Genomic DNA, 72,089 nt, shown 5'->3' on the forward strand with positions numbered 1-72,089 from the left:
CTAGTGCGGAATCTTATGAAATTAATTCTGGTTTGTTGAATCTTGTTATGAAAGAACAATTTTCTGGTAGCCCTAATGAAGATGTTGCATCCCATGTAAATACTTTCATTCAGTTGTGTGATATGCAAAAGAAAAAATGTGGATAATGATATTGTTAAATTTAAGCTACTTCCGTTCTCACTACGAGATTGTGCTAAAACTTGGTTTTCATCTTTGCCTAAAAATAGTATTGATTCATGGAATAAGTGTAAAGATGTTTTTATTTCCAAGTATTTTCCTCCCGCTAAGATCATCTCTCTTAGGAACGATATAATGAATTTTAAGCAACTTGATCATGATCATGTTGCACAATCTTGGGAGAGGATGAATTGATGATAAGAAATTGCCCTACTCATGGTTTAAGTTTATGGATGATCATACAAATTTTTTATGCTAGATTGAATTGTGCATCTAGAAATATTTTACATTCTGCCGCAGGAGATACTTTTATGGAAATCACATTAGGAGAAGCTACTAAACTCCTATATAATATTATGGCAAATTACTCTTAATGGCATACCGAAAGATCCTCTACTAGTAAAAAAGTGCATGCGATTGAAGAAATTAATACTTTGAGTGGAAAGATGGATGAACTTATGAAATTGATTACTAGTAAGAGTGCTCCTATTGATCCTAATGATATGCCTTTTTACACTTTGATTGGGAATAATAATGAATCTATGGATGTGAATTTTGTTCGTAGAAACAATTTTGGTAATAACGCATATAGAGGCAATTTCAACCCTAGGTCGTTTCCTAGTAATTCCTCTAATAATTATGGTAATTCCTACAAAAATTCTTATGTAAATTATAATAAGATACCTTATGATCTTGATAATAATATTAAAGATTTTCAATGCTATGGTAGAAGAAAATTTGCTTAAGATTGATGATTTGGCTAGAAACGTTGATAGAATTTCTCATGAGATAGATTCTTTTAAGATTAGATATATGCCACCCAAGATTGATATTAATGAGTTTCTGAAAGCTATTAAAATTTTCTATTAATGAAAGTAGAGAGAGAGCCGCTAGGATGCGTGCTAAGAAAGATTGGCTAGAAAAAGCATGTTCTTCTAGTTTTCGTGATAATAATGATGAAGATCTTAAAGTGATTGGTGTGACTCCTATTGAATATCTGTTTCCTAATATAAAATTTTATAAAGAAGGGACTGGAGATGAGTCAACTTTAGCTAGAAGGCGTCCCAATAATTTGGAGGGTGAAGATCTTAATGAAAAAATTGATAAAACTCGGATTGGCGAGGTCAAAACTTTAAGTAGTGATGAACCCACTATTTTGGATTTAAAGGACTTTACTTATGATTGTTCTTTGATTGATTGTATTCCTTGTTGCAATCCATGCTTAATTCACCTCATGCTTATAATCAAAACAAGGCTTTTACTAAACATATTGTTGATGCTATGCTGAAATCATTTGAAGAAAAACTTGAGTTGGAAGTTTCAATCCCTAGAAAGCTTTATGATGAATGGGAACCTACTATTAAAATTAAGATTGAAGATTATGAGAGCAATGTTTTGTGTGATTTGGGTGCTAGCATTTCCACTATCCCAAAAACTCTATGTGATGTGCTAGGTTTCCATAAACTTGATGATTATTCTTTAAATTTGCAATTAGCGGATTCCACTATTAAGAAACCTATGGGAAGGATTAATGATGTTTGTATTGTTGCAAATAGGAATTATGTGCCCGTATATTTTATTGTGCTTGATATAGATTGCAATCCTTCATGCCCTATTATTCTTGGTACACCTTTCCTTAGAACGATTGGTGCAATTATTGATATGAAAGAAGGAAACATTAGGTTTCAATTTCCGTTGGCATGGAACACTTTCCAAGAAATAAAATTAAGTTAACATATGAATCTATTATGAGGGCTACTTATGGATTGCATACCAAAGATGACAATACCTAGATCTATGCAATATGCCTAGCTAGGGGAGTTAAACAATAGCGCTTGTTGGGAGGCAACCCAATTTTATTTTGTGTTTTTTTGTTTTTTCTTCTGTTCTTGAATAAATACACAATATTACTTCTCTAATAATTGTGTTTTAGTGTTTTCATTAGTGTTCGAGCCAAGTAAGACCTTTGGGATGATCTATCGTGATAGTTGATTTGATTTTGCTGAAAAACAGAAAATTTTGTGTCCAGTAGCAAAATTGTTAAAATTCACTGGAGCGTGATAAAATTCTGATTTTTTTACATAATATTGATATACAAATTGCCTATGTTGTCCTAATTTTAAAGAATTTTTGGAGTTACAGAAGTTTGGCTACGTACAGATTACTACAGATTGTTCTGTTTTTGGCAGATTCTGTTTTCGTTGTGTTGTTTGCTTATTTTGATGAATCTATGGGTAGTATCGGGGGGTATGAACCATGGAGAAGTTATAATACAGTAGTTATAACACCAATATAAAATTGGAATGAGTTTACAACAGTACCTAAAAGTGGTTTTTTTTGTTTCACTAACGGATCTCACGAGTTTTCTGTTGAGCTTGTGTTGTGAAGTTTTCAAGTTTTGAGTAAAGTTTTGATGGACTGCGGAATAAGGAGTGGGAAGAGCCTAAGCTTGGGGATTCCCAAGTCACCCCAAGGTAATATTCAAGGACAACCAAGCATCTAAGCTTGGGGATGCCTCGGATGGCATCACCTCTTTTGTCTTCAATCCATCGGTAAAATTACATGAGGCTATATTTTTATTCACCACGTGATATGTGTTTTCCTTGGAGCGTCTTGTATTATATGAGTCTTTGATTTTTAGTTTTCCACAATCATCCTTGCTGTACACACCTTTTGAGAGGGACACACATCAATCGTGAATTTATTAGAATACTCTATGTGCTTCACTTATATCTTTTGAGCTAGGCAGTTGCTCTAGTCCTTCACTTATATCTTTCTAGAGCACGGCGGTGGTTTTATTTTGTAGAAATTTATGAAATCTCATGCTTCACTTATATTATTTTGAGAGTCTTATAAATAGTATGGAAAATTTCTTAGGTTATGAATTTAGTCCTAATATGATGGGCATTCAAGAGGGGTATAATAAAAAAATTCATGTAGATCATTGAATATATGAGAAGTTTGATTCCTTGCAATTGTTTTGAGATATAAAGATGGTGATATTAGAGTCTTGCTAGTTGGTAATTGTGGGTAGATAGAAATACTTGTGTTAAAGTTTATGATTCTCGAAGCATGCACGTATGGTCCTACGTTATGTGATGAAGTTGGAGCATGATTTATTTTTGATTGTCTTCCTTATGAGTGGTGGTCGGGGACGAGCAATGGTCTTTTCCTACCAATCTATCCCCCTAGGAGCATGTGTATTATTACTTGGTTTCGATGGCTAATAAAGCTTTGCAATAAGTATGTGAGTTCGTTATGACTAATGTTGAGTCCATGGATTATACACACTCTCATCCTTCCACCTTTGCTAGCCACTCTAGTATCACGCAATTTTCGCCGGTGCACTAAACCACCTTATACCCTTACTCAAAACAGCCACCATACCTACATATTATGGCATTTCCATAGCCATTCCGAGATATGTTGCCATGCAACTTCCACTGTTCCGTTTATTATGACACATACCATCATTGTCATATTGCTTTGCATGATCATGTAGTTGGCATAGTATTTGTGGCTTGGACACCTTTCATATTTTTTATACATGTCACACTAGATCATTGCACATCCCAGTACACCGTCGGAGGCATTCATGTAGAGTCATATCTTTGTTCTAGTATCGAGTTGTAATTCTTGAGTTGTAAGTAAATAATAGTGTGATGATCATCATTATTAGAGCATTGTCCCATGTGAGGAAAGGATGATGGAGGCTATGATTCTCCCACAAGTCGGGATGAGACCCCGGACTTGAAATAAAAAGAGGCTAAAGACCCCAAAAATATAGGCCAAAGAGCCCAAAGGGAAAAGAAAAAGAAAAAAATGAGAGAAAAAGAGAGAAGGGACAATGTTACTATCCTTTCCACCCTTGTGCTTCAAAGTAGCATCATGTTCTTCATGATAGAGAGTCTCCTATGTTGTCGCTTTCATATATTACTAGTGGGAATTTTTCATTATAGAACTTGGCTTGTATATTCCAGTGGTGGGCTTCCTCAAATTGCCCTAAGTCTTCGTGAGCAAGCAAGTTGGATGCACACCCACTTAGTTTTCTTTTGAGCTTTCATACACTTATAGCTCTAGTGCATCCGTTGCATGACAATCCCTACTCACTTGCACCAATATCAATTGATGGGCATCTCCATAGCCTATCAATTTGCCTAGTTGGTGTGAGAACTTTTTTCTCCTCTTTTGTCTACTACCACCTTCTATTCCACCCATAGTGCTATATCCATGGCTCACACTCATGTATTGCGTGAAAGTTGAAAAAGCTTTAGAACATCAAAAGTATGAAACAATTGCTTGGCTTGTCATCGGGGTTGTGCATGATAAATACTTTGTGTGATGAAGATAGAGCATGACAAGACCATATGATTTTGTAGGGATAACTTTCTTTAGCCATGATATTTTGAAAAGCCATGATTGCTTTATTAGTATGCTTGAAGTATTATTGCTTTTATGTCAGTATTAAACTTTTGTTTTGAATCTTATGGATCTGAATATTCATACGACAATAAGAAAAATTACTCGATAAACATGTTAGGTAGCATTCCACATCAAAAATTCTATTTTTATCATTACGTACTCGAGGAGAGCAGGAATTAAGCTTGGGGATGCTTGATACGTCTCCAATGTATCTATAATTTTTTTTATTGTTCCATGCTATTATATTATCCATCTTTGATGTTTTATATGCATTAATATGCTATTTTATATCATTTTTTGGGACTAACCTATTAACCTAGTGCACAGTGCCAGTTGTTGTTTTTTCCTTGTTTTTGTCTTTTATAGAAAATCAATACCAAACAGAGTCCAAACGGAATGAAACTTTTTGACGATTTTTCTTGGACAACAAGACACCTAGAAAGCTTTAGGAGCAGGCCAGAAGACCCACGAGGGGACCACAAGCCCTAGGGGGGCGCCCCTAGGCTTGTGGGCCCCCCGTGGCTCTTCTAACCCTAATATTCGTTCTATAAATACCCAAATATTCCCCGAAGACCAGAGGGCACACCAAAAATACTTTTCCGTCGCCGCAAGCTTCCGTTCTCGTGAGATCCCATCTTGGGGCCTTTCCTGGCACTCTGGCAGAGGGGGATTCGATCACGGAGGGCCTCTACACCAACCTTGCTGCCCTTCCAATTATGTGTGAGTAGTTTACCATGGACCTAAGGGTACATAACTAGTATCTAGATGGCTTCTTCTCTTTGTTTGATCTTCAATACAATGTTCTCCTTGATGTTCTTGGAGATCTATTTGCAGTGCGTTTGTTGAGATCCGCTGAATTGTGGGTTTATGATCAGATTATCTATGAATACTATTTGAGTCTTCTTGAACTCTTTTATGCATGATTAAGATAGCTTTGTATATCTCTTCGATCTATTGATTTGGTTTGGCCAACTAGATTGATCTTTCTTGCAATGGGAGAGGTGCTATGTTTTGGGTTCAATCTTGAAGTGTCCTCACCCAGTGACAGAAGGGGTAGCGAGGCACGTATTATATTGTTGCAATTAAGGATAAAAATATGGGTTTTTTAACTTATTGTTTGGATCTATCCCTCTACATCATGTCATCTTGCTTAAGGCGTTACTCCGTTCTTGTTAACTTAATACACTAGATGCATGCTGGATAGCGGTCGATGTGTGGAGTAATAGTAGTAGATGCTGGCAGGAGTCGGTCTACTTGTCACGGACGTGATGCCTATATTCATGATCATTGCCTTAGATATCGCCATAACTATGCGCTTTTCTATCAGTTGCTCAACAGTAATTTGTTCACCCACTGTAGGCTTTCTTCAAGAGAGAAGCATCTAGTGAAACCTATGGCCCCCGGGTCTATTTTTACCATATTATTTTCAGATCTATAAAACCAAAAACCCAAAAATACCTTGCTGCAATTTATTTAATTTTATTTACTTCGACCTTTTTACTTATCTTTTATACCTATCTATATCAGATCTCACTCTTGCTAGTGACCCTGAAGGGATTTACAACCCCATTTTCGCGTTGTGTGCAAGTGTTTGTTAGTTTGTGCAGGTGCATCTATTGGGGACTTGCTTGTGCCTCCTACTGGATTGATACCTTGGTCCTTAACTGAGGGAAATACTTATCTCTACTTTGCTGCATCACCCTTTCCTCTTCAAGGAAAAAATCAACGCAAGCTCAAGAAGTAGCAGACACCACTAAAGAAAGAGCAACATAAATATCATCAAAATATTGAAGGAATGCCAACTTCTCATGATTACTTATAACAAGACTTCTCCCATGTCCTCAAGAACAAAAGTAACTACTCACAAATGATATGCATGTTCAAGATAAGAGGTGTATTGAATATGCGTAAGGATCTAAACATATAATCTTCCACCAAATAAACCAACTAGCATCAACTACAAGGTGTAATCGACACTACTAGCAACCCACGGGCACCAATCTGGGGTTTTGAGAGAATGATTGAATACAAGATATGAACTAGGGTTTGAGAGGAGATGGTGTTGGTGAAGATGTTGATGAAGATTGGTCCTCCCACGACGAGAGAATTGTTGGTGATGTCGATGGTTTCGATTTCCCCCTCCCGGAGGGAAGTATCCCCGACAGTATCGCTCCACCGGAGAGCAAAAGCGCTCCTGCCCATGTTCCGCCTCAAGACAGCAGCCCTTCGCCCCGAAAGTATTCTTTTTATTTTATTTTTTAGGGAAAATGGCATCATATAGGATAAGGAGGGCCATGAAGGCCTGCTGATGGGCCCGCAAGCCTGGGTGGCGCGCCCTAGGGGGGGGCCACCTGAGCTTGTGGCTCACTGGTAGGCCCCTCCTGGTGATTCTTCTTCCAGTATTTTTTTATTAATTCCAAAATAATTCTCCATAAATTTTCAGGTCATTTGGAGCTCTAAAGAATATCTATCTCTGATGTAGCTTTTTTTAGGTCCAGAATTCTAGTTGCCGGCAATTTCCCTCTTCATGTAAATCTTGCAAATTAAGAGAGAAAACGCACATCATAAAGTGAAATAATGATCCAAAACATAAAAAATAACGCCGTTCACTGGTCATCCTGAACGGGCGCATGAATTGTTGGATATAACACATATGTATCTAGTCCAATGAGTATACCGACGCGCGGTGGATACTTATACTTCGTAACATTCACTAATGATTTGAGTAGATATGGTTATATTTACTTGATGAAACATAAGTCTGAAACATTTGACAACTTGAAGAAATTTGAAAACGAAGTTGACAATCATCGTGGCAAAAAGATAAAGTTTCTACGATCAGATCATGGTGGAGAATATCTAATCCATGACTTTAGCAAACATCTAAGTGATCGTGGAATTGTTTCACGACTTACTCCTCTCGGAACTCCACAAGGAAATGGAGTATCTAAAAGGCGTAACAGAACCTTGTTAGACATGGTGAGGTCAATGATGTCATTTACCGATCTACCTTTATCATTTTGGGGATATGCACTTGAAACAACAACACATACACTAAACAAAGTGTTGTCTAAATCTGTAGAGACAACACCATATGAGTTATGGAATGGGAAGAAACCCAACTTGTCACATCTCAAGATTTGGGGTTGCGAAGCTTATGTAAAACGTTTACAACCAAATAAGCTTGATCCCAAAGAAGATAAATGTTAAGTTGTAGGATATTCCAAAGAGATAATTGGGTATTCCTTCTACCAAAAATCTAAAGACAAAGTGTTTCTTGCAAACAATGGACACTATCTCGAGGAGTTTCTCGCCAAAGAAATCAATGGGAGGATAGTACAGCTTGACGAGATTACTGAATCTTCATAAGTGAACAGGACTAATGAAACGGAATCTATTCCGCAAGTTGTCCACACGACTGACCCAGAAGTTATTACACCAGTTATAGAAATTGTAGTTAAGACTATAACTGAACCGCGTAGGTCAGGAAGAGTTACCGAACCTCCTGAATGGTTTCACAATTAAATATTCAACTTAGAGGAAGATGAACCTGCGCACTACAGAGAAGCGATGGCGGCGCCCAGCTCAAAAGAATGGCTTAAAGCCATGCAATTTGAAATGGAGTCGATGTACTACAATCAAGTTTGGAACTTGGTTGATCCTCTAGAGGGTGTGAAACCCATACAATGTAAATGGATCTTCAAAAGAAAAACAGATGCAGATGGTAATCCTGCTAACTATAAAGCAAGGATAGTTACGAAAGGATTTTTGCAGGTTGAGGGAGTTGATTATGACAAAACTTTCTCACTGGTAGCCATGTTCAAGTCTGTGCGGGTCATGATGGCAATTGTTGCATACTTCGACTATGAAATATGGCAGATGGATGTCAAAACTGCTTTCCTAAATGGAAATCTCAAAGAGGATGTATATATGATACAACCAGAAGGTTTTGTCAATCCTAAGGATGTCGGTAAGGTCTACAGGCTTCAAAGATCTATCTATGGTTTGAAGCAAGCATCAAGGTGCTGGAATCAACGTTTTGATGAAGTGGTTAAAGAGTTTGGCTTCACTAAAAATGATGAATAAGCTTGTGTATACAAGAAATTTAGTGGGAGCTCTATAGCAATTTCTAGTCTTATATGTAGATGGCATATTGTTGATTGGAAATTATATGAGTTTTCTTAGCACAATAAAGGACCATTTAAAGAGTGTGTTTTCAATGAAGGAATTAGGTGAAGCATCTTATATATTAGGCATAAAGATCTATAGGGATAGATTGAGACATCTAATTGCTCTAAGCTAGAGCATGTACATTGACAAGGTTTTAAGAGGATTAAAATGCAGAATACAAGGAAAGGTTTTCTCCCAATGTCACATGGCACAACACTTAGCAGAAATCAATGTCCCAAGACAGTCGATGAGCGAGTGTAGATAAGTGGAGTTCCATATACCTCCGCAACTGGATCCATCATGTATGCTATGATATGTACTAGACCATATATTTCTTATGCGCTTAGTGTTAGCAAAAGGACAAAGTACATGCTCCTTGTCTATGGAGGAGATGAAGAACTCGTCGTAAATGGTTACACCGATGCTAGCTTCATGACTGATATAGATGACTATAAATCTCAATCAGGCTGTTTATACCCTTAAGTGTGGTGCGGTGGTTTGGGAGAGTCTCAAGCATAACACTGTTGCGGATTCTACGACAGAAGCAGAGTATATTGCGGCTTCAGAAGCTTCAAAGGAGGCGGTCTGGATCAAGAAGTTCTTGAAGAAGTTGGTGTGGTCCCAAGTGCAATGAACCCAATGGCGCTCTATTATGAGAATAGTGGTGTTGTTTCTCAAGCAAAGGAACCAAGATCCCACATGAAGACCAGACATATCGAGCGTAAGTATCACATTATCCGACAGTATGTCGAAAAGGGTTTTGTGAAAGTTCTCAAGGTTCACACAGATTTGAATGTGCCAGACCCAATGACAAAGGCTCTACCACGAACAAAGCATGAGCAACACCGGATAGCCATAGGTGTTAGAGAAACTATGTAAACTAGATTATTGGCTCTAGTGCAAGTGGGGACTATTGGAAATATGCCCTAGAGGCAATGATATTGTATTATTATGTTTTCATATTCATAATTAAGAGTTTATATTCTATGCTATAACAGCTATGATCCTGGAATGTGTGATTCAGTGAAAAATTCATATGCACGTGTGGAATAATAAACGGTATAATAATATTCATATTCTCGCCTCTAAGACTGGCTCAAGTGTTGTCGATGATCATGGGTCACCGGCACCGCCGTCGCCTCCATGATCATCGCCGTAGGTCGCGGGCGTCGACAGGCCTACTTCCCTTCATCGATCGCGGCTCAACCACGCCCGCCTCTGTCGCCGCCCACAAGGTACCATGGTCGATAGCTCATATGAGTCCTTATACAATAACATCATATGTTCATCGAACAATGAATCGTCCAACGATTAGGATTTTGTGGTTGCTAGTATGGTCATCAATGAGCACATTTCTAGGATGCGTCGAATGTTCAGGGGGTCGATCCCAGGTCATGCTCCGACGTTGAATCGTAATAGAGAGAGCGGCCATTGTCTGCTCTATAGCGATTATTTCCGGTGCATGCCCCCACTCTTCAATGCGAAGCTTTTCCGACGACACTTCCGGATGATGAGACATGTGTTCAACCGTATTAAGGAGTGGTGGAGTTTGATGATTACTTTAGATGCAAGAAGAATGATGCCCTCAGAAGGGCTGGCTTCTCCTCTTACCAGAAATGCACTGCAGCTATTCGGATGCTTGCATACAAAATTCTTGGTGATCTTGTGGATGTGTATGTCTACACGAGTGAGTCCACATGGCTTGCATCATTGTACAAGTTCTGCACAGCTGTGGCTGCAGTGTTTGGCCCGGACGATTTGACAGAAGCAAATGTTGCAGATACAGCCGGGTTGTTGGCGGTCAATGAATCCAGAGGCTTTCTGGGAATGCTTGGTAGCATAAATTGTATGCACTGGAAGTGGAAGAATTGCCCATTTGCTGGCAAGGGCAGTATAAGGGGCTTGTTAAAGCTTCCACGGTCATGCTTGAAGTTGTGGCATCACAAGATATCTCGATTTTGCACTCTTTTTTTGACATGGCAGGTTCTCACAATGACATCAATGTGCTTCAATAATCTTTGGTGTTCGCATGGCTTGCATAAGGCAACTGCCCAGAGGCAACTTTAAGGTCAATGGCCACCACTACAATAAGGGATACTACCTAGTTGATGGTATTTGCCCTCAATGGTCAACTCTTGTGAAGACAATCTCCTAGCCCGCAGGAGAGAAGTAGGCTAGGTTTGCCCAAGCACAAGAGAGTGCTAGGAAGGATATGGAGCGTAGAACATGGAGTCGGCGAAGATGTGGGAGGTGATTGACTGTTTGTATGATCATGCACAAGATGAGGATGAGCGTGATGACAGCATCTTCGACCAAGGGTTTGATTTTCAGGAATGTTGAGCCTGAGCGTGGATCGGCAACTTCGTCATGAAAATCATGATTGGACCACTCACATTCAACTTCAAAATGATTTGGTTGAGCATCTATGAACTCACCAGGCAACAATAAATGTATCAGATCTTCTTCTTTCAATGTAACTAATATAAGAGCGTTTATAGATAACTAAAGTAGTGATCTAAACGCTCTTATATTATAGTTTACGGAGGGAGTACTTGTGATAATTTCAAATTCATTTGATTGTAAACCATGAGATTTTTATTTAGTTATAAACTTTTTATTGTGATGTAAAACTAGTTGATTTTTTATTTGTATCCATATGCATAAAATGTAAAATGTTAAAATTTGGACAAAAACCAGCCAACTGGACCAAATGGGTTTTTGGTCCGGCCAATTCGGCACACTAGCAGGTAAAACACGGACGAGGGTGGACACTGCCCCTTCGGCCGACCCAAACAAACAAAAAGCAGACTAAAATCACATTTGTTTGCCTCGGCCGGTTGGAGTTGGCACTAGCTCAACGGTGGGAAAAGGGAGGTATTCACACGGACTACTCCTGTCATATTTCTGACGATAGAACCAATGACTACATGTTTATATTCCTTCAAAACAAAATTTGGTCAACATGATCCTTGGGATCACCTATAACTTATAGCCTTAATGTGGTGTCTGCTGCAGCTCCAGAGTTCACAATCTTGGCTTGGAATTCATGACAACCTACTCCTAAATCGGTGAATTCGTTAATGAGACCCTTAAATAATATCTCAAGCGAGCACTTGAAATTTTGTGAGCAGCTTTTGTCACCCTCGTCAACATCTTGCACTCCGTCTCCAGCAAGGCATCCAACTTGGGCACCGCCCATGTAAGCTTTGCATCCTACGAGGATGTCACGCCCATATTTCCGGAAATGTCCACCAATGAAGTGCTCAAAATGCTGCAAAATGTTGTAGCCAGGTCAAATGCATGAATAGTCTTCGTAATACCTCTTACATTTTGGCAGAGAGAGTAGATCATACACAGCACAACTGGTTCACCAAACACAATTCTTCACAAACGAAATTGTATGACATCATGTGCAGATTTCCTGCCATGGTGTTAGCTATGCCTGTGCATGTTATGGTAACCGTTGGATCCTGGCTACTTTTTATCCGTGACACATTTTTCTTTAGCTGATGCAAAAAAAATTGCGCTCGCTCCCGTCGCTCCCAGGGGGGCGGCACGGGCGATAACCTAGCCGCTGCCGCCCCCACTCCCCGCTCCTTCCTCGCTCCCCTGCCGCCGCCGGGGGATGCCGACGGGCAAAGCCCGCTCCGCGGACGGCGGCGGCGGGGCCTCCTCGTCGCGTGGCGTGCGGCTTCGGCCCTGGACGGAGCTCCACTCCTGGTTGCGGCTGGGCGGCGGCGGGCCCTATCGCCGGCGCAGGCAAGCCGGGGCGACGGCTCCGGAGCTGGGGGTGTGTGTTTGTTGCGATTGTGGCCTTGTGTCGTGTGGTCGACAAGGCTTCGTTGCTTGTGCGGTTTTCGGCTCGGTTTTCCTTATAAACCGGCCACTTTGTGAGGTTTTCGATCCGGTTTCCCTTATAAACTGGATCAACTCTCTTCTTCTATAATGCAATGCCAGAGCTCCTGGCCCTCTGACGAGGTTCCGTCAAAAAAACATTTTTCTTTGACCTCCTATTGAGGTACTGTTTCGGACATTACATCTGTTTGTTTGCACGATTAAATATTTCTAACCGGGTTTCCCTAAAAAAATCTGACCAGGTGAGAACTGGGGATGGTTGTCAGCGTTATTTTGCTTCAGAAGGTAAAAAAAATATTTGTTCCTCAAAAAAAGAAGGTAATCTGTGCTGCATCCTACAGCCGTACGTGGTTGGATTTTACCCCTATTGCTATTTTGTTCAGAATGACACCAAGCCTTGTCAAAGTACAGAGGAAATGTGAAAAAACACGCTAATACGTAAGGTATCAATTACGCTGGTCCGCAAAGATGGTTAAAAAAACTAAAAAACCTGGCCTTAAGCAATGAGATTCAACCTAAAAAATGCATGGATTCTACCATAAAAAATTAACAACCTGCTCTCAGGAGATGAACAAACCTAACATATAAAATTGCACAGATTCTGCCAATCAAGCAAGCAGCTAAGAACCTGTCCTCAGGCTACAAATAAACCTCCAAGAGATCGGTACTGGTTTGTAACAGAGGAAAGGGGTGAAAGTGTGTGTGTGTGTTGGGGGGCGGGGGCGGGGGCGTCTATGTTTAGAACTTCTTGTAGTGCGTCATGGCATACGGAGCGCCGGGGCACTAAATCATTTGAACAGAACTGAAAAGTTGGTACCCAATGCAAAAAAAAAAAAAGAGGCCCACAGTTCAAGCCATCCTTATGTGAACGGCGTGCGCTGGTACAAAACATTGCGGGCAAACCATTTAACTGTTGGGATGGTGCGTGTGCTGACCGTGTGACATCATATGTCAGCCAAATGAAGTGTGTGTATCCAACACCAGGGATAGTGAGACATTTCTGATATCCAGAAAACTAGAAAAGGAAAACATAGCACCAGTGTATAGATATTCATACCTTTGGTGGATTGCGAAGAGAATACAGCATGGTTCTACAGGATAGCAGAAAAGTCTCCTCATTATAAGCCAGGGACAGCTTCTCCCCAAGGGGTGTGTTAGCATACATCGAATGACCAGGTTCATTGAAATAAGGTTTAGCATTCAGCACCAAGGCTTGAATGGAGACCAGGACCTGCAACATAGTTGAAGTGGATGGGTTCCACATCTCACACCCACTACCAGTCCATGTGTTTAAGAGGCTAAGGCAGACTTTCCCACAGGCATAGAGATTTGGATTAAGCCGCAGACCTCCAGAGCGGTAATTCACTTGCTGAAAATAATAGTCACATATATACATCTCAAATTCTCACATCCATGCTTCGAATAGAGAGAGAAATGAAGAATGAGCTATACTATGTGTGTAGATGACATCAAAGAATACTTACAGGAGGTTTACATGGATACTGGGAAGGGAAATAGACATCAAAAAAGAACAACCCGTCATGGTAAGGAGTGCCTGCAGGCCCAACTATGACAGCTCTAAGCAGGTCCATTCTGTCCTCATAAGCTCTTACAAATATTGTATCTGTTCAATTTGGAGAAAACTAGCAGTCAGTACATGAAACCACTGTACTCCATGAGTCCATGTTAGTGCCAAGTTATATCCAAAAAGGGTACATTTGGCTAGCCTGAACTCGATGTCATTTCAAACATGCAAATGTAGTTGTAAACATCAATCGCCAGTACACCCGCTGTGGACGCACAAAGGGAGGAAAGGAAAGGCAATAGAAGAAATGTGCAACGTCTTTGGCAAATAGACCATAAATATTTTGTCCCTTACCTGGTAAATCTTTCCCTAGAACTTTCCATTCATGCTGAATTCTCTTCACCCAGTCCTTTGATGGCTGTTAAAGTGACAACTTAGTACTGAAGTAAGAAGATGGAATGCAGACAGAGCATCAACAGAATACAAAGCACTACCTTCTTCACGGTCCGAAACTTCAAATAAAAGTGATCACTGTGGTCACCAACAGTATCAAACTGCTTAAATGCCTTATACTTTTCCTCAATTTCACTTTCCACAATCTTAACTTGCTGCCGCTGCTGCGTTGAATCAGCAGGGGCCACATGTCCCCTTGGTAAATACAACCCCACACTAGGTGGAAAGCCGTAATGATCCACATTCAAGTTAAAGCTGCTATCGTTTTCCATCAGAGGAGTGTTGTAACTATAGTTACTGAAATCATCTTCATCATAAGCGTAGTGTTCCTCTCCAACTGCCCCCAAAACATCATCAAAATAAGCTGGAGGCAATGTACCTGTATGGTAAGTTCCTACGCTTTGCCATGGATAAGAAGCAAAAGAACTTGGGCCAGCAAAATCCGTAGGCAAGCCATAAATTGGAAGTTTGGGACCTCCATGGTAAGTTCCCAGGCCATCCCACGGATAAACAACTTTGGCAGAAATAGCACTTGGGCAAGCAATGTCATCGGCCGCCAAGCCAATCTGAGTGTTCCAACAGAGAAGCATGTATCAATCAATGGTAGATTGCACAAACCAATGGCACCAAAAGTAAGCAAGTACACAAAGGATCCACCTTTGCATTCTTCCAGCAATTTACAGGATGACCAACAGCTTGTTTATTCTTGTAATCTGATGTCTTTGCATCAATGATTGTAACTCCGTCATGATCATCATCAGCATCAAGTTCGATTATTTCATGAGGAGCAACCTGTTTATTAAACATGTGACGGTTAAAAAAAAGAGGCTGTGTGGTACATTCACAGCATGAATTTCTTTGAAGATTAAAAGAAATGTCAACCATTGCACTCCCACATTATACAATGCGATCACGCACTTATGTTGATTTTGTGGGGGGCGGGAGAGAGAGAGAGATTGCCATGCATTTCGCAAAAGGCAAAGCGAGAGAAACATGACAGCCTCATTTGGTTTCCAGTTGATGTTCTTGTAGTTTTGTTTACATTTGTTATGTATTGTTGATTCTTCTTTTATTGATAGAGACTAACTTTCCCACATGAGACTAACAGCATAACTGTTAGGCACTATGGCGCTCTTTACAAAAAGAAGCCACATAACAAGACTCTAGTTCGTTCATATAAAGGGATAATGTATCATCTATATATAGTTATATACCAATATAAAAAGACCCAAAGAGGCAGATCCAACTAATCTCGGCCATCAAACCATGTGCATCTAATGACCTACATTGCTCCAATGGTGAGTGCTCAACATGTTTAGCGTGCAATCATTATCATACCAAATATTAACATTAGCACAAACCGTGCAATTAATACTACCTTTCCTAAAAACATATCCTGCCTAATACATCAGCATGCAATTAATGTCACCTTTTTTAACTCTCAATTAATACCCTACCTGATATCAATGTGCATTGCATGTACGCATTTACTATAATATTAAGATTGCTATTACTAGAATATTTAGATTGCTAAGTTGAAACTAATACCGTTAGATTTTTCATGAGAAATATGTGCATGCTATAAAATTTCATAATTCTCTACTAACATGTGCCTACAAAAATTAATGCAAAGATGAATGTTGGAGATCGTGTGATGTCTAAACGTCATCTATTTACGAACGGATGGAGTATTAGAAAGAGAGTTGGCTATACTCAGCTGCAGAAATTGCAAATGTTTTGCAAGAGGTAAATCCATGAAACATAAAAAGGCAGCCGCCTTTCCAGGCTCCACATCACCTGGGCCCGCTTCCGCTTCTGGCGGACGGAGTTCCATCCGGCGGCGACCTCCGGTGGCACCTCGACGACCTCCGGGTCGTCCAACACCAAGCTTCCCCCGAAGGGATAACTCCTGCGACCAAAACCAACATCCGAAACAAAAGACCCATCAGAAACCGAACCGTACCAGGGGAGCGCGGCGGGTGGAGAGGAGAAGGGCGCCGCACTCGCCTGGAAGATCCCTCCGCCATGGGAAGGGGGAGGCGGCAAATGCGCTCGTCGGCGACGGCGGCGGGCTGCGCGCGTGCTGTGGGGTGGGGGGGGGGGGGTGGTTCTGTTTTGGGTGCGCCGGCGCGTGCGGAGCGAGAAAGATTTTTGCGATAAAAAGCGTGAGGAATAGAAGGGAAGGGGAAAGAAAGGGTCCAAATATTTTGGCGTTTCCTTTCCGCTTTGGTTCGTGGGATTCGGAAAGAGTGGGGCTCCCTCTTTCGGGCCAGGGAAGTGGGCCTGGCCTGACGCGAATCTGGCGTGTGGGGGCCCACCAGTCAACTGGAGGTGTGGATGCGTGGGGTCCGGGCTGGTGCCTTTGGTTTGTTTGGTGCTTCGTCCTTCCGGATAACCTTCGAATCTTTCCAAGGTTGGATGATTTGGTGATGAGTTTTCCCTTTTTTCAATCCGATTGGAGATCAAGGTCTAACTCTAACGCGGGGACCCATTTTATCTACTCATGTCTGTTTAGGTCCGTGTGAATAATGTTAGAATTAATTCGAGGTACGCAATCGATCCATCGAGGAACACAGCATAATGACGACATCAAGATTTGCTAACGAGGTTCGGCAAACTCGCCTACTCCTCAGGGCAGTGACTACGGGGGCTCCTCCCTGAGATACTGCAACACCGGCCACCCGGGTGCCGGCACAAGCCGCCAGCACCCCTTGCGAGCCTATCGCTATTAGTCGTCATGAGTTACAACGTGGGGTGCCTCTTCATATATAAAAGACCAAGGGTACAACGTGTCCGACTCCGACATTACAAGTATGTTACCCACACTACAACACCAAGTCCGAACGTAACCCAACTAGTACAAAATATTCGACACAAACACAACAAACTCCATCTTGACGAATATTCTCCACCACCTTGAATTTGTCCATGCTTCAAACTTCCATGTACTCTGGACTTGTGTTGTCTTCTTCGTAGCTTACTGAGAGCTACTCGACGAGTCTGCCCCAGACCCGCCGCCGCCATGAGACCCTGCTGCTACTCCCGCAACTCCAGTCTCCGTGACTCCACCTGCAATAGTGCTCCCTTGCAACTTGTAAAGATGTGAAGCCGTCCTCCCTCCAATCATCACGGTCACCTCATCTTCCATGATTCTCATGGTCTTCTTATCCCGATCACAACGGAATACCATACCACCATCATGAAGAACACCAAGCGAAATTAGATTTCTCCTTAGCCCTGGCACATGCCTGACTCCCCGAAGCATCCGCTCAACTCTGTCAAACATCTTGATTTTGATGTCACCTACTGCAGCAACACGATAACCCGTGTCATCGCCCACATAGGCTAAACCAAACTCACCAGACTTGTATGAAGAGAACCACTCCCTGTTGGGTGTCACATGAAAAGAGCAAGCCGAATCCAACATCCACGCTTCACCTTTGGTTGACCGCCTGTCTGATACTACGAGGACATCACTACTATTGTCTGAGTCATCACCATGAGTTGCCACATTAGCACTTGCCTCACCATTGAGTTCTGGACAGTCATTTCTCATATGTCCCACTGCTTACACTTGTGACACTGTATATTCTTTTTCTTTTTCTTGTTCTTCCCAGCCTCATATCCCTTCCGCCACTCCTCACCCTTGACTAGCAAACCTTCACCATGAGAGAATTCCACCGCGTTCTTCTTTCTCATATCATAAGATAGCAATGCCGCAGTAATATCCTCATTCTTGACGGTCTCCTTGTCGTGCGTCAAAGTAGTGATCAAATGGTCATAGGATGATGGCAATGAACAAAGAAGTAGAATTGCCCTATCCTCGTCGTCAACCGTCGCACCCAAGCGTGCTAGGTCAGTCACGACTTGATTAAAGGCGTTCATATACACCACAAGATCTGACCACTCCTGCATCCTCATCCCATACAACTTTTGCTTCAGATACACCTTGGTCGTTGCAGTCTTGGACATAAACTGACTTTCCAGCTTCTCCTAGATCTTCTTCGGCGAATTCTCATCCATCACATGATAAATAACCTGGGCCGACAGACACAACCGTATAGTCCCGGCTGCTTTCAACTGTAACTCCTCCCAGTCATCCGCCTCCATCTTAGTTGGCTTGGCTTCCTACAACAACGCCTTCAAGCATCCCTGTTGTGCCAACAAATCTTTCACCCTTGTCTGCCATAACCCAAAGCTTCCAGTTCCGTTGAACTTCTCCACCTCAAACCTGGTACCCATTGGCGCCATTGTTCTTTGTACGGCTGACCCTGTGAAAAATTATCCGAGCTTTGCACGTGATGCCCCAAGTACATAAATAGAACCTTCGGTCTTCCGCGTACTACTAGCAATTCCAACCAAAAAATCCTTCTGGTCCTCACGTGTAGCAGCTCCTGTCTTGACTCAACTTCCTGATGCTAGCGCTTGCTTCGCCTTGCCACAACCCTTGCTTTCCAAGGTATCAGAGCACAATGACGACACCGAGATTTGCTAACGAGGTTCGGCGAACTCGCCTACTCCCCGGGGCAATGACTACGGGCGCTCCTCCCCGAGATACTACAACACCGGCCACCTGGGCGCCGGCACAAGCCGCCAGCACCCCCTTGCAAGCCTGTCGCTATCTAGTCGTCATGAGTTACAACGTGGGGTGCCTCCTCATATATAAGAGGCCAAGAGTACAACATGTCTGACTCCGACACTACAAGTATCCTACCCACACTACAACACCAAGTCCAAATGTAACCCAACTAGTACAAAATATTCGACACAAACACAACAAATAAAAATCACGGCCCAACGCCGCGGTGCATTTGATTACTCTGTTTTTTGGTTCGTCTAAGCCGCCGTGGGGTGGGGGTGGGGGGAGGGGGCTCGTGGTGAAGGAGGAGCCTGAGGACGATGAGGCATCCGAGCTGGCCGAGCTTTGCGATGTGGCCTGAGCTACCACTGGCACTCCACGCATCGTCGGTGGCGGCCACCGCACCGCCCCTGTGATACCGCCAGAGCCGGAGCCATGGCCACTGGAAGGGCTAGTGGCACAGTTGTGGGCATGGACTTCCACGTTTTCTTGCACGCCTAAGCTAGAGGAGGAGCACCAGGAGGAGCGGTGGGAGGTGCCAGCTACGCCACCACCCGTGTCGGCGGTAGGACCATCAACAACAACCTGGCCATTGCCATGGCCGCTGATACGTCCATTTTGCATCATGTTTTCTTACTGTTATTTATAAAAATTCTATATATACTTCATGAACCTGTTAACCACCGTATCGCGGAGAAAATCCTCTGTTCTCTTTTCTTGTTGTTTCCGGTCAGATTTATCAAGCTAAGCATCATGTCTTCCTGCTCCTCCAACCACATGGAAGAAGATGCTTGGCTGATGAAGATCGAAATGAAGCTGAAGGAAGCAAAAGGCAAATTACGTTCTTCATCACCACCACCATCTTCTTCACCACCAAACGAGAACTGAGTGTCGGGTATGGGCACTCCCCTTGGTTTCTGCCAAGCTTGGGGGAGGTGCCCCGGTATCGTATCATCCCACTATCTTTTTTACTTACTTATCTTAGTTTAATCTTTTGCTTAGATGAATAAAGTTTAGTTCGGTCTTTTCTTCTTTTAGAAGTTTGCTTAGTAATCTATCATTATAATCATGTGCAAGTTATATAATAAAGTTAGTTTGAGTTTTTACTTTCTTTACTTTCATGTTGCAAATAAAGAAAGAAAGAAAAAGAGAAAGGAAGCAAATAAAAGAAAGGAAATAAATCAATAAGATCATATACTAATCCTCCACATAAGGAAAAGTATAAGTAAGAAATTTTTATTAGAGATTGACAAACATGGCATTAGTCAATGATGCAACTCATGAAAGAATTAATAAGGGAAGGGAAGATTCACATATAAATATACTATCCTAGAAATCTTTTGTGATTGTGAGCCCTCATCAAAATATCATATGCCAAAATTGTTGACGTTGGACAAGGAAGACAACGTAATGGTTTATGTATGTTTATATTCACATAGAAGTCATATTGTCATAGATCCTTTAACATGTGATGCTTGCCCCTATCTTTGCTAGCCAAAAACTCCGCACTAAGTAGAGATACTACTTGTGCATCCAAAAACCCTTAAACCTAAACCTTTTTCAAGTGTCCACCATACCTACCTATGTATTGAACAAGATCCTTCAAGTAAGTTGTCATCGGTGCAAAAAGGCAATAAAGATTGCTTCTAAATATGTAAGATCATTTAGTGTAAGAGAAAATTGAGCGTTGTACGAACTTGGATGACAAAGAATAAAAGTGACAGACTGCATAATAAAGGTTGTCATCTTAAGGGGCAATACAACGTGGCGTTCTCTTGCACTAAGGGATTGAGCATGCAAACAAATAAGCGCATGGCAACCTCTGCTTCCCTCTGCGAAGGGCCTATCTTTTACTTTTATGTATTTACTTTTATGCAAAGAGTCAAAGTTTTCCTTATATTCCTTTTTATTTATTCTTTTGGCAAGCATCATGTGGTGAGGAAAGATCTAGGCACATATGTCCAGTTGAATATATATAGCATGAGTTATTATTGTTGACATCAACCTTGAGGTGAGTAAGTTGGGAGGCGAAATTATAAGCCCCTATCTTTCCATGTGTCCGGTTGAAACATTTTGCTCATGGGTACAAGGTGAGTGTTAGCAATCATAAAAGACTATATGATGGTTGAGTATGTGGACTTGCTTAAGAGCTCCGATACGTGACCCTTCCTGAATAGATGATGAATTGTAGTTGCAAAGTTGACTGAGAACATAGTTTGTTGGTTTCTAATAGAGTTTTTGCTTTATACTTCGATTGTGTGATGAACTATTACTTATTCATGGGAAGTATATGATGCAAGTTCTATGATAAAAGTCATATGTTTAAATTTGTGGTTGTTATAATAATCAACATGATGCTTCTATGTCCATATTTTTTTTTATCGACACCTCTTTCTCAAAGCATGTGGACATGTTTCTCGATTTCGGTTTACGCTTGAGGACAAGCGAGGTCTAAGCTTGGGGGAGTTGATACGTCCATTTTGCATCATGTTTTCTTACTGTTATTTATAATGTTTTTATCCATAATAATGCTTTTTGGAGTAATTCTAATGCCTTTTCTCTCATAATTTGCAAGGTACACACCAAGAGGGAGAATTCCGGTAGCTAGAAATCTGGACCTGAAAAAGCTACGTCAGGCCACCTATTCTGCACAACTCCAAATGGGCTGAAACTTCACGGAGATTTTTTATGAAATATATAAGAAATATTGGAGCCAATAAGTACCAGAGGGGAGCCACCAGGTGAGCACAACCCACCTGGGTGCGCCAGGCCCCCCTGGCGCGCCCTGGTGGGTTGTGGCCTCCTTGGTGAAAGGATCGATATAGTTGACTAGAGGGGGGTGAATAGGCAACTAACAATTTTTAGCTTTTCTTTACCAATTTAAACTTTGCATCAAAGTAGGTTGTCTAGATATGCAACTAGGTGGGCAACCTATATGATGCAACAACAACTAGCACACACGCAAGGAAGGGATACAACACAATATAAGCGTGCACAAGTAAAGGTAAGAGATAACCAAGAGTGGAGCCGGTGGGGACGAGGATGTGTTACCGAAGTTCCTTCCTTTTGAGGGGAAGTACGTCTCCATTAGAGCGGTGTGGAGGCACAATGCTCCCCAAGAAGCCACTAGGGCCACCGTATTCTCCTCACGCCCTCACACAATGCGAGATGCCGTGATTCCACTATTGGTGCCCTTGAAGGCGGCGACCAAACCTTTACAAACAAGGTTGGGGCAATCTCCACAACTTAATTGGAGGCTCCCAACGACACCACAAAGCTTCACCACAATGGACTATGGCTCCGCAGTGACCTCAACCGTCTATGGTGCTCAAACACCCAAGAGTAACAAGATCCGCTAGGGATTAGTGGGGGGAATCAAATTTCTCTTGGTGGAAGTGTAGATCGGGGCCTTCTCAACCAATCCCGAGCAAATCAACACCGTCTTCGCTTCAAGCTCCTTATATAGTGGGGGGAACAATCCAACCGTTACCCCCCATACCAGCCCCGCAGAGAGCAGTACTACCGCTTGGCCAGCGGTACTACCGCTCCCCCTCGCGGTACTGCCGCTGGGCCCAGAGCGGTACTACCGCGGTGGTCAGGGCGGTACTACCGCATAAGAGTGGTACTACGGCCCCCACTGCCACGGCTAGTACCGTAAAACCCGACATGAAAAAAGACCCCTCGAATCGAGGCGGTACGAGCACGAGACCGCAACGGTACTACGGCTGGGGGCTACCAGCGGTACTACCGCTCTGGAGCGGTACTACCGCTTGGAGCACCCAAGCGGTACTACCGCTCCGGCCCGCGGTACTACCGCTGGGACCAGAGAGGGCACACTGAGAAGGGTAACGAGCCCATCATTGAAGCGGAAAGGCTCGGAGGGGGGCAAAGGAAGTGTACGTGATGATTCCGCCCTAGCCTTTCCAAAGCGGACCCCCTCTTGATAGCACGGTGATCCCTATGAAACTAGTCCACCAAACTAATTCGAAAGGACTACACCGTCTTCGCTTCAAGCTCCGAGGGGAGGGAATCATCTCGTGCCAAAAGGATGAATCTCTGAAAATACTCAATGCACATGATTAGTCCGCAAAAGCATTGTCATCAATCACCAAAACAGCTAAGGGATACAAATGCCCTTACAATCTCCCCCTTTTTGGTGGATTGATGACAATACGGGATTCGCACAAACGGGAACAGACAAAGGACATAAGCAAACCCCCCAAGTCTCTAAAATATAGACGGGCTCCCCCTAGATGTGTGCCATCAAGATAAGTGCTTTGGACTGCACGACACACATACTAGGATCAACACTCCCCCTGTATTTTAGAGACCAACAACCTAAGCGAGATTCAAGAGAGCAGGATATATAACATAATAAGCATGCAACTCATGAAATACCAAAAGACTAGAGACATAGATAAAGATATGATAAGGATAAGGTAGCATATGTCTCACACCATATGACTGGAACTTAGGTCTCACGGAACACAAAACCAAACAAAGCACGAGGTAGCAAACACAACGAAAGCACAAAGACAAAGACACACTCGCAACACAACGACGCAAATCTTGCAACACAACGACGCAAATCCCTAAACTCTCTCCCCCTTTGGCATCGAGACACCAAAAGGGGCAAAGAGCGCTCCTACAGCTCCAGGTGAGAGCATGCTGAGGATCTCGAACATCAGTACTCCGCGTGATCGTCTGCACCGCCGTCCTCGGTCGGAAACTGCTCGGCATCTGAATCGGTCCACGAACAGTGCTGCTGGATCCACTCCTCCTCCTCAGTGATGTGACCCTCAGAGCCGCTGGTGACTGTCGCACCTAACTGACGCATAAGCTCCTTGTGGCGTCCCCTGGCATTCTTCTCAGCCACATGTGTCATGTACTGACCGTGAGACTCCATGCAGAACAGCTTCTTCATCTTGAGCTTGAGCTTCTTTGCCCAAGAGGGCTCTGCCTCAGAAGGCACAGAGTCATGGTCAACACCAGTATCAGCCTCGCCCTCGGTCTCCATGGCAGCAGCAGAAGAAGGAACCCCAGATTTAGGAACGGAGGTGCCCCAGTTGTCCTTCTTCCTCAGACGCTTGATCTCATGAGAAACCAACTCTCCAGTTTCCAGCAATTCCTCGGGATAGGTACTTCTCCAGGCCTTCTCAATGAGCAACATGATAAACGGAGCATAAATCGGGCACTTGCGCTCAGAAACAGCAGACAGAAGTTCAGACCACATAACATGAGAGATGTCCAGGGACTCGCCAGTGTTTGCTTCCTTCTCACGCTGGTAGAAGAGAAGCATGTCCACGAGATAGGAGTGAACCATGTCCAGATTCCCGATACGAGGCAAGAGAGTCTCAGGGAAGATACGGTGAAGCATGTCCAGAAAGGCAGACAGCTCATAGGTTTCCTTCTTGGTCTCAGGGTTGATCTTCAGAGTACAGTAGGGCCAGAGGGCTTGCTTGTGAGTGGAGGTAACACTGTGGTGAGGACGGAACCCGACTGGAGTCTCGAGCCCTTGATCTTCCACCTCAAGCAACTCCATGAAGGCCTTCCACTTGACAGCTAGCAACTTCCCATTAGTCATCCAAGTCAGAGTCCTGTCTACATCAGTTCCTAGGTGGACAGTGGCATAGAACTGGGCCACCAAATCTGCATCAAAGTCCTTGTTGAACTGCATGATCCTGAGAATGTTCAACTGAGAGCACATCTGAAGGGCATCACCAAAGTACTCCGGGTCCTTCTCCATAGCATCCATGTTGATGGAATGAACATTGACAAAGAGGTTCTTCTTAGCCTTGATCACGTCAAAGTAGGTGGCATACTGAAACCGGTTCCAGAACGGGCGATTGACAAGGTTGGATTCTTGGGCTTCCTCATATGGGTTGCAGCGACGCCTGTCCCAGAATTCCTTGGCAGCCATCTCAGTCACCTTCTTGCCAGTTGACTTCGGCCGGTTGGCAGACTTCTTCTTGAGATGAGGATTAGCACTTGAGGAAGCACCCACTGGCGGCGGTGGAGCACTGGAAGAACCACCTGCAGACTCAGATGAGCGGTACCGCTTTGACGTTGAACGCCCGGGGTTGACACGGTGGACTTGCTGCTCAGGATGTTCATCACCTGGAACCAAACACACGGACACACGAAACAACCAGAAGGAACGATCAAAACCAAATAAACACAACAAATATGGATCAACATGTGGTAGGAAACGATGGAACTGGGCATCCGGCGGTAGTACCGTGCCTGCACAGCGGCAGTACCGCACCAGCGGTAGTACCGTGCCTCCACAGCGGCAGTACCGCTCCAGCGGTAGTACCGCGCCAGATGGGCGGTAGTACTGCCCGAGACGGGGCACAGAGGATCCCTACTGCCGTGGTCAGATCCGGCACTACCGGGGATGCCAAATTCAAAAATAAACCTACCAAACATCAATCCAAAGAGTCTAGTTGCCTTCTCCAACCTACTCAAGCCTAGATTTGGCCAAAAATCTAGAGATGCAACCACTATTGCCCCTAAAACGCGAGATCTGAAAACTAGACAAGAAGAGAAGAGGAACGGGGGCAATACCGGCATCCATGGCAAGAGGACGAGGTGGGGATCGACTCCACCGAAGGAAATGGAGAGGAACGGTCCGGAGACGGAGGGCTGCCGGAGCCCTCCCGCGGCGAGATGGCGCTGGAGAGAGAGGAAGAGGAACGAGGGGACGAAGCAAATGGATATGGGGGGAGGAAACCACCCCTGCCCACGACTTAACCCCCTGGCCCCGCCCCTCAGCGGTAGTACCGTGGTGATGGGCGGTAGTACCGCTTAGCCACATAAGCGGTAGTACCGCTCCCGTATAGCGGCAGTACCGCTCCAGCGGTAGTACCGCGCCTTCACAGCGGTAGTACCGCCCAGCGCAACTCAAAACTAGACTCAACACCTATGGCACAAAAAGAAAAGAAGGGAAACGACGACAAGAAGAGAAAACCAACACAAAGCAACAAGAGCACCAGCAAGAGAGCAAGAACCACACACCTCTACACGAGAGGGCGGTGGCCGAGGCCACCTATGTTTGAGTCAATTGGTATGGCACCGCGAAGAATTATCCTTGGGCCCATGACCAAAACTCGTCTTTGAAGCACAAGTACCATAAAAAATGGCTAATGTGAGAGAGTGAGATTAGTTTATGCATTATGGGGGGGAGGAAGAGTTCATTGAGAGAACAACACTCCCCCTAAGTCCATGCCTACACCTAGACAAGAATGCATGATGAATGTGAGGGGTGTGCAAAGGTTCAAACCACATTGCTCGAATCAATGATATTTAGCTCATGCCTTAACTCGCGAAATCTTGCTTCATCCAATGGTTTCCTGAAAATATCTGCAAGGTTATCATGAGTGTTGACATAGTTGAGCTCGATCTCCCCTCGCCTAATATGATCCCGGATGAAGTGATACCGAATCTCAATATGCTTCGTCTTGAAGTGTTGCACCGGGTTGAGAGAAATCTTGATGGCACTTTCATTGTCACACCAAAGAGGCACTTTGTCACAAATGACACCGTAATCCTTTAAAGTTTGCCTCATCCATAAGAGTTGTGCACAACAAATCCCGGCCGCCACATACTCCGCTTCGGTGGACGAGAGAGACACACAACTTTGCTTTTTAGAAGACCAACTTACCAAAGAGCAACCAAGAAATTGGCACCCTCCGGAAGTGGACTTCCTATCCACTTTGTCTCCCGCCCGATCGGAGTCCGAATAACCTACAAGCTTGAAGTTTGCTCCCCTTGGGTACCATAAGCCAAAGTTTGGGGTATGAGCCAAATATCGAAAGATTCGCTTGACCGCCACAAAGTGGCTTTCCTTAGGTGCGGCTTGAAACCGTGCACAAATTCCCACACTCAACATGATATCCGGTCTAGATGCACAAAGGTAAAGCAAGGATCCAATCATGGAGCGATATACCTTTTGATCCACCGCTTTACCATTGGGATCAATGTCAAGTTGGCACTTGGTGGGCATTGGAGTGGAAGCCGGCTTGACATCACTTAGCTTGAATCTCTTTAGCATGTCTTGAGTGTATTTGGCTTGGTTGATGAAGGTTCCTTCTCTTCTTTGTTTGATTTTGAATCCGAGAAAGAACTTCAACTCTCCCATCATAGACATCTTGAACTTTGAGGTCATGAGAGCGGCAAATTCTTCATTGAAGGCTTTGTTAGGGGAACCAAAAATAATATCATCAACATATAGTTGCCACACAAACAACTCCCCTTTGACCTTCTTAGTAAAAAGAGTGGGGTCGATTTTCCCGATTTCGAATCCACGGTCTTGTAACAACTCCGTAAGATGCTCATACCACGCACGTGGGGCTTGTTTAAGGCCATAGAGCGCCTTGTGGAGTTGATACACATGATCGGGGAAATAGGGATCTTCGAACCCGGGGGGTTGTTTGACATACACCAACTCATTTATGGGACCATTAAGAAAAGCACTCTTCACATCCATTTGTTGCAACGTGAAATTATGATGAGAAGCATAAGCAATCAACAAACGAATAGATTCAAGGCGAGCGACGGGGGCAAAGGTTTCACCGTAGTCGATACCCTCGACTTGGGAGTAGCCTTGTGCCACCAAACGAGCCTTGTTGCGAACAATGATCCCATGAGCATCTTGCTTGTTCTTGAATATCCACTTGGTTCCAATGACATTATGGTTCCCGGTTGGCCTTGGCACCAATTTCCACACTTGGTTATGTTCGAAGTTGTTGAGTTCTTCATGCATGGCATTGAGCCAATCCGGGTCCTCGAGCGCTTCATAAACCTTTTGGGGTTCGACACAAGAAACAAACGCATGATGTTCACAATAGTTTGCTATTTTCTACGAGTGCTTACCCCCTTTCTTAGGCTTCCAACCACATTCTCCATGAGATGACCTTTGGTGGTGAGCTTGGAAGCGATCTTAGCGGCACGACGCTCCAATTCCTCCTCGAAAGTGAAACGAGGAGGGGTTACTTGATCATCTTGAGCGTCGTCTTGAGCTTGTTCTTGATCTTGAACTTGCTCGAGGGGGAGAACTTGACCTTGGGCATCATTTGGTGGATCACCACCATCTTAAGGTTGATCTTGCCCTTGATCTTGTTCATGAGGTTGAGGGCCTTCACTTTGTTCTTCGGAAGCGTGTGGGTCTTGGGTTGGTGATGGCCCCACTTGAGTGGAGCATTGTCCTTCTCCTTCGGCCACAAGGGGTTCCTCAATGGGTAGGATATAAACAACACCCATTCTTCTTATGGCTTGGGGAGGAATTTCATCACCTACATCACAAGTACCACTTTGCTCCACTTGGGAGCCGTTATTCTCATCAAACTCCACGTTACACGTCTCCTCAATAAGTCCCGTGGACTTATTGAGAACACGGTGAGCATGGGAGTTTGTAGCATAACCAACAAATATGCCCTCATGAGCTCTAGTCTCAAATTTAGACAAACGAACACCTTTCTTGAGAATGAAACACTTACACCCGAACACCCGAAAGTACTTGAGGTTGGGCTTGTTACCGATGAGTATCTCATATGGAGTCTTGTTCAAGCCTTTGCGGAGATAGAGCCAATTTGAAGCATGACACGCGGTGTTGATGGCTTCGGCCCAAAAGTTGTATGGAGACTTGAACTCCGCCATCATGGTCCTTGCCGCATCCATCAACGTCCGGTTCTTCCTCTCCGCAACACCATTTTGTTGAGGGGTGTAAGGTGCGGAATATTGATGCTTGATCCCCTCATCACTAAGAAACTCATCCAAGGTGTAGTTCTTGAACTCGGTGCCGTTGTCACTTCTTATTGTCAAGATCTTTGCATTGTGTTGACCTTGGACTTCATTTGCAAAGTCAATGACGGTTTGTTGGGTCTCACTCTTCCTCTTGAAGAAATACACCCAAGTGTATCTTGAATAGTCATCCACAATTACCAAGCAATACTTTCTACCCCCAAGACTATCAAAGGATGGAGGCCCAAAGAGATCCAAATGAAGGAGCTCCAAAGGCCTCTTCGAGTAAATGAGAGTCATGGGAGGGTGAGCCTTCTCATGAAGCTTTCCTTCGATACAAGCACTTCAAGCACGATCTTTAGCAAAACTAACATTCGTTAGTCCACAGACATGGTCCCCTTGAGAAGACTTTGCAAAGATCTCATATTGACATGGGCTAAACGGTGATGCCAAAGCCATCCCACGTCAACTTTAGCCATTAGGCATGTCGCGGTCTTAGTGGGTCGCTCCGAAAAGTTAATCACATAGAGACCGTTCTCGACATGCCCAACAAAGGCTACTTTAAGAGTCTTGCTCCACAAGAGGGCCACGGTATCAATATCAAAGAAAGTGGCAAAGCCCATGGTAGCAAGTTGACGAACGGAAAGTAAATTGTATGCAAGGGACTCAACTAGCATGACCTTCTCGATCATGAGATCATGAGAAATGACAACTTTGCCAAGTCCCAATACCTTAGAAGACGAGGCATCACCCCACTCGACATTGGTGGGCATAGATGGAATCTTGTGCACGTCCACCACCAAGTCCTTGCTTCCGGTCATATGATTTGTAGCTCCACTATCGAGCAACCATGATCCCCCACCGGAAGCAAACACCTACAAGTGATCAATGCTTGGTTTTAGGTACCCATTTTGTAATGGGTCCTTTGATGTTAGTAACAAGGGTCTTAGGAACCCAAATGGACCATTCAATATACTCATGAGGAGAACCAACAAATTTGGCATAAACATGCCCATCACTAGCACGTCATAACACATAAGAAGGATTAAAGTCGCCGGCTTTGTTGGATGGGGTGGTATTGCCCTTCTTGACACCGTCACCCTTCACATTGTTCTTCTTCTCCTTGGAAGCACCCTCTCCCTCCTTCACAAAAGTTTGCTTGAGAGGAGGAGGTCGTTTGGTCTTGTCATTCTTCTTCTTGTTCTTGGGCTTGGGTGCGAACCCAATCCCCTCCTTGGCCACAACTTCCTTTTGGTTTCTCAAAAGGTCGTTGAGGTTCTTCTCACCTTGGATGCATGACACAAGGCCTTTCTCAAGTTGCTCCTTCAACTTAGCATTCTCCTCAACAAGATGCACATGCTCACAACAAGGGTTAGTAGCATTTGCATTATCAATTAACACCATATGAGGAAAGGTGGATTTCTCCTTAGTTAGCTTTACTTGGAGTTGATCATGAGACTCCTTGAGGCTAGCATGAACGCCCTTCAAGACTTTGTGAGCCTTGTCGAGAATGTCAAACTCCTCTTTAAGTCTAGCAAGATCAACCCCAAGTTTTGCCTTCTCAGAGTTTAGCACACGAGACACAACAAGAGCATGATCAAGATCTTTCTTTAACTTAGCATGATCATCGTTGTATGACTCCTCAAGAGCCAAACGAAGACCACGCTCTTCGTCAAGAGCATTGGAAAGATTCGAAATCTCATCGGCATAGTCACGACTATGCCCCTACATCTTAGAGATGGTATCTTCGTGAGCCTCGATCATGTCATTGGCTTCACCAAGTTGTTCCAAAAGAGCAACGAAGTGCTTCTTGGATTTACCCTTGAGTTTACCCATAAAGGTCTCAAACTCATTTTCCTCCACATTTGTCTCCTCATGTTCATCAATGCTATCCGTCGAAGAAGGATGATTAATGATGGTAGTTTTGATGTTGGAGGTTACCTTGTTGGTGGCTTTAGCCATGAGGCACTTGGCGGTGATGTTCTCATTGGGTGAGTCGAAGAGAGACATCCGTGGAGTCTTCGCAATGGCAACGGAGGCCATGGCAACTGACTCACCATCTTCATCATCGTCATCATCCTCGTTGTACTCTTCTTGTACCACCAATGCCTTGGGAGGAGTCTTCTTGGTGAAGTTTCTCTTGTTGGGGAACGACTTGGCCTTGTCCTTTCTAATGAGCTTGCCACCATTGTCCTCCCTCTTCTCATAATGGCACTCCACAACAAAGTGGCTCACATTGCCACAATTGAAGCAAGTCCTCACTTGTTGCTTGCCCTTTGCGCCACTTGAATTGTTCTTGTTGAAGTTTGGCCTTGTGTTCTTCTTGCTCCAAAATTGCCTTGAAGCAAGAGCCATGTGTTCATGATAGGCATACTTCGTATCTTCGAGATTGCCCTCCTCTTCTTCCTCTTCATCCTCTTCCTCCATACTAACCTTGGCCTTTAGAGCAAGATTGGGCTTCTTTACTCTTTGAGAGCGAAGAACCGCATTGTCGGCGGTCTTGTCCAAGATGCTCATAGCAACAAACTCATCCAACACTTCACTTGATGACAAGGTGTGGAAGTCCGGACTTTGACGAATTACGGAGGACATGGCTTTGTGTAGGGCATCATTGCCTTGAGGAATTTGCGCTTGATCCAATTGTCATCCGTGTCCTTACTTCCATGATCTCGGAGAGAGACCGCGAGTTTGGTTACTCTCCGAAAAAGCTCACGAGGTTCTTCATCTTCTTTCATTGCAAACTCGTCGGCTTCATCTTGCACCACTTCATAGTTGGAGCGTTGAATGCTTGCGCTTCCCCGATAGAGGGAAACAACTTGGAGCCAAGCATCTTTGGCCATGGTGTAAGGCCGAAGATGAGGAAGATCTTCGGGTGGGATTGCTTCTTGGATGATGAAGAGAGCATTCTCATTGAATTGATGATCCACAACTTCTCTAGGAGTGAAGTTACTTCGGTCATGCGGATAGAAACCTTCTTCAATGATTCTCCAAAGGTTAGTGTTCACATGATTTAAATGACGCTTAAAACGATAGACCCAAGAATCAAAATCTACATTCTTCTCAATCTTAGGAGCCGGGCGGGCATGATTTAAATGAGTGGAAGGGAGCGGTCCACCATAGACAGGTGGAGGTTCCACATGGGCAAAGATGCCGGTGCCCTTTTTACCACTAGAAGAAGGAGCTTTCTCGCTAGTAGCTTTCCCTTTGTCGGAGGTTGCATCCGTCACCTTGTTGGCAGGATCACCCACTTTCAACGGTGCGGTGGAAAGCTTAAGCCCTTCTAAGTATTTATTAAACATGCTTTCGACCTCCGTAGTCATTGAGGTTTTCAATGTGTCCAACACCACATTTAATTCCTCACGAGAGACCGTGATTCCCCCATCTTCCGTAGACGAGACCGGATTCACACCGGAGTGCTCCTCCACACCGTCTACGACGTCAACCATACTCTTCGGACGGTAAAGTCCTTAAAAAGAGACGAGGCTCTGATACCAATTGAAAGGATCGATATAGTTGACTAGAGGGGGGTGAATAGGCAACTAACAATTTTTAGCTTTTCTTTACCAATTTAAACTTTGCATCAAAGTAGGTTGTCTAGATATGCAACTAGGTGGGCAACCTATATGATGCAACAACAACTAGCACACACGCAAGGAAGGGATACAACACAATATAAGCGCGCACAAGTAAAGGTAAGAGATAACCAAGAGTGGAGCCGGTGGGGACGATGATGTGTTACCGAAGTTCCTTCCTTTTGAGGGGAAGTACGTCTCCGTTAGAGCGGTGTGGAGGCACAATGCTCCCCAAGAAGCCACTAGGGCCACCGTATTCTCCTCACGCCCTCACACAATGCGAGATGCCGTGATTCCACTATTGGTGCCCTTGAAGGCGGCGACCGAACCTTTACAAACAAGGTTGGGGCAATCTCCACAACTTAATTGGAGGCTCCCAACGACACCACGAAGCTTCACCACAATGGACTATGGCTTCGCGGTGACCTCAACCGTCTAGGGTGCTCAAACACCCAAGAGTAACAAGATCCGCTAGGGATTAGTGGGGGGAATCAAATTTATCTTGGTGGAAGTGTAGATCGGGGCCTTCTCAACCAATCCCGAGCAAATCAAGTTTGATTGGCTAGGGAGAGAGATCGGGCGAAAATGGAGCTTGGAGCAACAATGGAGCTTTTGGGGGAAGAGGTAGGTCAACTTTGGGGAAGAAGACCTCCTTATATAGTGGGGGGAACAATCCAACCGTTACCCCCACACCAGCCCCGCAGAGAGCGGTACTATCGCTTGGCCAGCGGTACTACCGCTCCCCCTCGCGGTACTGCCGCTGGGCCCAGAGCGGTACTACCGCGGTGGTCAGGGCGGTACTACCGCATACGAGCGGTACTACGGCCCCCACTGCCGCGGCTAGTACCGTAAAACCCGACACGAAAAAAGACCCCTCGAATCGAGGCGATACTAGCACGAGACCGCAGCGGTACTACGGCCGGGGGCTACCAGTGGTACTACCGCTCTAGAGCGGTACTACTGCTTGTAGCACCCAAGCGGTACTACCGCTCCGGCCCGCGGTACTATCGCTGGGACCAGAGAGGGCACACTAAGTAGGGGAACGAGCCCATCATTGAAGCGGAAAGGCTCGGAGGGGGGCAAAGGAAGTGTACGTGATGATTCCGCCCTAGCCTTTCCAAAGCGGACCCCCTCTTGATAGTACGGTGATCCCTATGAAACTAGTCCACCAAACTAATTCGAAAGGACTACACCATCTTCGCTTCAAGCTTCGAGGGGAGGGAATCGTCTCGTGCCAAAAGGATGAATCTCTGAAAACACTCAATGCACACGATTAGTCCGCAAAAGCATTGTCATCAATCACCAAAACAGCTAAGGGATACAAATGCCCTTACACTCGGCCCACCTCCGGTGCCCATCTTCCGGTATATAAGTGGTTTTGACCTAGAAAAAATAAGAATAATACTTTCGGGATGGAGCGCCGCCATCTCGAGGCGGAACTTGGGCAGGAGCACTTTTGCCCTCCGGCGGAGCGATTCTGCCGGGGGAACTTCCCTTCCGGAGGGGGAAATCATCGTCATCATCATCACCAACAACTCTCCCATCTTGGGGAGGGCAATCTCCATCAACATCTTCACCAGCCCATCTCATCTCAAACCCTAGTTCATCTCTTGTATTCAATCTTGTTACCGGAACTATAGATTGTTGCTAAGGGGTGACTAGTAGTGTTGATTACATCCTGTAGTTGATTACTATATGGTTTATTTGGTGGAAGATTATATGTTTCGATCCATTATGCATATTAATACCCCTCTGATCATGAGCATGTTTGTTGATTGTGAGTATTCACTTTTGTTCTTGAGGTCACGGGATAAATCATGTTGCAAGTAATCATGTGAATTTTATATGTGTTCGATATTTTGATGGTATGTATGTTGTGATTCCCTTAGTGGTGTTATATGAACGTCGACTTCATGACACTTCACCATATCTGGGCCTAAGGAAATGCATTGTGGAGTAGTAAATATATGATGGGTTGTGAGAGTGACAGAAGCTTAAACCCCAGTTTATGCGCTATTCCGCAAGGGACCGATTGGATCCAAAAGTTTAATGCTATGGTTAAGATTTATCCTTAATACTTTTCTCGTAGTTGCGGATCCTTGCGGGAGGGTTAATCATAAGTAGGAGGTTTGTTCAAGTAAGAACGGCACCTAAGCACCGGTCCACCCACATATCAAATTATCAAAGTAGCGAACACAAACCAAACCAACATGATGAAAGTGACTAGATGAAATTCCCGTGTACCCTCAAGAACGCTTTGCTTATCATAAGAGACCGTTTTGGCCTGTCCTTTGCCTCAAAAGGATTGGGCTACCTTGCTGCATACTTGTTACTATTATTGTTACTTGCTCGTTACCAATTATCTTGCTACCAAACTACTCGCTACTTACAGTTTCAACACTTGCAGACAATACCTTACTGAAAACTACTTGTCATTTCCTTCTGCTCCTCGTTGGGTTCGACACTCTTACTTATCGAAAAGAGCTACAATTGATCCCCTATACTTGTGGGTCATCAGCCGCCTCCAGTCTACATTGATCTCACCGGTGACGAGGACTAGGACGACGAGTAGTAGATCTATGGTTTTTTTTTAGTTTAATTAATGTAATGAACAGACTTTTGGCGACCTAATATATGAGCCCTCGTCTCAAAATGTGTGTCAAAAGAAACTCTTGCATTGTGGTATGAAGGGAGTACATTTTAAATCAAAAAGGGGGGGTGAAATGTGCTGCGTGTGTTGGGTCCACTATAGGATGGTGGACACAGTCGTACTTTTGTTGTCCGCCTACCCAAACGGATACAAAACAGACACATTTTGCGTTCATTTGGGTTAGCCCGTTGGAATTGCTCTAACAACTATTGCAATAAAAAAATCCTTCGTGAAAAATGCAATCAAGTTCTAGATCCATCGGTTTCTTCTTTGGGAAAAGATTGCAATCAATCGACCGATCGGGTTGCTCCATCGACTGACACACACGTGCCCATCGCAATGGGCACCGCACAACTTTGTTCACTCGTTCATATCCTTTCCCCTCTCGTCTTCACCGCGACTGCCTTGGGACTCCTCGTCTGAGCTTGCCCCTCCTCTCTTTCTCTAAGACCCCCCAGTTGCCGCCGCACCTTCACATCACCGCCACCGCAACGCTGCTAAAATGCCACACCCCACCCCATAATGCAAGTGACCCACAACGAGGGTGCTCCACACTCGCGTGCTCGCTGGAAGATGGGAGACGATGTGTAAGTCCCGGCATGTGGAGCTATTCCTAGTTTAGTACATTGCTGTCAATCTCAAAATATGAACGCATTTGATATCGCCCACAATGTATATCTTCAACCATATTTATAGGAATATACACCACAGGGTAATACATGATCGGGAACATCACGAAACCATCTAAAAAGAAGCATCGATATAAATAGAACTAACATGGGTCAAGATCCAAGTTATTACATCGAGAGGCCACAAGGCTCAACATAACATTCATACATTAGCGGAAAAATGATCCCATCCCACGAGGTCTCAGCCACTCGGGATCTCCTGTCTACTCGTCACCATTATAGTACTAAATGTAGTATCGCACATAAGCGTCGTAGTAGAAGTAGTCCTCTACAAGAAATTGTTTATAGCAAGGGTGACTACATGTCTCACTCCTCCAGGCTTACATCAAACCCAAGCTAGTACTCCACATTGTCAAAGAAGGGTATGGTTTAGCTGTGCAAATACTAAGAATTCTATAGAGATACACTATAACTTGTGTTTATTAGAGATGAGGTGAGAAAGCACATAAGAAGTAAAGGAACGTCGATCCACTAGTCCGTCCACCTACCTAACCACAATCATAACACTACCTTGGTTTCCCCCTCGCAAACCCTACGAGGAAGAACCCACAAGGCACTCACACGGTTGCCAAGCTTTAATTATTAAGTTGAAGTTGTTCTATGAACAAGTTAACATGCTCCAAGTCATCTATAACCACGTATGCAACTATTTGAATAATTTTATACCTGCATGGGTGCATGGGTGCACCAATGTACTCATACATGTTCGGCTATCCTTGAAGGCCAGGTAAGCACATTATATGACATGTATGACGTGGTCTTGATCGGCTATGACAATTTTTGTGCCATCATTCCCACTTGTTTCCCATCACCTATTGGTTCCTCTTTGGCATGGTGGCTTGTATGCTCGCCCCTCCATTTTGCCCTTCTTCGTCCTCAAATCCAATTAATTGATTGGAGCTAGACTCATCATTTTCTTCATCTTTTTGGTGTCATTTTGGAGGTCCCCAAGGACGATTTGCCACTTTGGTTTCTTTTTCAATTTCATCCAACAATGGGCAAAGTGAATGACTTCTTTTTGATATGTTGGTACAAAGTCGCAACCAAAGTTGCATATGGCTTTGGCCTCCTATGCCATTTTGGTTGCAGTCAACCACTTGTGTAGAAACCAACAAACTTGTTCACATTCTCTTGCATAGTGGACCATCTATATTGAAGAGAGCCCTCATTGCGGCCGGTAGCGATTGGGTGCGGTTCCACATAGTGTTTTTCCTCATGAGAGAGTTTGTGATTTTTTGCCAATATTTGACGCCATTTTGCTCGCTTACACATACCGGATCCATGCTTCTGGCCAACCAAGAATCAACCAACAAAACATCTTCAAAATGTGTGAATGGCATACCTCTTGGCTTGATTGCCTTCTTTTTGGGGCGCGACGTTTGCCCGACTTAAAATAAAGGGGAATTGGTATACCCCATATCAAAATGTAAAGAATCTTGACCATCATTAATAATGTTTAGCATTATTTCGTCCTACACAATATGGGTCGCAACTAAACTACCATCACTAGATTGATCAAATGGCATGTGCCACAAATGAATCAACCAATGTCGTATGGGGCAAAGAATGTACCGGGTTTTGTTCGGGCATATTGTCGACCAAATTGGTGGGCATGCCCAAGGCTGGCCTTGCCCGACGTTGTTCAATGCCTTTGGAGTTGCGGCGAGTCGTACACCGTCTCCTTGACGGCGGCGTCTTTCAAAAAGTTATGGCTTTACCGATGAGTTCTTCTTTCCCGCGGCTATGACGAACGGATCGGTCGCCAGACCGCATGCACCCAAGTCCATCTCCTCATCACCAGCCATCTCCGCACCGACCCTCTCCGCAACTACCTTCTCCACCGCTTCTGGCAGCGCTCCCTTCTGGCGGCATTCTTCGCCTTGCAACTGACGACCACAGTCCGGGATCCCCATGGATTCCGCCCAGGCATCATCCATGCCGATGGTGGCGGACAAGGTAGTCGACAACGACATCTATGACAGTGGACGAGGGCGGTGGCACGAATGGCAAGGGTGCAGGTGGGCGGCGGCGTGAACGCGGGAGGAGTGCACTCAATTTGGTGGACCAGTCAATTTGGAGTGGATTTGGGATGGTCCGGCCTGTCCGATCCGACGTATCGGACGCATCCGGGCGCCCCTATATCCAACCCATTAGCTGGGTATTTGTTTGGGTGTGTGGGGGGGGGGGGGGTGGGGGGGGGGGGCTGGACGTTTGGACTGAGTTTGGCAGGTCTTGTTGGGTGAAAGTTTTCTGTCCGAGCCCGACCGCCTGACGTTTGGGGCGGAAATGGGGCTCCGGCTGTAGATGCTCTAATTGTATCGCACACCATCCCATGAAAAATGGAATTGCCACTCATTCATTTTGGATCGTGTCTTTCACATGTGAAAAATCGTGCTGTACTTGGAGAAGAACGAAATATACTTTGGGATGCAAAAAAAGGGCGGATTCGTTCACCGCTGAAGAAGCGAACGCATCTCTGTTTGTCAGTGTACAGAAAAACTGCAGACCCTTTCCTTTTTTTTTGAGGGTCAGACCCTTTCCTAGTGCTAACAAGAAGCTACTGCACCGTGGCGTCCAATATTTCTCCGTTGCAACCCAACCGTGCTATCACCGGTTTCCGGATCAGGCAGTAGGTCGATGTCATCTTCTGCATCTCCCGGTCTTCAGAAATGAACCTGGTTTCTCCTCCTTCAACTGAAACCTGAAGCTACGGCGGCACGGGAGACCTTCGGGCTAGGATTCTGAACTAGCACCAGCAACGGCTGTGAAGAATAGCACGGTTCGGCATGAGAAGTCCTCTGCAGTATCACCAGGTGTTAGATTCAAATGCAACAACTCTGCGATCATAACACAAAGATGAACAAATAACTGAATTAATTGTGCAGTGTTGCCTACCACTCCAACATGCCATTGGTCCGAGACGAGGCCTCTGAAATCGGCTGCGTCCATTTCCTGTGTTGTTACAGTAAGCACGGCGCATTTCAGTCGAGTTTTTCAGACCACAAGAACACAAGATGCTAAAGAAATGAACTGAGGTTAGGTGACCATACCACGCTGTAAATGGGTGGCATGGTAATCTCCCAGTTCGACTTCATCAGGGGCATGACCGGCAGGTGGAGTGATGCTTCAGGGATCCTGAAGTTCCACCTGAACATTTGGAATTCATGTCAAATTTCAGCTCAAGATGGTGTTTCGGTTCCTTCTAACGACCCTGTCCGGCGATAATCTATACTCACCCAATATACATGAAGATGCAGAACTGCACCCATTCGCGTACCAACACACGGAACCAGTAGTTATCCGGCGTATCATCAGCCCTCATGTACACCTGAAGTCACAAATGGCATCATCACAGTTCAGTATGCATCGTCTTACCAAACTCTGAATGTACCATAAGAAAACGGTGTGCATGCGCAGTCAAAGCTGATTGTTACCATGATGAATGCCACTGCTGCCACCTGCATTGTACCCTGAAATCTCCTGAAGAGAAGAAAACAAGGAGCTAAGCACATGAGTTATTATTTTAAGAAGAGTAAATTACTTTAAGTGTTCGTCAGGAATAAGGACTGCTTACTTAAACATTGTGTACTTGGTGTTGAGTGTCCCATGCAGTGAATGGATGTCTTCCTCCTCCACGAAATTAAGCTGCTCGCGCAGAACCAGCAGGCATTGCGACGTGCGGCAGAATATGATGTAGAATGACGCGAAGTAGTTCATCAGAAGAAAACCCTGTTCCAAAATCAGAGCACAGTTTCTGATCATCTGGCTTCTTAGATAGCTAATTGTATAGAATCCCCAAACAAATAATCTCGGAAGAAGACAGATGGCTTACGGTGAAATAAGGGACTGCGGCTTTATAGCCGATGAGGCTAAGGTAGAGGAGGCATCCGAGCCCCGCAGTTGTGCGTCTCTCCCTGATGGAGAGGCGCTCGTACATGATGCAGTAACCGTGGGAGATGAGCATGAAGGAGACGAAGGAGGCCGTCTGGAAGAGGATCCCCGTCACGTACACGCCGAACGACATCCACAGCGAGCATGTGTGAAGGTGTACGCACGAGTACCTGCATGCGCGGCACCCAAATTCAGACCTTCGGCAACAACATCAGGGGCTTGTTCACATTTTTTTCAGGGATGAAAGGTGCCAAACTGAAGTACTGAACCTAGTGAAGTGAAAGGGAAACAAAATATAAAAAAAGAATCAGACTGCTCACCAGAACAGAAACGAGAGTGCCATTTGCAAAGCTTTGATCAGGGGAACCAAGGCCAGGATCCACTGAAGGTTATTCGCCTGTTGTAAAAAAGAAACAAAATTAGGAAACTAACCAACAACGGAATTACGAAAAAAAAAATCCCTCTCAATTTAATCAGGCACCCAAAGCAGGTGGTACATACTGAAAATTCTGCTTGAAGCTCATACAGTTCTGGGGAAAAAAATGTTGAAATTGAACGGCAGGATTCAACAGACCTGGAAGTGGCGATTCCTCCATGAGCTGAAGGCCCAGGAGATCCCCGACGCCGCCCATATCGCCAAGAAGCCGAGGTAGAGCGACGGGAGAGGCTGGTAGGCGCTGCTCAGCGCCGGGAGAGAAGACGACGAGGCCTCCTGCATCTTCCTGCACGGGCAACCGACCACTGGCAATGCACAGAAACACGGAGAAGATCTTGGCGAAGATGGGACGGAGATGAATCACGAGAGGCTTGAACGGATTGATGATGATGGATTGGAGCAGCAGTGTGCGTAGATAGATAGATAAATAGCCAGGGCTTGGATTTGATTTTATCATGGCAACGGTGCGGTAATGGGTTTGGCGGCTGGGGGAAGGGGAGTACGTGCGCCCCCTCTTTTTCTCACCAGAAGCGTTATGGGAGTGTAGGAGTAGTTAGGGTTGGTTGCTTATTGGAGGGAAAATACTAAAGGCAACGGCTCTATTCGTGTCTCACAAATTAAATAAAAATCATTACCTTTTTTTATAGCCGAAAATTATTCTCTTCTCTTTGGTGGTGTTGTTGACTTGTGCCTGGAATAAAAACATATGTACGCGTACGTGTGCATTCCTTTTGGCCCAAGGGCGTGAGGGACACCTTTTTTGGGGGGCAATTTGACTTTGGCCCAAGGATGATCATGCTACACTTTGGTTTGACTTCGGACTGACATGTAGGGTCCAGAGTCAGTTCATATCAAGGTGTAGCAAAAGTGCGTCGTTATCAAAATTTGACAGCCCGAATAAGCAGTCAGCTCGATTGTTCTTGTTGCGTAGGGGTACTACAAGTATAAGAAAAGTATATGTACCACGACACAGAAATTAAGATATGGTATGAGATCGTAATAGTAGGTGGTGGAAATGAGAAAAGAAAAAGCTTGCAGGCCTGTATAACAGGGGACGGAGAAAGATCATGTCACGAATTTGTAGGGCCGGAAACGCTAAAGAACGCATTCTCGAAGAAATGTTTTGGTAAAGTACTCGAAGGCACGCACCGTGCCAGCGTCAGTCGCCTGGTGATCTGGGTGCATGCCTTACCGCCGGAATTAACTAGCGCTGTAATATCGGCGGATCGTGGCCGCATATCGCGCATGCTCATGTATGGGCCATCCAGGGTCAACACATAAATAACTTGGCTTGTTTTTTCTTTATCTTGCGATGCGATTCATGGAAGGGTGTGAAGCAGGACACGTCGCAGAGCGTCTCTGTGAAGCAGATTTCAGGGCAGTTGGCGCAGTGGCGGCCTACTGATTCCACGTCTCAAGAAGGCCGCTTTGACTGGAACAGGTGCGGGTGCGGGTGCTGGGAGGGGGTGTCAAGGGTTTGAGATTTAGGTGCGCGGCTAAGCGCATTAGGTAAACCAACCCTCCCCTCCCCGACGAGGATCATTACGGCGCACGGAACTGCCCCTGCGTGCGTGCGTGCGTGACGATAGACGAGGACGAGTAACGTGGCTGCTCCATCACTGGTACCGGAGATAATTAGAAGTGTCGTTTGCCCAAGTGAGACTTTATATAATGCAAGTTGCTTAGAGGAGGTGCTCGATAAAATGAGCCGAGCTTTTTCTCACACATTAGTGGTTATCTCTATAGAAGGATGATAATTAAACGTCTACCTTCTATAAATGAGCACTGGTACTTAAAAAAATTAACTTATCTTTTTAAGCACCTTTTCTAAACACCTTGCATTGTGCAAGGTATATAGCATAAAACTATCAATACTGTCACTGCTTCAATTTTGATAAAAGAAATACAATCACTTTACATTACAGGCAAGGCAATACGTCGGTAAGGCGTCCGTTCGGTCGATTTAAACACAATTGGAAAAGGCATGTATAAGCCATGAAATTGGGTTTTTGACTTAGCTTTGTGGCATGTAGAACAACGCTTGGTTGAACACGCCACATCATAAAACATCTTGGGCCAATAGTATTTGTTGGAGAGCATGGCATGCGTCTTGTCGCGTCCAAAATGTCTCATGAGTCCTCTTGCAAAAAGAGAAAACACAAAAAGGACTCGAGACTGCAAAGTTTGTTAGTACTTATAAGATGCCCATCTTTCATATAGTAACCCTCCAAACAAGTGTTAGTTTGGCACTTGGCAAAGGGTAACACAAAGTATGCGTCATGCTCATATAAATCTTTGATATGCTCATAATCAATCACATTTAGCTCAAGTCCAGTAATTAACATACGCTTGTGAGAAAAGAGCATCCGCTACAACATTTTCTTTGCCCTTAATGTATTTGATGACATAAGGAAAAGATTATATTAATTCACTCCATTTGGCATGTCTTTTATTTAAATTGGTTTGGCCTTGTAGGCATTTGAGAGTTTCACGGTCTGTGTCAATAACAAACTCACTAGGCCCGAGGTATGCTCCCAAACATGCAAAACTCTCATCAATGCATACAATTCTTTGTCATATATGGGGTAATTCAATTGTGGGCCGGATAGTTTCTCACTTAAATAAGCTATCGGACATTTCTCTTGCATTAACACGCCACCTATGCCATTACCACTAGCATCACAATGTACTTCAAATGTTTTATCAAAATTGAGTAAAACAAGCAATGGTGCATGTGTTAGCTAATTCTTAAACTCACTGAACGCGGTATCTTGTGAGGGTCCCCATATGAATGGTGCATTCTTCTTACTCAAAGCATGTAAAGGTGAAGCAACGGTGCTAAAGTCTTTCACAAAGCGACGATAAAAATCGGCTAACCCAAGAAAACTGCGCACATGGTTTTAATCGGTGAGTTGGGGTCAAGTTTTAATAGTATGAGTATTAGATTCATCTACTTCAATGACGTTAGAGGAGACAACAAAACCAAAGAAAATGAGCTTGTCTACACCAAATGTGCACTTATCATGATTGGCATAAAGTTTCTCATCTCTTAGAAGTTGCAAGACTTCCCTAAGGTGTTTGACATGGCCATCAAGAGTTTCACTAAACACAAGGATATCCTCAAAATAGACTACAACACTTTTTCGAATTAATTTCATAAGCACATGATGCATCAATCACATAAAGGTACTAGGTGCTTGAGATAAAGGCATGACTAACCACTCATAGAGACCAAACTTGGTTTTAAAAGCGGTTTTTCACTCATCGCCTTCTTGCATACGAATTTGATAGCACACACTTTTAAGGTCAATTTTAGAGGATATGGTGGCACCACTTAGTTCATCTAGCATATCACCTAGATGGGGAATAGGGTGCTGATACCTAATGGTAATAATGGGGAATAGGGTGCTGACACCACAATCGGAGCACATTCGCCAACTACCATCCTTCTTAGGCACAAGAACCACGGGAACCACACAAGGACTAAGGCTCTCGTGTACATACCCATTGTCAAGTAGGCATTGAACTTGACATTTAATTTCTTTGGTCTCGTTGGGGTTGACGCGGTAAGCGACTCGGTTCGGTAGAAGCACGCCGGGGATGATGTGGTGCTCGATTCAGCAAAGAGGAGGTATTACCAGTGGTAGCTCATCGGGGAAGACGTCCTCAATTTCAGTGATGGTGCTACGGAGGCACAAAACAGTAGACGGAAATAGTATATTTGCACGAACAATACCCCGTGGCAAAAATAAGTTCTCGAGCGATTAATGTCCATTTTTACACCATGACATCAGTGAACAGTGCAACAACAATTATTCAAACAAAAACTGAAACAACATCCAAATAAACCAAGAGCGACATATACTAAAACGGGAAGAGTTTAATTTTTCTGGTTTTTGACTTTTTAAAGGTATTGTTCAATTACATATACTAAAGCATGAACAGTAACCACGCACAATCAGTAATCGCTTATGAACCGCGATCACCGATCAGTCCCCCTTGTGTGAACAGTACTCCCGAAGAAAAAATCCGCGTTAGAAAAAAAACTAAGATATTTTTCCCATCATTTCTCTCCCTTCCTCCACCCCTCGCGTCCTCATCATTTCTCTCCCCCTCCTCCACCCTTGCATCATCATTTCTCTCCCCCTCCTCTACCCTCGCGTCCTTATATAGAGGATTAAGATTTAGGATTTTTGTACACATCATTCCTCTCCACTGGCGTACTGATGCACAAACGTTTCGATCGTCTCCCAATCATTTTAAGTGATGGTGCTATGGAGGCACAAAATAGTAGACCAAAATGATATATTTGCATGAACAATACCCCATGGCAAAAATTAGTTCTTGAGCGATTAATGTCCATTTTTACACCATGACATCAGTGATCAGTGCAATAACAGTTATTCAAGAACCGTAACCAAAATAATAGCCCAAATAAAGTGAAACAACAAACCCGAATATCCCAGAACTGTAGAATCGCTGCCACGGAACAACACCTGAATAAACCGAAACACATTAACCCACCCGAACCATAATTCGAAACCTTTACCGAATTGTAACCCAAAGCAATACACCCATACAAATCGGGACAACAAAAACAGTAAAACATCACTATGCATTCACGTGAACAGCAATCCAGAAAAAATACCAAAACAACTAAGACTCCTTCCCCGTCGACCCGGAACAATAAAACCAGCGACACGGTACAACATTTGAATAAACCGGAAACATTAACCCCATCCAAACCATAAGCCAAAGCAATACCTGAATTGTAATCTAGGACAATAAACCCGAATAAACATGAACAATAAAAACAGTAAATCAGCACTATCCATTCACGTGGATAGTAATCCAGAAGAAATACCAAAAAAATCCCTAAAAATAAACTGAGACTCATTCTCCCTAGACGTGTTCACCTACGCAAGGAGAATAGCCGATGGTGTTTCAGTCGTCTACCTCGTTTTCTCCTCTCTGTGGCCAACCAGATCAAGGCTTCAACCACACTGTAGTCACTGAAGCCATTTCTACGACGTGCTCCATCATGTCAGTCTATAAGCAGCCAACGAGAAGAGGCAATATGAAAATAAAAATTGACAAACCTCTCCACTCCACTTCCTATTCTGTTTCTTTGACCGATTCAAAAAAAAAAGAAGAGAAAAATACAAGTCCGTGTAGAGCAATATTTTCTCAAAAAAAAAAAAACCATTGTTGAACCAGTTAGTCCTTGGTTGCAAAATTTTCCGATGTATGGATATACCACTTATCCTATATCACAGTTCGAAAAGCACACTGGGTTGAACGTCTTATTATCAGATTAGCCATTCACATGTACTGCATTCAAATAAGCTCTCCGCCAATTACTATTCATTTTTACACCACGGCAATTTTGGGGTTTAAACTGCTTGCAAAATTTTAATTTTGAATTTTTATTAAATAAATTCATGTTTGAGAGAGAATGAAAGAGTGCCGAGTAGAAACTAGATATGAAATATAGGTGAAAACGATGCACAAACTAGACAAGAAATATTTACCTCCTATAGGGTCTACACATTGGTAAAAATTCCATTCGGTCTCACTGTTGATCGAATAGGCCATATGAGAATGAATCCAAATACATATTGCTATAGCGTCCATCACATTATTTTTACTTACGAAAAGATAAAATATGTGCTTATGAAAAAACATTAATAGGCCAGCCCGTTTACTTAATTTCAAAATTATTTAATGTTTATTACGTGCCTACACATATCATGGGTAAAGATAGAATTCATGTTCTCTTTTCCATTTTATTTTCTCGCGTAATACATGTTGTTTTTCTGTTTATTTCAGCAAAAGACAGACATAGCCGGAGATAGAATCAGTGGGCGCGATGCACGCCGCGCTTCCCGCGCTAATACATTTTCTAAAAAAGCAATCGGGTCTACAACTGCGGCCACCCGGAGCTAGCTAGCTAGCTCACCCGCTAACCATGCGTGACGGCGGCCAGACATAGCCGGAGCTAAGCCGCCGCGAGCGCCGCTGCTGCATGCCGTCGCTCCCGCTTGCCGCTGCCACTGCTCCCGCTTACCGCCCGTTGCTGCTGCTTGCTGCCGCCGTCGCTGCTGCTTTTCACCTCTCCCGCTTGCCGCCGCTGCTTGCCTCCACTGCCATTTGCCGCCCGTTGTTGCTGCTGTTTGCTGCCCGCCGCACGCCGCCGCTGCTATCGGCGGCTCTTCTCCTCCAGTGAGGAGCATGGGCCGGCTTGGGAGTAGGAGGGGGCTGGGCGTCGAGCGGTGTATAGAGAGAAGGGAGACAAGCTGACATGTGGACCCTGCCCAGTCATAACGGTCAAATTAACTGTTTACATAATGCCATTGACTTTTTTTGCCACATGGACCTGACGGGTGGACCCTTCATGTCATAATCATAATAAAAAATTAATCATTCAGTTACTTGTTTTTTTGGAATAGCCAACCAAAACAGTGGTAGCATTTTGAATTTTTTTAAAAATAGATAGTTTTTCATAACCATAGCCGGTAATATGGTAATTTTTGCTATTTGGTCAACAACATGAAAAATCGTCTTTCTTGCTTTTTTGTTGTTGTAGTTAAACACATAGTACATGATAAAAAGAGAAGCGGGACACGCGCGCACGTTGGTGGGGGGACTACATTCATGAAGACAAATTCTTTGTACCAGCAACTCAAGTAGCCAAATGAGCTTCTCGCTCGGGATTGGAAATCTCCTCATGTTCAGATCCCTTATCGAAGTTCCTCTGCTTATATGTTTATCAACAACTTCGAAAAGCTTTTGCATAATTATGAAATAGCCATCACACATTTATTCAGGAGCCTGAGGTATCAAAACAAAACTTCAGTTAAGGAATATAGAAGTGCAAAAGAAGTGACTAAATGTATGGTAGACATACTATTTCATGTTGACCAGGCACTAAAGTGAACGCAATGGTTCTGAATGAAGCATATCATTCTCTGATAGCACAGGAAAAATACGGATCGAATTTCGTTCTCTTGTTCAGACTGCGATCAATCAATTACATACCGCACGATTAGTGGCAGAGCTTCATGGGGCCAAAGGGGGCCATTGCCCCCCTACTCTATGAAAACACTTAGTGCTTGTAGTCACGTATTCCTTGTAGTGTTACGCCTCCTGCAACTCTTCGTGGTCGCGCTTCTGCACCCCCGTTGGCACCTTCTCCTGCACAGGGGCAGGTCAATATAAAATCTTTCATGTCGATTCTCTAAGCCGGAATACATACATGCATACAATAATACGATATGCTGCCTAAGAGTTCCTGTAGCATCGTCTTGTGCTGAGGCACTACACGCCCCCCTGGGGTCAGGATCCCGTTGGGCGAGCTTGATCAAGCATGCAAACGACCTATATGACGACAAAATGTTGCATTAAATAAAGTAGCATACTTTGTGCTTGAGAGGGATAACAACATTCCAAACGTAATTGGCATATTGCCAAGCTACGCCTCCGAATGTGATCAGGTTGTAAGATCAGCAAGTGCTTAAACTGGCAGAGTTCACATCTGAGCATTTGGAAATTCCCCATCTTGTCTGCAGCGCCATCCCAAGATGGCTGGGCGGACCTTGAGATCTCTGCCGCGAGCTCCATTTGGCTGGAACTAGTTGAAACAGAAACCCAACATATGACATCAAAATGTCGCTCGACTCTTGCATCGTTGAATGCCATCTGAGCGAGTGTTGTCTTCCCAATACCCCCGGCACCAGTATTTAAAAGTAATAGCAACCCATTGTGGAATTTACTCGTTACGGGATTATATAGGTAGGGGTAATATATGTTTTTGGTTTACTGGAGAGAGGTTGAAATTTTTGTTAATGGATGGTGCTTCCCATCTGGTCCTGAACACAGCATATTGTATTTTCAGATAATGTGAGCAAAATTTCCAAGACTGTCTCGTGGTTTGGCTGGACCAACAGGGAACTTGTGGTTCTTTTCGAATCAGTTGGCCTAACTCGGAGTGAAGATGTTCCTTTTATCTACATTTAAAATAGCAAATCCAATGAAGGCGCATTCAAGGGAAGTCTGGTCTTTCAGGATGCTTATGGCTTTCAAATTTGAACTCAGTTGTAATGTTCGGGCTTATGCCTAATAGTAATAACCCATGTTTGTCAGTTGCAGTTTGCAAATCCTTTATTCAGTTGGAGCTGGGTCTAGCTACCATGTGCCATGCCTATGTCGCATTGGACATGCAGGATCACACAGTTCCTGATCACCTGAGTTCTCTTGGTACAGATGGACAATACAACAACACATACACCTGTCTAGTATTTCCTCCATTCCTAAATATAATCCATTTTAGAGATTCAAATACAGACTATATGAAGCAAAATGAGTGAATCTACACTCTAAAATATGTTTATATAAATTCATAGTAGTCCTTGTTGAAATCTCTAAAAGGTCATATGTTTAGAAACGGAGGGAGTAATGACAAAAACCAAGAAGCAAAAACCCAAAAGAGGGGGAGCTTCAGGTAGCAGCTATGGCAGAAAGCGAAACATCTTCGTCCTAGTTACAAGGTAGTAACCACTTGAAATAAGCGGGTAGCTATCTCAAAAATAATCAACAACTAAAAAGTTTTAGAGGTAGTACAAATCAGGCGACGTGGCAATCGCCCCTACAAATTGTAATGGTTACACGACAATCACCTCTAATAATCTGATGAGTTAAACTGCAGTCACCTCTGCAAACTACATATACTTCTTGTCTGCTGTAATCCGAGGAAGGAAGTACGAAATAAGGTGGCGCCACGATGCGCGTGGCACTGATGCTGCTCTCAGCAGGAAAAACCGTCGCGGGCTCGTCTTCGGCTGCGAGCGACGAACAGGATAACCTCTCCCGCCGCGACTGCAACATCGACGACGTTGGAGCTGAAGTCGACGGCGGCGTCGTTCGAGCTGAAGGCACGTCTTCGTCCATGACGGTGGTCACCACATTGCTCGAAGCGGTTGCTTTAGGCAGATTATGGCAACAACGCTGTCTTACTGGAGGTGCTTCGTCGGGACTCTGGTCGTCGTTCTTCCTTTTACCTCCAATCTCGTCATCAGCAGCCTCTGCCGTGGCATGCGCAGTTGAAGATGACACACGTGGTGTGAAGTAAATTTTGCACAAGACCAGATCCGGGTCGTCCGACGGCATCTTCTCCACCTGTTCGCGGTCGAGCCGGAGTTCCACCATCAACCACCCAGTCCGGATCCGTTGACCGTTGTGCTTGTAGACGAAGGAGAAGAACTGACGGCATCCCACGCGGTGACCGTCGCCGTCCTCCACGGCCTTCGTGCCTGCCTCAGAGTGCCAGCATCCCGCCCCGGATTCAAGCGTCCGCGCCTTGCGCTGGCCGCGAACGTTCTTCGTCCTCACCGGCGAGAAGAAGTACCACACTTTCTCGTCACTGTCGTCGCTTGCCGGGAGAAACTTGCCAGTGAGGCTGGCCGGGTCCGCGGTGTAGACGTCGGCGTCGTGGATGAATTCCCATGACAAGTCCTTCGTGATCCGACCGAGGAGGTACGACTTGATGAGCTCCGGTTCGGAAGGATGACGAGGGGTTGCGGATACTGGGCATGACGTGGCCATGACAAAACCCGACGACGACTGGCATAGATTCAAGAAACGACGATGGCCGGACGGCGAGCACGTGAGCGAAATTGTTGCCACTTCGAAATCGTAAACCTTGGTGCTACATATATCGGTGTCAGGTGTCCGTTGCCGCTGATCCGTAGTTTGGAATCAAAATAGGTCCCGGGCTCCCGAATCGGTTCTGGCTCCACTTAGCAAGGTTGGCAATTGCACCGCTGGCGGTCAGGTTTCCGTTGCCGCTGATTCGGAGTTAGAATCCAAATGGGTTCCGGGCTCGACTTACCAAGGTTCGCATCGGAGGAGTCCAAATCAGTCACCTCTGTACTCCTATCTGCCACACTTTACTTGAAACCAAAATCGGGCTCGTGCGTTTCACGAACGGAAACGGAATCGGGTTCTCTTTTGAGTCTGCTTGCTGAGTTTATATTATGGCCCCTAATATGTGAGACCTCCTTACCAGAGCCTTAAGCGTCAGGCAGAGGAGGGCGAATCCTACCTATTGGACGCCCGTGTGCGTCCCGTAGCGATGGCTTCGGTGAAGATTTCCTCCATGGCGGAGTGACGTAGGCCGGCCCACGTACGCGCATCCACTGCTTGTTCTTTTTCAGTCGCTGTCTGCTGCTCGGGTTTTCCCCTTATCTTCCAGTTTTGTGTTTCAGGTTTTTTTCTTTCTCTTTTTTCAGAATTGTTTTTTCTTAAGGTTTTTTCTTCCGGTTTTTCGTTCTATTTATTTATTTTTCTTCTCTTTTTTGTGTATTATACAAAGAGTTCACCGTGCCATATGAAAATGTTCATCGTATATAAAGGAAATGCTCACCGTGTATTAATAAATGTTCAATGTATTTTGAAAATTGTTCAGCATATATCACAAAAATGTTCAATGTGTATTTAAAAAGTGTTCAGCATATATAAAAATAATGCTCAGTGTGTAAAAAAATAGCATATATTACAAAAATGTTCTATGTATATTTAAAAAGAATCATCGTATATATAAGAATTTCAACAAATGTTCGGAATTGAAAAACAAATTCCAAAAAATTGTTCATGTTTTTAAAGTTTGTTAGAATTTTCAACTTTTTTCACGATAAGAAAATTTTGTTGACACTTTTTTCAAAGAAATGTCGATTTTTATTCTTTTAAAATAGGACCTGCCACTCTACCTAGGACTTAAAGCTTAGTGCTTCGCTTTTAGCAAATCTTGGTGTGCTGGTTGAGTGGCTAGCAAAGCTGCTCCCCAGTGTGACGTCGGGAGTTATATTCCATGTTTTTGCTGTTATTTTTCGTAACATGTTTTAATTTGCTCGACGCCTACCAATGGGCCGGCCTGTTACGTCGCGCCCTTCAGTGAAAGCTCTTCTATTGGATGCACGCGGGCCTCCAATAGGAGCTCTCCGAGGAGCTTTCGCTGAAGAAGATAGACGCAGATGGGCCGGCCCATTTGGAGCATAGGAACTCGAGAGCGTACAACAAATCACCATAAATACACGCGCCAGCGAAAGATAGAATTCGTGACGTCCCGCTTATGAAGTCTAAAACCTTACCAATCGAGCTAAAAATTACTACTGGTTTGCAAGCAGCGCAAAATTTTAAAGTATCATACATCTTTTGAATTTTCTTGAACAATTCAAAGAAAATTGAGAACAAAAAATATAAAATTCTGAAAACAATTTGACAAACGTGAACACTTTTAAAACCATGAACAATTGTATTCAAAAAACGTGAATAAAAATTGAAATTCAGATAAGCTTTTACAACATGATCAATTATTGAAAAGATGAACACAAATTTCGAAATTGCAAAAAGAAGATTTTTTTAAATAAACATTGAAACTTTTTGTATCTGAACAATTTTTAAATACATGCTGAATTTTTTTGTAATATGTGCTGAACAAATTGAAATATACATTGAACTTTTTTTGTTATATACGATTAACAGTATTTAAATACACAATGAACATTTCTTTCATATACTGTGAACAAATTTTGAATTATGAACAAAAATTAAAAACCATGAATGTTTCATAAAATGATGAAGAAAATGTGGAATTTCAAACATTTTTGGAACCAAAAGATAAAAATACAAAGAAATAGGATAAAACAAAAAGAGAAGGAAAAGAAAAAGAAATAGGAACATAATCATTAAACAACAGAAACAACAAAGAAAAACAGAAAAAATCGTAAAATCATCAAAGAAAAAAAAAAGAAATCGGTTTAGGAAACCTTCCAGAAGGTTTCCAACACTGGTTTAACTGGCATTACTTTAGCTCGCGAACTAGGCCTGCCCATCGCCTGCCGCTGCTCCTATACTTCAGCGAAGCCACGTTTCTTGACGCACGCGCGTGTCAAATAGGAACCACCATCAAACAGGAGCTCGCAGAGGAGCCAACGCTCACGCGCCCCCGCTCCATGGTCCGACCCATGAACGAGGCTGTTCTCGCAGTTCTCCCGAAATCATAGTTGAGGAGTACTCGTTGCAAAGATCACTCCAACTCCCCAGGTTGCGACAAATGGTGCATATGCAGCGCGCCACTTTGTTTCAACCTGGGAGTTTTTCTTTTTTTTTAGATTTATTGATTCAAAATGTTTTATCTCTCTAATCGTGCGTCCAAATCTCAAACCGCTTTCACTGTTGGATTCCTCGCGTCGAGATCTTTAAAACTAGATCCCATGTTGATGGGTTTTGATGAACTTTGTTTTCACGAAAAAAACCGGCCGAAAAAACCGAACTGGCAGCACTGATTTTTTCCCTTTCCGAAAGAGGCACGTCCGTGCCTCTCACGAAATCACAACCGTGCCTCTGGCGGAAGGAAAAAAAAAAAGAAAACGCGTTTTTTTCGTTTCCGAGGAGGCACGGCCGTGACTCTCGCGAAAGCACACCCGTGCCTCTCGCGAAAGGAAAAAAAAACAGAAAACGCGTTTTTCCATTTCCGAGAGGCACAACCGTGACTCTCGCAAAAGCACAACCATGCCTCTCGCGGAAGCAAAACCGTGACTCTTGCGAAGGAAAAAAACATAAAATGCATTTTTTCCGTTTCCGAGAGGCACGGCCGTGACTCTCGCGAAAGCAAAACCGTGACTCTCGCGAAAGGAAAAAAAAACAGAAAGCGCGTTTATTTTTTCCTTTTCCAAGAGGCACGGCCGTGACTCTCGCGAAAGTAAAACCGCGCCTCTCGCTAAAGCAAAACCGTGACTCTCGCGAAAGGAAAAAAAAGAAAGCGCGTTTTTTCACGCAATTTTTTTTTCGAATTTTTTTTGTCGAAATGCTAAGGAAGACCCGTGGAAAACCAAAACGTCAAAAAAATCTGGAGGGAGCGTCCAGAGCGCGACACATGGCAAATGGCTAAGAGCGCGCCAAGTGGCGCTGATCGTTGCGAGGCTTCAGAAGGAGCGCTCGTTAACTAGTGGCTCACCAGTTCTCCGGTCCGTCAGTTCGGCAGTTGACATGTCAAGGTTGACCATCCACCATTAACGGTTAACTGTGGTCCATTGTCTTTTTCAAAAAATACAAATATTTCCAAACAATAGGAAATCAAAAAAATTTCACAAAATTTGAACAAATCACGGGTTCAGAAAAACTTCGGAGATTTGAAATAAGTTCATGAGCTCAAAAAAGTTCACGAGTTCAAAAAAAAAATCACGGGATTTGAAAAATGTTTGTGCATGTGGAATAAGTTCACGAATTGTAAAAAATTCACACATTCAAAAAATATTTGTGGAATTGAATAAAGCTCATGCATTTAGAAACGTTTGTCCACGAAATACTCGTTGGCTTTGAAAAAAGTTCATTGATCTGAAAAAAAGTTCATGCATTTGAAAAGAGTTCATGTATTTTCAAATGTTCATGAACTTAAAAAAAGTTGTCACATTTGAAAGAAAAAAATTGGCCAAACGAAGGAAAAGAAAATATAAAATTCAGAAAAATAAAATGAAAAAACCAGACGCAAAAAAAGAAAAAACCAGTTGGAAGCTTCTAAAAGGGTTTTGGCTTTTAGAAGCTTCACCAAACCAACTGGAAAAGTATGGAGAGAAAACAAAAGCGACTTTGGCCCATTGGCGTGTGATACGTGAGCTCTCGAGAATCAAGGAAAAAAAATGGCCAAGGCCAAGGTGAAGGGGAATGGTGTGCGCCAGTTTGTAGATATGCCTATAACTGGAGCTAAGGGCGGCAAATAGGATTTGGGGTAATATTTGGGCAGGTCAACTAGGAGCTGCCATTCATGAGAATGAGTTCCAGAGCCCGTTTTCAACTATGAGCTTTATCAGGAGATTTTTGGAGCAACTAGATATTGCAGCTGTTCAAACATCGCGTGCGCAGCCGGCTCGCTCCGCAGCTCCGAAGGTGCGCCATTGGGAGAAGCCGCGAAGATGAACTGTGATGGTGCAATCTCCACTCTTGGGGAGAAGGGAGCAGCGGCTACTGTGTGTCGAGACAAGTCAGGAAAGTTCCTAAGAGCATCAGCAGTGGTATTTGACAGCTTGATCGACCCGGCGAGCTTGGAGGCGCAAGCATGTAGCGAGTCTCTCGCCCTTGCACAGGACCTGAATTTGCAGGATCTCGTGATCGCTTCGGATTGCTTAGAGGTGATTTCAAATATCAATAGAGAAGCCTCGCCAGTGTATGCGCCTATCCTGCATGAAATCTATTGCAGTACAAACTTTTTTTCCTCTGTTATTTTTCGTTTTAAAAGTAGGGAGAATAATTTCGAGGCCCACTCGATAGCAAAAGGAGCCGCGTCTCTGCCGATGGACCGCCATGTGTGGCTAGGGGTTCTACCAGATATTTCTTGTATTCCGGACATAAATGAATACCCTAGTTACCCTAAAAAAAGGAGCTGCCCTCTAATGAACGATTCATTCGCTCTTGCATGGGTCCTCCACCAAACGTTTCAGGTGATTTGCTCGTTGTTCCAAAATCACTAATTGAGGAGTACTCATTACAAAGATCACTCCCACCTTTCCAAGTTGCTACAAGTGGCGCGCTGCATGTGCGCCACTTGTCACAACCCGGGAGTTTTCCCTTTTTCGTAGATCCGTTCATTCAAAACATTTTATCTCTTAAACCGTGCGTCCAAATCTCGAACCGTTTTCACCATTGGATTCCACGCGTCGAGATCTTCAAAACTAGGTCACATGTTGATAGGTTTTGACGAACTTTCTTTCATGAAAAAACCGGATGAAAAAACCAAATCGGGAGCACGGGTTTTTTCACTTTCCGAAAGAGGCACGCCCGTGCCTCTCGCGAAATCATAACCGTGCCAAAATCATGCCTCTCGCGGAAGAGAATACACATTTTTTTTCCGTTTCCGAGGAGGCACGGCCGTGCCTCTCGCAAAAGCACAACCATGTGTCTCGCAGAAGCAAAACCGTGCCTCTCGTGAAAGAAAAAAAAACAGAAAACGTGCTTTTTTCCGTTTCTGAGAGGCACGCACAACCGTGCCTCTCGCCAAAGGAAAAAAAAACAAAAAACGCGTTTTTTTTCGTTTCCGAGAGGCACGGCCGTGACTCTCGCGAAAGCAAAACCATGCTTCTCGCGGAAGCAAAACCGTGACTCTTGCGAAATAAGAAAAAAAGAGAACATGTTTTTTCGTGGAATTTTTGTTGGGTCCAAAAGTTAAGGAAGACCGGCGAAAAACCGAAACGTCGAAAAACCCCTGGAAAAATTGTTTAAAAAGCCGAAAATGCATGCGAAAAAATAAAGAAAATCCAGAGGAGCGTACAAAGCGCGACACGTGACGGGCGGCTAAGAGCGCGCCAATTGGCGCTGATCATTGCGAGGCTCCCAAAGGAGCGCTCGTCAACTAGTTGCTCTCTCTTTGTTCGCTCCGACGTGACCCTTGTTGACCTAGAGGCCCATTTAACTTTTGGACGCCAATGCCTGGCGACCGGTCATTGGGGGCGCTGCCTTCAGCAAACTATTTCATTTGCTCTCGTTGGAATCTTTTATTTTTCTGAAAATAAGCCTATGCTATCACCCAACAAAAGTTGCCACCTTTCAAGCTATCAGCGAAAAAAATCTTTTTTGGAAAATAGAAAAAAATTGTGGTGCAAAGAATTAAAAATGCCATCCTTAGAAATAATAAAACTAACATACCATTAAAAATAAAAATGCATCCTCTCATAAGAAAAATAACATACAATTTCTAATAAAAAAATCCATACTTTAAATAAAAAAAATCCATGTTCTTAGTAATAAAACTGCCATGCCATTAAAATTAAAATATCGTTCTTTAAGTAATAAAGCAATCATGCTACTAAAAGTTAAAATGACAACATCTCAAAAATAAATATCTGTCCTCTTAATACAAAAATGACATCCTCTCAATAAATAAAAATACTAACCTATTAGTAATAAAAATGTCATGCTGTTAGCTGATGCCTCTCCCTCATATAAAATTGCAATAGTGATTACCAGTTTAGTTATCGATTGAGGGACAAATAACTTTCTTGTGACAAAAATTTTCTACTAAAACTAACTTAATTGTTCTTTATCTAAACAACATCTAGCTTTTATTTACGTGTTCTTTATTATCTTACAAACCTATCCTGTCACACCTATAAAATAGTTTCATACTTGTTCTAGGTAAAGCAAATAATAAGTGCGCGTAGAGTTGTATCGGTGGTCGATAGAATTTGAAGGGAATATAAATTCTACCTTTAGCTTTTCGTTGGATTAGACACTCTTACTTATCGAGAAAGGCTACAATTGATCCCCTATACTTGTGAGTTATCACAACTCCACCCAGAACATGCAATTGAGGGGCCCTCCTTTTTTCGTCCCAATTGCAAGTTCACCCCGACACGCAACCGGGGCTCAAACCTAGTGCAAGTCCAACCACAGCCTCACATGCAATTGAAGGCCCACCTTTTTTATCCCAGTTGCAAGTCCACCCACACAATTGGCTACCCGACCAATTTTGTCCCAGTTGCAACTCCACCCTCGATACGCAAATTGGAGCCTGACCCATTTTTATCGCAGTTGCAAGTCTACCCTTGACACACAAACAGGGCCGACCATTTTTGTCCCAATTGGAACTCTACCATGACATGCAATTACGAGCCAACATTTTTTCTTCTCCTAGTTGCAAGTCCACCATCACAATCAACTGGGGCTCAACCTATTTTTGTCCAAGTTGCAAGTCCAATTACACCCCTGACATGCAATTGGGGTGTGGGGGTGCATGCCCAGTTGCAAGTCCTGAAGGAAATATGCCCTAGAGGCAATAATAAAGTTATTATTTTATATTTCCTTATATCATGATAAATATTTATTATTCATGCTAGAATTGTATAAATCGGAAACTTGATACATGTGTGGATACATAGACAAAACACCGTATCCCTGGTAAGCCTCTACTAGACTGGCTCGTTAATCAAAGATGGTTAAGTTTCCTAACCATGGACATGTGTTTTCATTTGATGAACGAGATCAAATCATTAGGAGAATGATGTGATGGACAAGACCCATCCGTTAGCTTAGCATATTGATCGTTCAGTTTTATTGCTATTGTTTTCTTCATGTCAAATACATATTCCTTCGACTATGAGATTATGCAACTTCCGGTACCAGAGGAATACCTTGTGTGCTATCAAACGTCACAACGTAACTGGATGATTACAAAGATGCTCTACAGGGATCTCCGAAGGTGTTTGTTGGGTTGGCATATATCGAGATTAGGACTTGTCACTCCGAGTATCGGAGAGGTATCTCTGGGCCCTCTCGGTAATGCACATCATAATAAGCCTTGCAAGCAATGTGACTAATGAGTTAGTTGCGGGATGATGTATTACAGAACGAGTAAAGAGACTTTCCGGTAACGAGATTGAACTAGGTATGAAGATACCGATGATCGAATCTCGGGCAAGTAACATACCGGTGACAAAGGGAATAACGTATGTTGTCATTACGGTACGACCGATAAAGATCTTCATAGAATATGTGGGAACCAATATGAGCATCCAGGTTCTACTGTTGTTTATTGACCGGAGAGGTGTCTCGGTCATGTCTACATAGTTCTCGAACCCGTAGGGTCCGCATGCTTAACGTTCGATGACGATTTTTTATTATATGAATTATGTCATTTGGTGACCGAATGTTGTCCAGAGTCCCAGATGAGATCACAGACATGACGAGGAGTCTCAAAATGGTCGAGAGGTAAAGATTGATATATATGATGATGGTATTCCGATACCGGAAGTGTTTCGAGGGTACCGGGTACATATCGGGTCACCGGAAGGGGTTCCGGGCATCCCCCCGGCAACTACATGGGCCTAATGGGCCAAGAAGGGGACAGACCAGCCCCTATGGGGCTGGTGCGCCCCATGTAGGCCGAAATAGAGGGGGGAAGGAAAGAGGATAAGAGAGAAAGGAAGGGGAGGGATTCGGCCTCCCCCTTCCTTCTCCCCTTCCTCCTCCTTCCTTCCCCCTCCGGAAGTTATGGAAAGGGGGGAGGCCGAATTGGGAGGCGCCCAAGTTGGATTCCTCCTACTTGGGGCACCCCCTTGGCTGCCTCTCCTCCCCTCCAACCTATATATATGTGTGTGTGTGTGGGGGGGGGGGGCATCGCTAGAAGAGATAACAAACATCTGTTAGTCGTGTGCGGCGCCCCCTCCATAGTTTACGCCTCCGGTCATATTGTCGTAGTGCTTAGGCGAAGCCCTGCGCGAATCACTTCACCATCACCGTCACCACGCCGTCGTGCTGACGAAACTCTCCCTCGACACTTTGCTCGATCAAGAGTTTGAGGGATGTCATCGAGCTGAACGTGTGCATAACTCAGAGGTGCCATACGTTCGGTGCTTGATCGGTCGAAACGAGAAGAAGTTTGACTACATCAACCGCGTTGTCAAACGCTTCCGCTTTTGGTCTAAGAGGGTACGTGGACACACTCTCCCCCTCTCGTTGCTATGCATCTCCTAGATAGATCTTGCGTGAGCGTAGGATTTTTTTTGAAATTGCATGCTACGTTTCCCAACAAGTCCATACTTAGTACGCAAAGGGGCCCAACCAATTTTGTTCCAGTTGCAACTCTAACGAAACCTAAACCGGCAGATCTCGAGGGAGCAATGGTAACAAGGACACATGATTTATCCTATGTCCTACTTGTGTTTATTGTGTTGGTGTATAGTATATAGTATAGATATTTACGAAGAGATTTTTTATGTCTAATGTGTTCTATCGAATAGCCCGACCTCGGCTTATATAAGATACTGGAGGCCTATGATTAAAAGAGTTCTAGTCGGCTACATCGATGGAGAGGAGTCGTCCACGGATAAGGAGTCCTTGTCTTGAATGGCAAGACTTTAAAGTATTCTTTGTAGAGCATCATGGGCCGTCCGTAGTAGACCAGGACTGAATCGACAAGGGGTCCTCAGCCAGCCAACCAGGGCAGTAGTCCACATGATGAGAGGCCCCGTAGTCGTGACACAACCAAATTCCACCCTCGATACGTAACTGGGGGGGAGGGGTCGGCCCATTTTTTTCCAAGTTGCAAGCCCACCCTCGACACACACCTAGGGGCCAACCACGTTTGCCCCACTTGCAACTCGACAACCAAAAAGTAATTGGGGCGCCTAGCTTTTCCAAGTTGCAACTGTTGACACACAACTGGGATCCAACTCAGTTTTTTCCTAGTTGCAAGTCCAACTACACCCCTTATTATGTCGCAGTTGCAAGTCCATCCTCCATACGCAACTGGTCCTCGACCAATTTTTCTCAATTGCAACTCCATCCTCGATACGCAACCGGGGCCCGACCCATTTTTCCCCAGTTGCAAGTCCGCCCTCGACACACAACTTGCCCTGACCTAGTTTTGTCCCAGCTGCAAATCCACCCATGACACGCAACTGCATGCCCTCAGCGAGACTGCAACTAAGGGCAGGAGGAGGGTTGTTGGCCAGTTGTGTCTCCACATTGTTTTAAATATTCATGATTTTTTTCATTTTCATATTTTATTGAAAAATCATGAACATTTTCTTAATATTTTGATTTTTTGAAATCATTAATTTTTTATTCACATTTTAAATTATTCCAAAAAATCATGATCTTTTCCAAATTAATGGACATTTTCTAATTTCATAAACTTTTTGAATTTGTATCAATGATTGTGCTAGTGTGCATGCATGCATGCAGAGGCAAGTGATGCAAAACTAAGTAGTGGATAGAATGAGTTATCATGCAAGTGTGCATGCATGCGAACAGTGGCCAGAGCTAGTGATGCGTAGCTCAGCTTTGATAGTGTAAACCCAAAAGGAAAGGATAACAAACAAGTACGAGTGAAGTGGCGCTTATGTCAAACTTAGATGTGACATAATTATGTCACAACTAAATAAAACACTAGACACTTCCTTAATTTAAAATATAACATCAAACCAATACAAAGCATTAAAAGCGATATCCAGCTTCTATATGGCAAGGATGCACAACAAAAACTAACAAGTTCGACTAAAAAACAAATATATTTGTAATAGTAAAGTTATACGAGACCGACATTAAGCCTACATCGAAGGAGGAGGTGGACCGATATGGTCATCAATGTTGGATAAAAACCTCACTCATCATCCGCTCTAACCACATACCCACTGTCTTGAAGATCGGTTGGTACTCTGCACGGTGTAGTATAGACCACATACAAACCAGTCCATACAATAGAAAATAACCAGGAATGAATAAGAATTTTTGTCATTAAAAGCAAAATCAGACCTACTTAGCCAAAGCGACCATACTAAGGTAGAAGCTCTCACCCTTATATCGTGTTAAACTTATTCGGTATTCTGTCAAGCTAGTGACCATATATGTTGGCAACACTGGCGGGCAAATACAAATTGGACGATATTTACATGACTGACCATGTAGAGCACACAAACTTGCAATGGAAGAAGAGGTGTTTGATTGTCCTATCATGAGTACAAAATCTACAGTTCCAGCTTCCATGCAAGTAACAACTCCCCTCGGAAATATCACATGAAAAATATTTTCAATGGTATACTTATTTTTTTATTATTATCCACTAGAATCTCTGAGATCATGAGTGCACAGTACATAGAGTCGATAATGAATGACCCAGATGTAGTGAGCTTCTAACAAAAAACATCCCATCATTGTGTTAGGTTAACTGATTCCAAAAGGTATAACAGATGTTGCCATGAAATAAGACTGGGGCCAACCAATTTTTTCGAAAATGAAACATCTGGCGGGTAGAGGAGCTCAGCACATGTGCAAGAGTATCATTCTTATCGTGAATAATACGGCACAAAGTCGGATACTATTCCCGAAGTAGTGTTTCCAAGCCACTTATCCTCCCAGAAAGGTATCTCTGAGCCGTCCTTTACCGCAAAAGAACCTAAGTGGAAAATATGCTTCTTTGCCGCCGTTAGGCCGAACCAAAATTGTGAGTTACCTGGCTTAAAAAACGCCCAGGGAACCGCTTTTCTCCCTATACTGTTGGAAATATGCCCTAGAGGCAATAATAAATGGTTATTATTATATTTCCTTGTTCATGATAATTGTCTATTGTTCATGCTATAATTGTGTTATCCGGAAATCGTAATACATGTGTGAATACATAGACCACAACATGTCCCTAGTAAGCCTCTAGTTGACTAGCTCGTTGATCAACAGATAGTCATGGTTTCCTGACTATGGACATTGGATGTCGTTGATAACGGGATCACATCATTAGGAGAATGATGTGATGGACAAGACCCAATCCTAAGCATGGCACTAAAGATCGTGTAGTTCGTTTGCTAGAGCTTTTCCAATGTCAAGTATCATTTCCTTAGACCATGAGATCGTGCAACTCCCGGATACCGTAGGAGTGCTTTGGGTGTACCAAACGTCACAACGTAACTGGGTGACTATAAAGGTACACTACGGGTATCTCCGAAAGTGTCTGTTGAGTTGGCACGGATCGAGACTGGGATTTGTCACTCCGTATGACGGAGAGGTATCTCTGGGCCCACTCGGTAATGCATCATCATAATGAGCTCAATGTGACTAAGAAGTTAGCCACGGGATCATGCATTACGGTACGAGTAAAGTGACTTGCCGGTAACGAGATTGAACAAGGTATTGGGATACCGACGATCGAATCTCGGGCAAGTAACGTACCGATTGACAAAGGGAATTGTATACGGGATTGATTGAATCCTCGACATCGTGGTTCATCCGATGAGATCATCGTGGAACATGTGGGAGCCAACATGGGTATCCAGATCCCGTTGTTGGTTATTGACCGGAGAGGCGTCTCGGTCATGTGTGCATGTCTCCCGAACCCGTAGGGTCTACACACTTAAGGTTCAGTGACGCTAGGGTTGTAGAAATATTAGTATGCGGAAACCCGAAAGTTGTTCGGAGTCCCGGATGAGATCCCGGACGTCACGAGGAGTTCCGGAATGGTCCGGAGGAGAAGAATTATATATAGGAAGTCCAGTTTCGGCCACCGGGAAAGTTTCGGGGGTTATCGGTATTGTACCGGGACCACCGGAAGGGTCCCGGGGGTCCACCGGGTGGGGCCACCTGTCCCGGAGGGCCCCATGGGCTGAAGTGTGAGGGGAACCATCCCCTAGTGGGCTGGGGCGCCCCCCTTGGGCCTCCCCCTGCGCCTAGGGTTGGAAACCCTAGGGGTGGGGGGCGCCCCACTTGGCTTGGGGGGCAAGCCACCCCCCTTGGCCGCCACCCCCCTCAGATGGGATCTCCAGGGGGCCGGCGCCCCCCAGGGCCCCTATAAATAGTGGGGGGGAGGGAGGGCAGCAGCAACACAGCCCCTGGCGCCTCCCTCTCCCCCTGCAACACCTCTCCCTCCCGCTTGTGCTTGGCGAAGCCCTGCCGGGATCCCCGCTACTTCCACCACCACGCTGTCATGCTGGTGGATCTCCATCAACCTCTCCTTCCCCCTTGCTGGATCAAGAAGGAGGAGACGTCGCTGCTCCGTACGTGTGTTGAACGCGGAGGTGCCGTCCGTTCGGCACTCGGTCATCGGTGATTTGGATCACGGCGAGTACGACTCCATCAACTCCGTTCACTTGAACGCTTCCGCTCGCGATCTACAAGGGTATGTAGATGCACTCCTTTCCCCTCGTTGCTAGTATACTCCATAGATGGATCTTGGTGATGCGTAGGAAATTTTAAAATTCTGCTACGATCCCCAACAGTGGCATCATGAGCCAGGCCTATGCGTAGTTACTATGCACGAGTAGAACACAAAGCAGTTGTGGGCGTAGATGTTGTCAATTTTTCTTGCCACTACTAGTCTTATCTTGTTTCGGCGGTATTGTGGGATGAAGCGGCCCGGACCGACCTTACACGTACGCTTACGTGAGACAGGTTCCACCGACTGACATGCACTAGTTGCATAAGGTGGCTAGCGGGTGTCTGTCTCTCCCACTTTAGTCGGAACGGATTCGATGAAAATGGTCCTTATGAAGGGTAAATAGAAATTGGAATATCACGTTGTGGTTTTACGTAGGTAAGAAACGTTCTTGCTAGAAACCTATAGAAGCCACGTAAAAACTTGCAACAACAATTAGAGGACGTCTAACTTGTTTTTGCAGCATGTGCCTTGTGATGTGATATGGCCAGAAGATGTGATGAATGATATATGTGATGTATGAGATTGATCATATTCTTGTAATAGGAATCACGACTTGCATGTCGATGAGTATGACAACCGGCAGGAGCCATAGGAGTTGTCTTTATTTTTTGTATGACCTGCGTGCCATTGAATAACGCCATGTAAATTACTTTACTTTATTGCTAAACGCGTTAGCCATAGAAGTATAAGTAATCATTGGCGTGACAACTTCATGAAGACACGATGATGGAGATCATGATGATGGAGATCATGGTGTCATGCCGGTGACGAAGATGATCATGGCGCCCCGAAGATGGAGATCAAAGGAGCAAAATGATAATGGCCATATCATGTCACTATTTGATTGCATGTGATGTTTATCATGTTTTGCATCTTATTTGCTTAGAACGACGGTAGTAAGTAAGATGATCCCTTATAATAATTTCAAGAAAGTGTTCCCCCTAACTGTGCACCGTTGCGAAGGTTCGTTGTTTCGAAGCACCACGTGATGATCGGGTGTGATAGATTCTAACGTTCGCATACAACGGGTGTTGACGAGCCTAGCATGTACAGACATGGCCTCGGAACACACGCAATACACTTAGGTTAACTTGACGAGCCTAGCATGTACAGACATGGCCTCGGAACACGGAAGACCGAAAGGTCGAGCATGAGTCGTATAGAAGATACGATCAACATGGAGATGTTCATCGATCTTGACTAGTCCGTCTCACGTGATGATCGGACACGGCCTAGTTAACTCGGATCATGTTTCACTTAGATGACTAGAGGGATGTCTATCTGAGTGGGAGTTCATTGAATAATTTGATTAGATGAACTTAATTATCATGAAGTTAGTCTAAAATCTTTACAATATGTCTTGTAGATCAAATGGCCCATGTTGTCCTCAACTTCAATGCGTTCCTAGAGAAAACCAAGCTGAAAGATGATGGCAGCAACTATACGGACTGGGTCCGGAACCTGAGGATCATCCTCATAGCTGCCAAGAAAGATTATGTCCTAGAAGCACCGCTAGGTGAAGCACCAATCCCAGAGAACCAAGACGTTATGAACGCTTGGCAATCACGTGCTGATGATTACTCCCTCGTTCAGTGCGGCATGCTTTACAGCTTAGAACCGGGTCTCCAAAAGCGTTTTGAGAAACATGGAGCATATGAGATGTTCGAAGAGCTGAAAATGGTTTTCCAAGCTCATGCCCGGGTCGAGAAATATGAAGTCTCCGACAAGTTCTTCAGCTGTAAAATGGAGGAAAATAGTTCTGTTAGTGAGCACATACTCAGAATGTCTGGGTTACACAACCGCTTGTCTCAGCTGGGAGTTAATCTCCCGGATGACGCGGTCATTGACAGAATCCTTCAGTCGCTTCCACCAAGCTACAAGAGCTTTGTGATGAACTTCAATATGCAGGGGATGGAAAAGACCATTCCTGAGGTATATTCAATGCTGAAATCAGCGAAGGTGGAGATCAAAAAGGAACATCAAGTGTTGATGGTGAATAAAACCACTAAGTTCAAGAAAGGCAAGGGTAAGAAGAACTTCAAGAAGGACGGCAAGGGAGTTGCCGCGCCCGGTAAGCCAGTTGCCGGGAAGAAGTCAAAGAATGGACCCAAGCCTGAGACTGAGTGCTTTTATTGCAAGGGAAGTGGTCACTGGAAGCGGAACTGCCCCAAATACTTAGCGGACAAGAAGGCCGGCAACACCAAAGGTATATGTGATATACATGTAATTGATGTGTACCTTACCAGTACTCGTAGTAGCTCCTGGGTATTTGATACCGGTGCGGTTGCTCATATTTGTAACTCAAAACAGGAACTGCGGAATAAGCGGAGACTGGCAAAGGACGAGGTGACGATGCGCGTCGGGAATGGTTCCAAGGTCGATGTGATCGCCGTCGACACGCTGCCTCTACATTTACCTACGGGATTAGTTTTAAACCTCAATAATTGTTATTTAGTGCCAGCTTTGAACATGAACATTGTATCTGGATCTCGTTTAATTCGAGATGGCTACTCATTTAAATCCGAGAATAATGGTTGTTCTATTTATATGAGAGATATGTTTTATGGTCATGCTCCGCTGGTCAATGGTTTATTCTTGATGAATCTCGAACGTGATGTTATACATATTCATAGTGTGAATACCAAAAGATGTAAAGTTGATAACGATAGTCCCACATACTTGTGGCACTGCCGCCTTGGTCACATTGGTGTCAAACGCATGAAGAAGCTCCATGCAGATGGACTTTTGGAGTCTCTTGATTACGAATCATTTGACACGTGCGAACCATGCCTCATGGGTAAGATGACCAAGACTCCGTTCTCCGGAACAATGGAGCGAGCAACCAACTTATTGGAAATCATACATACCGATGTGTGCGGTCCAATGAGTGTTGAGGCTCGCGGAGGATATCGTTATGTTCTCACTCTCACTGATGATTTAAGTAGATATGGGTATGTCTACCTAATGAAACACAAGTATGAAACCTTTGAAAAGTTCAAGGAATTTCAGAGTGAGGTTGAGAATCAACGTGACAGGAAAATAAAGTTCTTACGATCAGATCGTGGTGGAGAATATTTAAGTCACGAATTTGGTACGCACTTAAAGAAATGTGGAATCGTTTCACAACTCACGCCGCCTGGAACACCTCAGCGAAATGGTGTGTCCGAACGTCGTAATCGCACTCTGTTGGATATGGTGCGATCTATGATGTCTCTTACCATCTACCGCTCTCATTTTGGGGCTATGCTTTAGAGACTACCGCATTCACTTTAAATAGGGCTCCGTCGAAATCCGTTGAGACGACACCGTATGAATTATGGTTTGGGAAGAAACCTAAGCTGTCGTTTCTAAAAGTTTGGGGATGCGATACTTATGTCAAGAAACTTCAACCTGAAAAGCTCGAACCCAAGTCAGAAAAATGCGTCTTCATAGGATACCCTAAGGAAACCATTGGGTATACCTTCTACCTCAGATCCGAAGGCAAGATCTTTGTTGCCAAGAATGGGTCCTTTCTGGAGAAAGAGTTTCTCTCGAAAGAATTAAGTGGGAGGAAAGTGAAACTTGATGAGGTGATAGTCACCCCTTCCGAACCGGAGAGTAGCGCAGCGCGGGAAGATGTTCCTGTGGTGCCTACACCGACTGGGGAGGAAGTTAATGATGATGATCATGAAGCTTCAGATCAAGTTACTGCTGAACTTCGTAGGTCCACAAGGACACGTTCCGCACCAGAGTGGTACGGCAACCCTGTCCTGGAAATCATGTTGTTAGACAACGGTGAACCTTCGAACTATGAAGAAGCGATGGCGGGCCCGGATTCCGACAAATGGCTAGAAGCCATGAAATCCGAGATAGGATCCATGTATGAAAACAAAGTATGGACTTTGACTGACTTGCCCGATGAGCGGCGAGCCATAGAAAACAAATGGATCTTTAAGAAGAAGACGGACGCAGATGGTAATGTGACCATCTACAAAGCTCGACTTGTCGCTAAGGGTTATCGACAAGTTCAAGGGGTTGACTACGATGAGACTTTCTCACCCGTAGCGAAGCTGAAGTCCGTCCGAATCATGTTAGCAATTGCCGCATACTATGATTATGAGATATGGCAAATGGACGTCAAAACGGCATTCCTTAACGGCTTTCTTAAGGAAGAATTGTATATGATGCAGCCGGAAGGTTTTGTCGATCCTAAGAATGCTAACAAGGTATGCAAGCTCCAACGCTCCATCTATGGGCTGGTGCAAGCTTCTCGGAGTTGGAACATTCGATTTGATGAGATGATCAAAGCGTTTGGGTTTACACAGCCTTATGGAGAAGCCTATGTTTACAAGAAAGTGAGTGGGAGCTCTGTAGCATTTCTCTTATTATATGTGGATGACATACTATTGATGGGAAATGATATAGAATTCTTGGAAAGTATAAAGGCCTATTTGAATAAGTGTTTTTCAATGAAGGACCTTGGAGAAGCTGCTTATATATTAGGCATCAAGATCTATAGAGATAGATCAAGACGCCTCATTGGTCTTTCACAGAGTACGTACCTTGACAAGATATTGAAGAAGTTCAATATGGATCAGTCCAAGAAGGGGTTCTTGCCTGTATTGCAAGGTGTGCAATTGAGCACAGCTCAATGCCCGACCACGGCACAAGATAGAGAAAAGATGAGTGTCATCCCCTATGCCTCGGCCATAGGGTCTATTATGTATGCCATGCTGTGTACCAGAACTGATGTAAACCTTGCCGTAAGTTTGGTAGGAAGGTACCAAAGTAATCCCGGCATGGAACACTGGACAGCGGTCAAGAATATCCTGAAGTACCTGAAAAGGACTAAGGATATGTTTCTCGTTTATGGAGGTGACGAAGAGCTCGTCGTAAAGGGTTACGTCGACGCTAGCTCCGACACAGATCTGGATGACTCGAAGTCACAAACCGGATACGTGTATATTTTGAATGGAGGGGCAGTAAGCTGGTGCAGTTGCAAGCAAAGCGTCGTGGCGGGATCTACATGTGAAGAGGAGTACATGGCAGCCTCAGAGGCAGCGCAAGAAGCAATCTGGATGAAGGAGTTCATTACCGACCTAGGGGTGATTCCCAATGCGTCGGGCCCGATGACTCTCTTCTGTGACAACACTAGAGCTATTGCCCTTGCCAAGGAGCCCAGGTTTCACAGGAAGACCAGGCATATCAAGCGTCGCTTCAACTCCATTCATGAAAGTGTTCAAAATGGAGACATAGATATTTGTAAAGTACATACGGACCTGAATGTAGCAGATCCGTTGACTAAACCTCTCCCTAGAGCAAAACATGATCAACACCAGAACTCTATGGGTGTTCGATTCATCACAATGTAACTAGATTATTGACTCTAGTGCAAGTGGGAGACTGTTGGAAATATGCCCTAGAGGCAATAATAAATGGTTATTATTATATTTCCTTGTTCATGATAATTGTCTATTGTTCATGCTATAATTGTGTTATCCGGAAATCGTAATACATGTGTGAATACATAGACCACAACATGTCCCTAGTAAGCCTCTAGTTGACTAGCTCGTTGATCAACAGATAGTCATGGTTTCCTGACTATGGACATTGGATGTCATTGATAACGGGATCACATCATTAGGAGAATGATGTGATGGACAAGACCCAATCCTAAGCATAGCACTAAAGATCGTGTAGTTCGTTTGCTAGAGCTTTTCCAATGTCAAGTATCATTTCCTTAGACCATGAGATCGTGCAACTCCCGGATACCGTAGGAGTGCTTTGGGTGTACCAAACGTCACAACGTAACTGGGTGACTATAAAGGTACACTACGGGTATCTCCGAAAGTGTCTGTTGAGTTGGCACGGATCGAGACTGGGATTTGTCACTCCGTATGACGGAGAGGTATCTCTGGGCCCACTCGGTAATGCATCATCATAATGAGCTCAATGTGACTAAGGAGTTAGCCACGGGATCATGCATTACGGTACGAGTAAAGTGACTTGCCGGTAACGAGATTGAACAAGGTATTGGGATACCGACGATCGAATCTCGGGCAAGTAACGTACCGATTGACAAAGGGAATTGTATATGGGATTGATTGAATCCTTGACATCGTGGTTCATCCGATGAGATCATCGTGGAACATGTGGGAGCCAACATGGGTATCCAGATCCCGCTGTTGGTTATTGACCGGAGAGGCGTCTCGGTCATGTCTGCATGTCTCCCGAACCCGTAGGGTCTACACACTTAAGGTTCGGTGATGCTAGGGTTGTAGAGATATTAGTATGCGGAAACCCGAAAGTTGTTCGGAGTCCCGGATGAGATCCCGGACGTCACGAGGAGTTCCGGAATGGTCCGGAGGTGAAGAATTATATATAGGAAGTCCAGTTTCGGCCACCGGGAAAGTTTCGGGGGTTATCGGTATTGTATCGGGACCACCGGAAGGGTCCCGGGGGTCCACCGGGTGGGGCCACCTATCCCGGAGGGCCCCATGGGCTGAAGTGGGAGGGGAACCAGCCCCTAGTGGGCTGGGGCGCCCCCCTTGGGCCTCCCCCTGCGCCTAGGGTTGGAAACCCTAGGGGTGGGGGCGCCCCACTTGGCTTGGGGGGCAAGCCACCCCCTTGGCCGCCGCCCCCCCTCAGATGGGATCTCCAGGGGGCCGCCGCCCCCCAGGGCCCCTATAAATAGTGGGGGGGGGGAGGGAGGGCAGCAGCACCACAGCCCCTGGCGCCTCCCTCTCCCCCTGCAACACCTCTCCTTCCCGCTTGTGCTTGGCGAAGCCCTGCCGGGATCCCCGCTACTTCCATCACCACGCCGTCGTGCTGCTGGATCTCCATCAACCTCTCCTTCCCCCTTGCTGGATCAAGAAGGAGGAGATGTCGCTGCTCCGTACGTGTGTTGAACGCGGAGGTGCCGTCCGTTCGGCACTCGGTCATCGGTGATTTGGATCACGGCGAGCACGACTCCATCAACCCCGTTCACTTGAACGCTTCCGCTCGCGATCTACAAGGGTATGTAGATGCACTCCTTTCCCCTTGTTGCTAGTATACTCCATAGATGGATCTTGGTGATGCGTAGGAAATTTTAAAATTCTGCTACGATCCCCAACAGATACTTATTGCGCAATAGAGTTTGTCGTGTATCTCCGGTAGATCTCGGGGGATTCAGTTCGTGGTTGTCTTTGGTGGATCTACTCGGAATTGGGCTTTGTTCATCTATGTTCGTGTGTCTTCAAGTTAGATCCTTCCGATCTATGCATCTCTTCATCAACGGCGGTTGTTGTTCTACTGCGCTGGTCCTATGGGAGCTTAGCACGATGACTTCCCGACCGTCTATCACAACAAGTGCCTAGCTCTGGCAAGGGAGGGGCGATGATGGCGGTATGCCTTCGGTCATTTCAGTGCTTGTAGTCATCGCTAGGTGGTTTACGGATCTGGATGTAATTTGTATTATTTCTGTTGTTCGATGTCTACCATGACTGAAGATAAATAGATCGGAAGTTTTCTGGCAAAAAAGAAAAAAAAGTTTGACGAATGCCCACCTCCGTAAGTAGCTTGAACAACCACGTACTGAGTAAGGAATCATTTGATGAGTGTTATTTATACACTGCTCCAACATGAGTTTAAACCAGTAAATTTCATTAAAACCGGGATATTCGCTATGATATTGCTATTAATGACTAATGAATGCAAATGACTCTAAATATCCGATCTTTATTTTGTTTCCACATGAAATGGGCTATTTATGGACCAAATCCAGCCAATACATGGAAATGAGTAAAGTGAAGATAGAGAAGATCAAGTGGGAGGCGCACCAGAGGAAACAGAGCAAAAGACGGTGTTCCATACAATCGTGCCCGCTCGTATGGGCAGTTGTATGGCATGCCAATCGAGGCATTTGATCCACCTGAATAACCTTTATAAAGGGTGAAAGATCGTGGATGTCGCCTAGAGGGGGGGGGTGAATAGGCGCTTTAAAATAATTACGGTTTAAGCTTGAACAAATGCGGAATAAACCTAGCGGTTAATTTGTCAAGCACAAAACCTACAACAACCAGGCTCACCTATGTGCACCAACAACTTATGCTAAGCAAGAAAACCTACTTAGGTGATAGCAAGATATATGACAAGAAACAATATGGCTATCACAAAGTAAAGTGCATAAGTAAAGGGCTCGGGTAAGAGATAACCGAGGCACGCAGAGACGACGATGTATCCTGAAGTTCACACCCTTGCGAATGCTAATCTCCGTTTCGAGCGGTGTGGAGGCACAATGCTCCCCAAGAAGCCACTAGGGCCACCGTAATCTCCTCACGCCCTCGCACAATGCAAGATGCCGTGATTCCACTAAGGGACCCTTGAGGGCGGTCACCGAACCCGTACAAATGGCAACCCTTGGGGGCGGTCACCAAACCCGTACACTTTGGCAACCCTTGGGTGCGGTCACCGGTACCCGTCAAATTGCTCGGGGCGATCTCCACAACCTAATTGGAGACCCCGACGCTTGCCCGGAGCTTTACACCACAATGATTGAGCTCCGAACACCACCAACCGTCTAGGGCGCCCAAGCACCCAAGAGGAACAAGCTCAAGGGCACCAAGCACCCAAGAGTAATAAGCTTCTCAACTTGTAACTTCCACGTATCACCGTAGAGAACTCAAACCGATGCACCAAATGCAATGGCAAGGGCACACGGAGTGCCCAAGTCCTTCTCTCTCAAATCCCACCGAAGCAACTAATGCTAGGGAAGAAAAAGAGAGGAAGAACAAGAAGGAGAACACCAAGAACTCCAAGATCTAGATCCAAGGGGTTCCCCTCACAAAGAGGAGAAAGTGATTGGTGGAAATGTGGATCTAGATCTCCTCTCTCTTTTCCCTCAAAAACTAGCAAGAATCCATGGAGGGATTGAGAGTTAGCAAGCTCGAAGAAGGTCAACAATGGGGGAAGAACACGAGCTCAACGGATAAGGTTCATTGGGGAAGAAGACCCCCTTATATAGTGGGGGGAACAATCCAACCGTTACCCCCAAAACAGCCCCGCAGAGGGCGGTACTATCGCAGGAGGCAGCGGTACTACCGCTGATCACACCGGTACTACCGCTCCCCCGGGCGGTACTACCGTGGAGTCTGGAGGGCAGGAGAGTGACAGACCCGAGCGGTACTGCCGCGGTGGTTGGGCGGTACTACCGCTCGTGAGCGGTACTGCCGCTGCGAAGTACCGCACTATCCGACACGAAAAATTACCCCTCGAGTCGA

At 44.5% G+C, this 72,089-nt stretch overlaps 2 protein-coding genes across 2 annotated transcripts; both read right to left on the reverse strand.

The window, feature by feature from the left end:
- Window positions 1-11,646: 11,646 nt before the first annotated feature.
- On the reverse strand, window positions 11,647-16,763 carry LOC109739038 (putative ubiquitin-conjugating enzyme E2 38). The gene is made up of 8 exons (XM_020298122.4): window positions 16,610-16,763; window positions 16,400-16,511; window positions 15,260-15,394; window positions 14,644-15,168; window positions 14,504-14,567; window positions 14,109-14,248; window positions 13,682-13,993; window positions 11,647-12,040 (listed from the first exon to the last, which is right to left on the reverse strand). The coding sequence occupies exons 1-8, from the start codon at window positions 16,627-16,629 to the stop codon at window positions 11,756-11,758; spliced, it is 1,593 nt and encodes a 530-aa protein (XP_020153711.1). The 5' UTR covers window positions 16,630-16,763; the 3' UTR covers window positions 11,647-11,755.
- A 21,441-nt stretch (window positions 16,764-38,204) lies between these two features.
- LOC109739048 (uncharacterized) lies at window positions 38,205-40,658 on the reverse strand. The gene is made up of 9 exons (XM_020298125.4): window positions 40,299-40,658; window positions 40,045-40,121; window positions 39,666-39,894; window positions 39,408-39,562; window positions 39,268-39,313; window positions 39,070-39,161; window positions 38,884-38,980; window positions 38,729-38,785; window positions 38,205-38,631 (listed from the first exon to the last, which is right to left on the reverse strand). The coding sequence occupies exons 1-9, from the start codon at window positions 40,440-40,442 to the stop codon at window positions 38,524-38,526; spliced, it is 1,005 nt and encodes a 334-aa protein (XP_020153714.1). The 5' UTR covers window positions 40,443-40,658; the 3' UTR covers window positions 38,205-38,523.
- Between the last annotated feature and the right edge of the window lie 31,431 nt (window positions 40,659-72,089).

Source organism: Aegilops tauschii, chromosome 3 (assembly GCF_002575655.3).
Source record: "Aegilops tauschii subsp. strangulata cultivar AL8/78 chromosome 3, Aet v6.0, whole genome shotgun sequence".
Lineage (NCBI taxonomy): Eukaryota > Viridiplantae > Streptophyta > Magnoliopsida > Poales > Poaceae > Aegilops > Aegilops tauschii.

Bases quoted from the DNA above. Each gene is read 5' to 3' on its own strand.
- LOC109739038 (XM_020298122.4), bottom strand. From the start codon at position 16,629: ATGGCGGAGGGATCTTCCAG. The intron at 15,169-15,259 runs GTGGATCCTTTG...TGGAACACTCAG, and splicing joins ATTGCTGGAAGAATGCAAAG to ATTGGCTTGGCGGCCGATGA. The intron at 14,568-14,643 runs GTAGTGCTTTGT...TCACTTTAACAG, and splicing joins AGTTTCGGACCGTGAAGAAG to CCATCAAAGGACTGGGTGAA.
- LOC109739048 (XM_020298125.4), bottom strand. From the start codon at position 40,442: ATGCAGGAGGCCTCGTCGTCTTCTCTCCCGGCGCTGAGCAGCGCCTAC. The intron at 39,895-40,044 runs GTGAGCAGTCTG...CCGCGCATGCAG, and splicing joins GCACTCTCGTTTCTGTTCTG to GTACTCGTGCGTACACCTTC. The intron at 38,981-39,069 runs GTGAGTATAGAT...CCAAATGTTCAG, and splicing joins TGCATCTTCATGTATATTGG to GTGGAACTTCAGGATCCCTG.